Source organism: Dermacentor silvarum, chromosome 10 (assembly GCF_013339745.2).
Source record: "Dermacentor silvarum isolate Dsil-2018 chromosome 10, BIME_Dsil_1.4, whole genome shotgun sequence".
Classification (NCBI taxonomy): domain Eukaryota; kingdom Metazoa; phylum Arthropoda; class Arachnida; order Ixodida; family Ixodidae; genus Dermacentor; species Dermacentor silvarum.
Genome location: NC_051163.1, coordinates 72396633 through 72468721, shown reverse-complemented (window position 1 = coordinate 72468721; position 72089 = coordinate 72396633). Strand labels below are relative to the sequence as shown.

Here is a 72089-nt window from a genome sequence, read left to right as displayed (position 1 = left end):
TAATTAGCGAATTTCTGTTAATTATTCGATTATGCATTTCAATTTCTTGTGCAAGTAATGTCCGCCTCTTCGAGTAGGCCAGCTCATGAACTAGAATTGTGCTATCTGCCACAGGCAACCTTTAAGAATTTTTGAATGTGTTCGCTGAAACACCCTGTATATATATGTATATACTATGTATATCTATATAGTATATACATATAGAATGCTTACGCATAAAAAGAAATACTTAACCGGGCAAAATTTGCCCCGTTAAGGTTGGCTAGTAGTCATGAAGCTCAGTACATGCTACAAAAATACTTCCAAGCCTTTAAGAATGGGAGCAAAGTTCTGTCACGTACTGCCTTATCAAATAAATTTAGTTGGAACATCCAAGGTGCAAATATTGGCACTGGTTTTCAAGTGGGATGAGCTGGTGTCATGTGGTCCCAGTTGGAAAGCAAGTAGTCTGTTACTGTTTTCAATTGTTCCCAGTCGAAGGCTACTGGTCTTCAAGTGGAGTTGTGCTGGTTTTTAAGTGGTACTACTGGTTTTCAAGTGGGATGAACCGGTCTGATGTGGCATTCCTGCTGTTGTATCGTGGAAGCGACGACATACTGCCACGCAGTTCGACTAAACTGAATATGGCCACAGCCGCTTGCTGTGGCCGTTCGTTATTCACTTTTATGACGTCATAGCCAGAACCAAGCAAAGATGCCAACATCATAAAACAACAGACACGTCATGCAAGTGGCTGTAGCATGCGAACATAACAGCTGCTATTTTTTTCGTAGGGTTTTACTCTGTGTTTAGTGTTTGTTATCTATGGCTTAGAGTTTGTACACACCACTAGAATAGTGGTAACCACATTTCAAGTGCACATCCTGTGCATATTAACAGTCAAAATCCAAACAATTTTCAGTATGCAAGACTGCAGAGGTGATTATCCATACCCTGTTGTAGTGACACATGTGGCTCACTTCCTAATCTACATTGCTTTTTCACAACACTGCTGCAGAGATTGACATGTAGTCAGTGGCGTAGTCAGGGGCTGGCAACCGGCCACATGACCCTTCCCCCCCCCCTAATTTTTTTGTACCATAGTATGCTGCCTGCACTTGATCCTTCCCCCTCCTCCATCCTGTACCCGGTCAAATGGGTGCACCCCCACCCATGGAAACAATTTCTGGGTACACCACTGCATGTAGTCGATAGCTGTTATTAACATTTGAGAGGTCTGTGTGTTCTGCTGGTTTACCGGACAGCATGAAGTTCAGGAGTTGTGGTGAGAGGAAAATTTTCATGGAGTATGTCCAAGATGGTGTCTGGGCCCTAAAAATTCCATTCCAAGGCACTAAGGGATTTGTCTGGTGAGCTGCTTTTTGGCTCCTCAGTTATTCTCTTGACGTGCGACAACCAAACGTTGGACAACAAACAGCCTAACTGGCTTACCAGTGCCGGTGACCAGTTGACTTTCTATCTTTTTTGTTAGATTACAATAATCAGGTCTCACTATTGATGTTTGGATGGCTGATATTAAACAACTGAAGGCATCTGCATCTTGATAATCACAGTTATTAGTGATTTCTATAGTATTTATCAAAACAAACTGTAGACATAACACACTGACACACACTGTGTGCAATTTTAACTAAAGCACTTTATGTTGGCACTAATCAAGATTTCTTCCATTACTCAGAGAAACTTGCATTTATGGTTATCTGCAACTTTTAAAATATGCCATCATGTTTACTTATTTTTTTGCCCCCTCATTCTAGGATTGCGCATACCTTGCTGCGTGGGGGCCTAAGGACTTGCACAGCACCTCGGAAGTTGTGGGTGGCCAGCTGTGGATGGCACATTGGAACTGTAAGTGAACTCAAGTTATTCTCTTTATTTTTACTAGTGTATAAAACCCCGTGGAAACCTTGTGGAAAGTATAGATGTTCGAATAGTTTTACTTCAGAATTAAATATCTGTACTTGAGAAAATTCACCTTAGAATATCAAAATAAATATTTTACCATTTTTTAAAGGAGCCCTTGAACACTTTATGAACATAATAAAAACTGCCGATCTGTAAAGAAGGCCTGTGTGAGCATGTGAGCTAAATATGGTCGCACTGTATGCAGTAGGGCACAGTGTTATGTCAAAGCAGTGAAAAATTGCTTGCTCACTTTGCAATGTTGTTCTGCAGTTGTCACAAGCCCACAAGCAGTTACTGGCTGATTTCATGATAGCGAGAACATCCTCAGCAGGTACTGTTAGTGCAAGGTCTGAGGTAAATAAATGTAAACTATATATTGTAATAGGATGGAAAGTTGGGCCAGTTGGTGTACTTGCATAATGGAACAGCACGAATGGATGAGACACCAAGTAAAGTGCAGAAAATGGGTCAATAACAAACACGTCTCTATGTAAGCAACCTAACCTCACGCTGCATCAACATGAAGTTAAAGGAGCATGATGCCACGTCGCTAAACAAAAATGACTATGTGCAAGTGTCCACACATTGCTGTGAGCGCAAATGTCACCTTCGTTCAATGAAGCAGTTATTCTGGACAACTTTAAGAACCTATACATGAGGTTAGCAATTGAAGCTGCGGATATTGATCGCAAAGGTGCTGACTGCATCAGCCCGCCTTCAATTTCACTATCTCCGAAGGAACTGGCATACCTTGACTGCTCACTGCAGTAACGGTTGCTTACGCGTGCTTGTTTTTAATGTTTTTGATTTGATTGTGCGTGTGTGTGTGTATGTAAGCCTGTTTTCAGTGATTAAGTTTGGCCGAGAGTCGATGCTCGTCCCGTTTACTGCCTTTTACATTGTGTCTCGTATATTCGCGCTATTCCATTATGTGACAACTATATGAGCCTACAATCTCGAGAAGACTGAAAAAAGGTCTTCATCTTCGCACTGCCGGTCTGTGTGCAACAGCTGCACGTAGCTGTGTCTGCTGCACGTGGGGCTCTGGGATAGCCGTGGTGTTCTGCATAACGTAGGTGCTGCAGCTGTCATGGACCATAGTATGGACCGAGGAGCCTACCCAACGCGATGCGCTAATTATTAGCGTGGCCTTGCCCTTTTACCCCCCTGTGTAGCAACCAACCTGCTAGTAGGGACAAAAGAAGAAAGCCGCTCATCAATGTGATGAACATGTCCAACTGCGTTCATACATGAAAGACTTGGAAAAGTGTTTGAGGCAGGAGATTTGTGAAGCGACATGTATCAATAGTGTGGCCATTGTACGATTAGTTACAACAGTGTTTCAGGGCTCCTTTAAACCCTGTAAAGCATCAGATTAGCACTCAGCCCACTTGGTTAAGAAAAGAGTGAAGAAGAGAGGCTTATTTAGATTATATGATATGGATATGAGTATTGCTGTTGCAGCTGGATGTTCTGCAACTGAGCAGCTCCCTAAGTGAAAAACAACCGCTTTAATTTACCTGGTACACCGTAGCAATGACAGTGAACAAATGAGAGAACAGCGCAAAACCAGATGCATATATAGTGTGTTGCCTTTATTGAAGAAGAGAGGTGGGGTAATACAGCACCACAGGATCCTTCAGAGAGATATAAGATGGTTAAACTGGCGGAATGATAGATTGCTTTGACTAAACTGAGGCTGCTGAAAGCTACACTTTTTTATTGACTGACTGGAAATCCCTGAGTGGAACTTATGTGCCCCATGTGCTTGCTTAACAACAGGTGATTCTACACGACAGCAGCTTTGCTGTGGCAGAATCAATCATAATGGTCTCTCTTTCTCGAGACTCCATTAACTGTTATTATCCCAAATAAATATTTCACATTTTCAAATAGGGAACTTTCGAACATAGCTAAGACTGTAATTCGTATTGAAAAGGCTGAATATTTGCACACCCAAATCACATATTTTTATGCAGTAAGGAAACCACATTTGCTTGGGTGTTCTGCTGGCATTATTTAGTCTTGTTATCATAGAGAAAATCAGTGAAGAGGTGTCCTTACTTTTCTTAACTGGAAGGTACATTGTTTATCTATTCTGTTCGGTCTAATTGTTCTGTTGATGTGTGGTGCAAACGTCCTTGTGTGAAATGGCTCAGTACAGTTTTGTAATGATAAAGCATGTAATATCTCTATTCTCCACTTTTCGCCGTGTAAATTTATTGTCCTGACTTTTTGTTGTGGTGTTTTTTTTCTGTTTTTTTTTCTGCAGGATCCTGTGACCATTCACATTTTGTCAACCAAGGCAAGCTGGCTCGTATGAGTCGGCTGGAATTCGCCATGTTCGGTGTGCAACATGCAGCTGCCTTGCAGTTTCATGGAAGTCACTCTTACGGCGCCTTCATATAACTCATTGACATGAAAGCAACTTGGTCTAGCAATAGGGTGGATGCATGCAAAACTTCGGACTGTTAACTTCTTACAAGAAGCATGTGTACAAAATACACAGTGACATGTTGAAGAGGCCAGTCCCCAGCAATCATGCGCCTTCGAACAATGCAGACACCACTGGAAGTGCTGCTGAAACTAGTTGAGATACTGCTGATGTAGTCGGAGTGCATGTGGAAACAGAACGCGGTGAGTTGTCGTCAGCTGGTGATTCAGACTAAGTAAAGCAGCTTGCAACATTGTTTTTGAAGTGGCAGGAGGGGCGATGACTTCCGTAATTAACATTGCATGAAATTGCTAATGGTGTAATATATTTTGTAAAGGCTCTTTTGGAAGACAGCTGACTCCTATCTAGTTGTAGACGTAGCCAGAATTGTGAAAGAGATCCTACATACAGATAGTCTGAATCAGCCGCTGAGAACCTCGAGTCGGTCTTCGTACTGGAAAATGCACTTGCCATTCATTAAACCACGAACAGTCATTCTCGGGGTAGCCAATAACGGGAAAGCCGAAAGAATGGAGTATGTGCCTCTATGTGATGTGCTCAAATATGTCCTTGAGAATGTGACGTTATCGGGGAACTTTGATAGCACGGTGAAATTAGAAAATTGCACATGCTCAGTGCTTCATGAAAGTGCATTTTGTGAATACACATACTGTTCTGGTGACGCCAGCAGGATTTGTCTGTAACATTAAAGTCAAATACCGCCTGAACACCTATGGGTTACCAAAGATACTTGCACCTTTGCTTGAAGATATGAGCAGATCAGAAAATGAAGGCATAGTTATGAACTGGAAAGTGCTGAAAGGGTCAGTATTTGTGTTCGCTGGTGACAATCTGTCTACCCAAAGAATCGGAGGGTTTAAATGCAGTTTTGCTCATGGCAGAATTTGCAGATTTTGCATGGTACTGCGAGCCGATATTAAGTAGAAGCATCTAGAAAGTGACTATGTTTTACACTCACCAGAAGGACATTGTCCCCATTTGTCAATGCTAAGCTCTGGACTGCCTACCACATGACTGTACGGAGTTCGGAGCCCCTGTGCTCTTCGATGTCAGGGTTTGGATCCAACTGAGCACTTCACACCAGATATTATGCAGGATATGCATGAAGCTGTCCTACCGTTTTCAATCATAATTCATTGCTTACTTTCAAAGGGTTATTTTTTCCTTCACTTCCTAAACAGTTGCATTACCACATGGATGTATGAGCCGAGTGATGTTCTTAGTAAGACAGAAGCTATTTATAACACATTTCTCCGAGGAAATGTATCATTCAAAGGATCAGCTACGCCGGGTTTTTGTCTCTTGTGCCACTTTGCCCTGTTTGTAGGAGAGTGCGTACCATCAGAAGTTGAAGTCTCGCAACTTTACTTGCTTCTCCAGATAACACTAGTATCATCATGGGCCGAAAGCTTTAATATATAGCCTGTTGCAAAGGAAAGTTCACTTCTTTTGGCTAGTCTTCGGCGGGTTGTTTTCTGATGTCTCTTTTCCGTGCAAGATGCACAACCTCATCCACTATGCCTCAATAGTACAAAAGTTTGGCCCTGCAATTTTACTTTTGGACGATGCGCTTTGAGACTAAACACCAGTATTTCAGGGATATCTGCTCGTAATATCCACAACTTCAAGAACCTTACTCACAATCTGGCCATGCAAGATCAGTTTTCACAGTGTTTTTTTATCATTACTGGGGAGTACAGGGACATTTATTCAGTGCTGGTTGTTGCCAGTTGCTGCATGAGCACCTGTCAGGCACTGCCAAAGAGTACATCATTCAAGACAACTTGAACACCACGTGTATATTTATCTGCAAACTCTTACCATGGAAGGTAGGACACACAGAGTTAGGTGTGCCATTGTCACCGGTGTCCATGATGATTCTAATTCACCGTTTTTGCAACTACGTGAGATACTTTTTGTAAACAAGATTCTTGTAGTTGTGGAAAGGGTATTTGGTACCATTTGCTTTGATGAGCATTTTCATGTACACATTGTCAACACTAAAGATGACCACCAGATTTTGCAATCATTGCCAGAGTCTGATATAGAACCTCTCTACACGAGAGAGAGCACGGAGGTCGAACAATTGTAAGTGCTATTTATGCATTGTTCTAGACAAGTGTTGGCGCACTGAGATTGGTAAGTTTACAATTAAACTTTGCTACTTTTTGTCATCAGTATAAGCTAGCAGGAGTAGCATGCCAATAGCTTAGTGACTATTCTATGTCATTGACGGCTAAGCTATGGTGAACTGCGTTCTGTAATGCTGCGAGTTATTGTTGCTATTAGTTTCTGTTCTCTTGTTTACTTTGTTATTTGCTAAGTTATGTGATGACTTAAAAAAACACTTATTAGTGACATGGTCATTCCACATTCTTGTTTACATGTCTTCTAATGTTGCCATTACTGTGATACATTTTCAAAGTACAAAGCACATACATTTCAAAGTGTCAACGCAACGTCGTCTTTAGTCAGGATTACCATTCTGTTCTTTCTTATATATATTTGTCATTTTGTCTCTTACAAAGCTGTTCTCATCATGAGTGATAAATACGTTATTGCAGAACCCAAATCTTTAAACCGAAGTCTACTTCATACTTTACTTAAGTGTCCCTTTAAGTGCCTAGGAGCACCCACATGTTTGAGCTGGAAACTGTAAAAATGGTGTATTTTGTGAATCGAGCTTACTGGCATTTAGTCTGTGTTCTACGTACAAGCATCTCGCTGCCGTATTATTTATTTAACTATCCTTAGTCCACATATCCATCCCACCCAGCTAATATGATGGAATTGGGCATGTCAGAGCTTTGCAGAGTGTATTTGTATGAGCACGTGTGTATATGTACAGTCTTGACGATCATGAGTAAAATATATTTGTTTGAGCAACCAAAGTCTTTGTCCGAGGTGAGCTGCCGCCTCATTCCATTGACTAGTGGGACTCGGCTGATCTCCGAGCCCGGTCCACCAGTGCTGTAGCTGATCCTCGGGGTTGGAGCTGAACAGCTTGGACAACCGCAACTGCTCCTTGGTTCTGTGCATTGGAGTTGTGTTCAATGCCCAGAAACCCACACGATGTGGTGTCAGGGTGTTTGAGAGAAGCATGTTTAACATTCTAATGCGAATCATGCTTTGTGAACCTCAGGCACTTTGAATATGCTCATCTATCAGCCTCCTATATACGTTTCGATATCATTGTGGTGGTTTCATTAATGGGGTATACAGGGTGTCCCAAATCTCATGCACCAATATTTTAAAGTATGCAAATGCCACGCACCTGGACAGAACCAAGGTAATGTTGCTTGCCGTCGCTTAGAGATACTCGGACAATTTTTTGCATTCTGCCACATTACATAATTAGTCTTAATGAACTGAAATATTATAATTAGATGATAAGTGTCAATAAGAAAATTGTAGATCAACATGAAAAAAGGCTTAGTTTGGCCCGAAAGACGAAGCATCGATCGTGATAGCGAATTAGTGAATAACTATACGAAGTAACGATACAATTTTGATCGGCCGTGTAAACGTGTAAACATAGGCGTACTAACTAAATGAACAAGCATCGTGCCACGCGAGCACAAGCAAATAAACACATCTCACGCGATGACCGCGGAAACTCGCTGTCAAAACACTGGAGTGAGCAAGCGCGGTTGGAGCAGCGAGCCAATTGACCTTCATACTGCTTCTCGCATCAACGCGAACTAAGCCGCGATAACACAGCGCGCGACGGACCGTGACCCGACGCGGATGGCTTTCAAGATGCAGCGGCCTGGAGTAGAACGCCCCCCCCCCCCCACTCTTCCTACCCTCCTCCCGGAGTGTTGCGCGGGGCGGAAGACGGCGCACTTCCTTCCCGCTTCCACCTTATGCGTGCGCGAGATTCAGCAGCAATCGCCGGCACACTATCGCACGCTTTCCACCGCACACAACATACGGCGCACGGCGATGATTTCATCGCCCTTGAATTTCATACGGAACCTCATGGCAACGGTGACGCCGACGGCAGAAATGCGGCTGGAGTGTTCATATAATTGCTATCGCAATAAAGCTGCCGATATAGCTTCCTGTTGCTCAGTACGTGCTACATAAAAGTGTTTTATCCAAGCGTGTAGGGTAGTCGAGCTTCTGCGGTTTACTCGTCTTTTATTGACGTCTTCAGCCGTGTCGTATTCTGGGATCCCGTGTGTGACCCCCTTGCAAGTATTCTCCGGCGCCGTGACGTAAGCGGCCGTGCTGTATACTCTGTTTCAGTAGTTCCGTACAGCACTGTGGAAGGTATAGGTCTCTTCGACCAATCAGGAGAGCGAACACATCTCATATGTGTCCTTCCGCTGCCTGTCGTCTGCTCGCGACGAGCGCTGTAGCGCTGAAGCATCTCCGAAAACTGTTCACCTTACCAATATCTCGCGTAGTGGTGGAACGCTACGTTAGTCGTATTTGGCGAATCATCGCGTTCAAGCGAAATTATTATCCTTTATTAATTAGTATTTTATAAATTACGGACGCAGTGTTCTCGCTGGTCGTGCAGAATCGCAGTGCGCATACCCGCCACACATGGGCTCCTGCGGCTCAAGCTCATTAAGACGCGATGGAAGACCTTGCGAGACATGGCGTAGTAGAGCTTTCGTTCTCAAACGAAGCAAAATCACCTAAAAAATCGCAGCTCTAACATGCAGAGAAGCCTTCAAGTAAACATGCTCTGACTAGACCACTTCTTAAGGCCATTAAAAAAGCAACGGGTTCCGAACACTGGCACTACATCTCGCTTCGTAGAAATCTGCGCTCGATGGCCACGTAGCCTTGGCTCTGCTGCTGAATTTCTCGTATCTGGCTGTAGCGTTTCGCATTCTCCTGCTTCGGCGTACTCGTGATCATGCTGTTTTGTCTCGGGTTGGTTCGAAGCGTGTCTTCCCTCCAGTTTCGTCCAGTGTAAGTGCGGCCACTCGCAGCACGCCGCCCTTAATGCAGGCAACGCACAGCTGCGCCATGTCGAGCCCGCCTCTCGGACGGAGAACGATTTTGAATTCCTCGTTCAGCAGCGGCGGCTGCCGCTGCGCCATCGAAGCCAACGCGTCTCCGACGTTCGTGGCTTGTTCGTCGAGGCCTGGGCGTCCCTTGGTCCTACGACGGCGTTCGTAAGAAGCACGGCGGGCATAGGCGCCGAGTTTTCATGCTTCTCGGCAAGAGATATACTCAGGCGGAGAGGCAACATATGTAAACATCAGTTTTATTTGTTTCTATAGTCGAGTGACAGGCCGCATGGTTCTTAACATACTAAATAAATGAAGAAGAGATTAAGTAAAAAGTAAAGAAAGCTCAGTAAAATACAGCAAGTACGGCAGGTACAGTGGGCGTTTGGAGTAACGGTCTCTCATCGCGCCACTGAATGGACCAGTCTTCGAAAACGCATCATTGAGAAGACCCGCCCGATCGGAGAAGGCATCATTAATGGTTAATCTCCGTCAAGCGTAGATGGCGTCGTCCTCGTCGGGGCGAAGCGCGTTTCACAGCTATACTCGTGAAAATGCACGTGTGAGCTGGCTATACCTCTCCCATAGCAATAGCTTGTTCGCTGCGTCTTTGCGCTAGAAAACTTACATACGCGCAAGAACGCGTAATGCTTTTTTTTTCGAAGCTTTCGTCACCCTGCTCCCTCATACGAGAGGGTTGCATTTCCTGCGGCAAGTGCATGGGCCGCTGTGTTTTCCGCTGTGTGCGAGCGTGCAGCCGTCATGAGCCTTTACGTGAACAGATTCAGAATTGTACAGAATATTTCACCGCACAGTATATATATATAGGACATGTGTACGCATTTTAAGTAGTGCCTGCAACTAATTTCTGCTTCACTTACGCCGGTGCAAACAGGAAGCGGTCTTGTACCTCACAGAATCTCGACTTATTGGTGTGCTAGTGATGCAGGAATGAACTCCGGTATTGTTCAGCACATAGTGCACATAATCAATTTCTCAGGACGCGTGAACTCCGACGAGAACTGTCAGCGCCTGCAACAAGGGTTTACTTACGCTGTACTGCGCACAGCATGTAATCCATGCTTGTAGGCTGTCTGTTTCATGCATTCTGTTGCGAGTCGGTGCAATTTCACTGCTGGCATCAACCACTTCGTGTGTACATTGCTGGTTTGGGATTCCACAACACAACAGCAACTACCAGCCTTCCGTAATTGCTGGTTTCGGATTCAACAACAACAGTAACTACCAGCCTTCCGTAGGGGCGCAATCGCAAACAAGAGACGTTTCGCGCGCAAACTAAGGCTACGTTCACACTTCGGAAGCGCCGTTTCGAGCGGTATGTTCATTCATTGACCCACCCGTCACCAAAAGTGATCATTTTGCGCAACTTCGCGTGTAATCTGCGACCTTTGGTAAATTCCTCGTTGGCGTTCCGTAATTCTGCTCACACGGGCGCGGTAGCGCTGAGTCAGAGGTTGGTGCCTAGGCGTGATTATATTTCGTTAATAGCTTTTATTTACAAATAGTAATAACATTTCATCATTTCGTATTATTGTCGGCGCCTCCACGACATCAAAGCTAAAGGCTGGCCCTTGTGTTGGGGCTCACCGAAGCCTGCGCGTCCTACGTGCAGACTTCGCGTGTATATTCTAAGCACTGTAGTGAGACCTACGCTCCCAATCTATCGTCGCGACGAGAAAAGCACGCCGCGACTTCTGCAACATACCGTGCACGTGCGAGGAGAATTATGGAGCACCAATGAAGAATCTGCCTAACTATTGTCTGCCATGGAAGTGGAAGAAGAAATGGCTTTTGTACTTCTACCTACTTGTTTTCTAGAAATGGACAATGAATAAACGGAAGACGCGGACACCTCGGAAACGGCGGTGGTGGTTTCGCCTGGCTTTGCAAAAGCGCGAGAAGTTGGGACACGCCAAGGCTTCGTTGCCGCACCTCCGGTCGCGCGACGTTGAATACTATAGCGACTATTACTGACAGTACGTTTTAGTACCACTCTTGTCGTAGAGAAAGGGGTGGTTCTTGATCGCGTCGATCAGCATTGCAGCCTACACTTTTGGTGCCATGTTCAATTTTACGACCGGATGTTTACATGCTAGTGTAGCTTCCGGTCGAGACTTTCCGCCGCGTTTCCGCTTGTTTTGCCGCCTAGGCGGGCGGATTTTCGTCAGATATTGCCGGTTCCGCCAGCTTCGAGACCAAGTGTGAACGTAGCCTAAGGTCATGCGCGAGCGCGGCTGCGGCCTAAATGGCACCTGAAGGAAGTGGCGGAAATGTACACCGGAAATTTCGACCACCTCGGGTCTTTAACGAGCACCTAAATCTAAGTAAACGGGCCTCGAACATTTTCTTCTTCATCTAAAATGCGGCTGCTGCATTTGTTATTTCATTTGTGGCGCATCTGTTACTTCAGAATGCGGCCGCCACATTCTCGCCCAAAACCTCAGAGTGTCAAAGCCTTGACAAACACCGTGACAGGTTTTTCCATAGGCAGGCATGATTCGCTGTAAATAACCAACCCAAACGGAAGCGTCCAGGAATGAAATTGTGATAGTAGCACCAGTAGCACGAGAACAAAGGGTCGGTAAGTTGGGGGGGGGGGGGGGTCGAACGCCCCCCCCCCCCCCTTGGCTACGCCCCTGGTAGTAACGAAGCGGAACAATGCAGATTTTGTGGAAGGGGATAAATGGAGGTCAGAGACTGTGACAGCTTGAATAAAGCTGACGCATTATAATATGATGAAGTTCACTGTGAATTTATACAAATGCAACCTCACACTCGATAATGAGTTTCTACGCGCAGTTAATCTCTGAATTAACTCGTCCGCGGTGTCAGTGAGATTCATTTGGCGGGTGAGCTCTTTGTGCCCATGCATGGAGAACTGCTATGTGATTTAACTGCGCTTGTGTCATAGTTGACCTCAGGTACGTTTAGACGCGAAGGAGGCATGAAAACGATCTCTCAGAAATGCATGATGTGACTGGGATAGTCAAAGCAATTTTCCCAAGCTGAGCCACGTCGGGCAAAAGATCTCGCAGCTGGTCAAAGCTATCGGCCGAAAGCATATTTACAACATCCTCAAACGATTTAAAGGGTGTAGTGTGCTGCCTTACCATTTCTGTGATCATACTACGGTGAACGTTGAGCCGTTCAGGCTTAAGAACTTGCTTGTAGAACTTCAACAGGTACGTTCCGTCAGGATTCCCAGTCAAAATGTGCTCAATATATGACGTGCTGCCACATTTGTGGTGGATACCTGTCATTAAGGGAGGAATCTACTGTCTCGAATACCTCGTACTGCTGGCGGTACGTGATCTCGGCCGAAGGAACGTAAGAAACAATACATATCTTAAAGAAAATTAAAAAGCGTATCTCGAAAATTGCTTAACAAATGTGGTCATAAAAAGGGAAAGACACAAAGCACGTTTAGTAGAAATGCCTAACGAAATAAACAGAAGAGTAAAATAAGTAGTAAGGCTAGAAATTCAAAACATGACGCTGCATTTCTTTAGCCAAATCAACAGAGGTTAATATTCTAGGAGGCACGGAATTCCACTCCGCGACTGTGAGTGGGAAAAAAAAACTATATCAAAATTCGATTGTGCGAGCGAAGAGGGGGCTAAGAATGTTCATGAGAGTGTCGCGTTGTCCTCGTACTAGGACGCCTAACAGATTTTTGGGAGAGCTAAGTTAATCTTTTCGGAAATGCAGCTGCGAAGGAATCAAAGGCGAATAACCTTTCTTCGGTCTTCCAACGTCGGTATATTATTCAGTATCATTAAATCTGATGGAGAATCTAGGCGTTCGTACTTTCGAAATAGTGGAATCCTGTTGATACGATTTTCACGGGAACCGGAAAATAAAGTGTTTCATCCCAAAATCATATCATCCAACGTATTATCCGCCCCAATCGTTTGATCGGTTAAAGAAGAAAAAAAAAAACGTTTCACCCCGAAAAACGTATTACGCAGAATCGTATCAACGAGGTTCCGACTTATAAATCTAACTGCTCTCCTTTGGATTTTTTCATGTTCCATAATATCTTTTTTACAATGCTGATCCCATACGACGGAAGCATACTGCAGTTTTGATCTTATCCAAGCATTGTGTTTTCAGCTTTCTATTTTTATTTATACATTTTTATTCATTTTATACAAGTACCTGCAGCGGCACAACGGCATAATTGCAGGAGGGGACATTTGTATAAATCAATCAATCAATCAATTTTTATTGTTTCTAATACATTAATGACCTGTTATTTTTATACAAGCAGGACCCGAGGCAGCGAAAGACCGAGGCATGCAGCGAAAGAAAAAAAAAGAAAAATGAGCCGATTCAAAAAGCAGACGGCAAACTACAACGCAACAGAAAAAAAAAAGAAGAAAAAGTGTAGCAACAGGCTGACACACGCATTCACATCCCGCAATAATTGCGGGATGTTGCGGGAATTATTCGGCGAGAAATTGCCCGAGCAGACGTGGAAGAATCTGGGCAGAAAGAAAAAAAAAAGAAAAAGAAGAAAAAAAAAAGCCTGCTTAAAGGAACTTTGCCCTTGTCGGTGCGTATACTTCTTGCTGCGAGAATAGTTATGAACCCATTGTTTGAACACCGAGCTTCCTACTTGACGTATCTCTGGCGCCAGACGGTACACTTTCCGTCTGTAACATTATTCTTCGACATACTAAAGAAACATATATATATATATATATATATATATATATATATATATCCTGTTTAAATATTCAGCGAAGCTAGTTTGCGCAGCCAACTGCTCTTTATTGTTTCGAAGAATAATGTTACAGAGGTCAAATATACCTTCTGGCGCCAGCTATGTGCCAAGTAGGCAGCTCGGCGTTCAAACAACGTTTGCATAACTCTTCTCGCTGTAACAAATATATTTATATATCCTTTGTTCGCGAAGTCTTGAGACTGATATGTTTTCTTCTGCGCAGCTGCTTGAGCGAAGCATACGCCGGCGCAGGAGCGTCGCGCCATATTTTGAGAGGAAGCTTGAGCTCGGGCCCAACTCCGATGCGGCCAACTCAAGTATGCGTGTAAAACGCAGAAACGCTTTTCTGAGATAACCCCTGGACTGATTTTAATGAAATTATTTGTATTGCAGACAGAAATTTGAATTCTAGTGACTGCTGGAAGCGCAATTTTGATATAAATATTGAATTCTTAAAGAGGAATTTTCAAATATTCAAAAGTTCCAAAAAGCACAAAATTAACAAATAATAGCTATACATCAAGATCACCTATTGTGGTCGTGTAAACGGCGTGCATTGGGTCATTCAAAGAAGACAAATTCGATATGTCAATGTATATCACACGTGAGTTCGTAACGTTGTGTACAATGGTTCTGAAAAAGCTGTATTTCCATATTACTAAGTTTTTTTGAGATTTATGTGTAATACATGAATTTCGTCCGATTTAGATGTACAATTTGATGCGGTGCACAGAATTGTGCCATCATTCTTCATTGCTGAGTTACAGAGTTGTAAACTTGATAGTGTCGTTTTCTGCAAATTTGCTGTTTTTGAAATTTTTAATGAATGTAGGGTATGATCCACTCCTCATCGGCGTCGCGGAAAAACTTCTTAAAAAGTGTGCAAAACTGTCGCCCTTGAAGCAGCTAGACGGCGGCAGAAGCAGGTATGCCATCATACCCTACATTCATTGCGTCTCCCACAGCATAAAGAGAATCGCGCAGCGGGTAGGTGTTCGTGTAGTTTTGTCCGCGCCTAAAAGCTAGGTCGACTTTGCCGCCAGGTCAACCAGGAGAAACCCCGACAACCTGCGTGTAAAAAGAACCATGCCACACCATTCGTCCAGTGCAAAGCAGGCGTGGTGTACGAGGTGCCTCTCCCCTGTGGTCGCTCCTACATTGGACAGACTGGTCGTTGCCTAAACGATCGCTTAAGAGAGCATGCCTACACTCTTCGCTCCGGTACTGGCAGCAACTTGGCCTTGCACTACACTGTTTGTGATCTGTGCCGCAATCCGGGACTTGACTTTTCGCAGTGCATGATCCGCAGACGCTACCATGACGCGTGTGCCCGAGAAATCTTTGAGGCTGCTGCCATTGCAAGGAATGGTGCGTCTTGCGTCAGCACTCCGTCTGTGGCCTTGTCTGAGGCAGAACTAGCATATCTCCGGAACCGTCATAATTCGCGGGAAATCCGAATCTAATCAGTGTCTATTTTTTTGCCCATGCGCAGTGATATACCCTTCTTTTCTTTCTTTTTTTTTCTTTTTTGGTATATATGTGTTCCGTTCTGAATAATGAATTCAGTCGTCAGTCAGCGCAGGTGTGTGTTTCCGTTCTTGTCTTCTTGTCGTGTTTTTTCGCGCTGTTTCCCTCTCGAGTACACAAAAATGCTTGAATGGAAAGTATGTATAGCATAACGGATTACCTCAAGTAGGCTATGTGACTATTGGCCACCGCCCCATTTGAAAGGGGATGCGAATAAGTCATCCCCATTCAATCCTACTAATTGTTTGAGCGTTCTATTGTGAGTTACGGTTGAAAGATAGACGCGCGTTTTAAAGAGCCTGTGGATAGAAAATTCAATTCTGTGATGCTTGGAAAGGCTGCCTCGCAGACTTGTCAGCTTCTTCGTGATGCTTGCTGCATCGATTCATGATAGCGGGCGCGAGTATTCGACTGGCATACAATGTTCGTTTTGGGGAGAACGTCGGTGGAAGGCGGCACGAGACTGGCACGCTGTCAAACCTCAAGGATAGAACAAAACGTGGCTCGCATCATATAAATATTGCAGCACCGTTAAAGTGCGCATGCTATCTGGTGCCCTCGACATTCCCAAGACAACATGCCACCAAGTTTGATTTAGGGTAACGAAAGCTGGATGATAGCCTAGCGCGGCACTCCCTCACACAGAACCAGAAGGGCCTGTCGTCGTCACTTTCTGTAGATATTTTTTATCTGACGCCCACAAGGATGCCTCGTTCATCGAAAATGATTAGACTCGGCGATTTCAAAAAATGAAAAGCGAGAATGGCTGGTCGCCCACGAGCTTTCCGGCATCGAGAAAGGTGTGGCGGCGGACGTCCACATTAATAATAATATTAATGCACCTTAGTTTCAACATTCCGAAGTCATACGCGAAGCCGGAGGCGAACAGGAAAATATGTCGGAGGAACAGCTTGAGATTAATGTAGGCTTCCGCACCGGTACACTTGTAGCGATAGTGAAACAATCGGCCACAATTGCCAAAGAAAGCTTTGATGCTGACAGAATATATTTGAACAGGACACTACAATGCACAAATGAAAAGTCATGTTATTGTATGGAAATAAAAGAAAATACCGAAGTTCGCGTGACACATTTTGCATAGAAATAAAGTCGTAAAAGTCAAACAGAAAGAGTAATTAGAAATAAACGCAGCACTTCCAGATAATTAACAGCCTAGGATAGTTGCTATATGATGCATTAAGACAAGTAATCATACCTTCGTAGTTTTTGAAACTTTTGTTTTAACGATTCATATCCTTTTCTATGTAAAGTGCTAAACAACATTCGTGTCCTTTTTTTTCATCACGTGCAAGGCATATATAAGATGTCCGACTTTTTAACACTTTTGAATGCTCAGAATCATGCCTGTTAATTCAGGTATGTGGTAGCTTAAGTTGTCTAGGTTTCGTAGAATATAGGTATTATTTTTACTTCGACTTTATTAACAGCGGAGCTGTTTAAGGTCGGGGTTGATCCTCACGGAGCGATGGTGGTCGCAGTTTCGAGCGAGGTGGAGAGAGGGTGAAATTAGGAGAGGAAGTGCAGAGAGAGAAAGAAAGAGAGACAGACACACACAGAGAGAGAAATGAATAAAACAGAAATCTTGGTGAGGCGGGATTGGAACCCTGGTACCCACGGTCCGAAGGCGAACGTCACAACCCCTAGGATAAACACCCACGCTTGCAGAACATGGATTTAAGGGAACCATATGATTGCATGGCACCGACGATTGTAGCACAACTTGCTATGGGCGAGAGAAAGAGAAAATGGGAGCGAGAGAGAATGAGAGAGACAGAGGGAGTGAAGAGAGAGAGACAGATAGAGAGAGAGAGATGCGGGATTTGAACTCACGGTCCGAAGGCGAGCGTCATACCCACTACGCTTTACACCTACGCTGTTTCATCAGCTGTCAGAAGCGTGGAACAGGCTTAATATTTTTGCTTGCAGATGTGATAATCTTATTTTTATTTCCCTATTGGCATCACGTTATATTTAAGAACGAACTTGGGTGTTGTGTTAAAATCTCAAGTTTTCAACCACTCTCATAAACCGCTTTTGTAACTTTTGTAGTTTATAGGAGGAAATAAGATAAAGGCAGAAGGCAGGGAGGTTAACCAGGATAACGTCCGGTTGGCTACCCTACACCGGGGGAATGGGAAGAGGGAACACCAAGATGACAGGGAGAGAGAGGAGGGAAGGAAAGAAGAGAAATGAGCGGTTAGTTCGCTGACGCGTGTGTTAGTGCACTAATAGTCACAGACGTTGACACAAGCCCGTCGTCCTCAAGAAGCACAGAAGTGCCTTCACCGCTTTATGGGCCGACGAGCGATGGGGGCGGTGTTCCAGCAGCACCTGCACGGAAAGCGTCCGATCGTCCAGTTTTTTTAGGGCGTTAGCAAGATCTTGTCTTTCTTGAGCATATCGTGGACAGTGGCACAGCAGGTGGTCAATAGTTTCGTCGGTGCCGCAGACCTCGCATGCTGCACTGTCGGTCACTCCAATTAATGTAGAGTATGCCTTTGTGAAGGCAACTCCTAACCAAAGGCGACAGAGAAGCGAAGCTTCACGTCGAGGAAGTCCGAATGGAGGTCGGAGTTGCAGTGACGGGTTTAATTGATGTAGTCGTGTTAATCGTAAGTTTGGCGAGTTCCACTCGGTCAGTGAGAGACTGCGTGCCAGGTGTCGAAGCTGCCTTGCGGCGTCTGTCCTCGAAGGTGGAATTGGAACGCGGAGCTCTTCTTGGTGTGATGTGCGAGCAGCGTTGTCTGCGGAATCATTGCCACTGATTCCACAATGACCAGGTACCCATTGAAATACAACCTCGTGGCCTTTTTGTTGGACGTGATGGTGAAGTTTCACTGTTTTGTATGTCAACTGTTCATGACAGCCGCGTCGGAGAACTGACTGCACGCACTGTAATGCCGGTTTTGAGTCTGAAAACACAGCCCATTTTGTAGGTCTTTCAGAGTCAATGAATTCTAGTGCACGACGCAGAGCCGTTAGTTCTGCTGCCGTTGAGGTCGTGACATGCGATGTCTTGAACCGCAGTGTTATTCCTCGCGTTGGTATAACCACCGCACCACCAGAACTGGACGACGTAGTCGATCCATCGGTATAGATGTGCACGTGGTTGCTGTACTTTTCATGCAAGAGGAGTAAGCTCAGTTGTTTTAGAGCAGGGGCCGGTACATCTGATTTCTTCTGTAGTCCTGGAATCGTTATATGTACTTGTGGACGGCTCAAACACCACGGAGGAAGCACTGGCTTGGACGCAGGTGCGTACCCTGAAGTAAACGATGCACGATGTGCACTGACAGTAGCGCTAAATGTCGAGCAGGTCCTTTCAGCAGTGAGGCTCGCCAGGTGGTGGGAAGGGGTCCTAGCATAGTGTCTGAGATGCGTACGCATTGTCTCAACGGCAATGTGCGTCGTGATTGGGTAATCCTGGGCAATGGCAATGGTTTCAGCCGTTGACGCACTGCGTGGTAGGCCAAGACATATCTTAAGGGCTTGGGCTTGAATGCTTTGAATCATGCGGAGGTTAGTCTTGCAGGTGTTGGATATTGCAGGCAGGCTGTACCGAAGGAATCCAACAAACAGCACCATGTACAGCTGTAACATACCGTGTATGGATACTCCCCAACTTTTTCCTGCAAGGAACCTGAGCAGGTGACAGATAGCAGACAGCCGCCTTTTCACGTAATTCACGTGTGGAGTCCAAGACAGGTCTCTGTCAATTACGACTCCCAGGAACCTGTGACTTCTGCTGTATGGTATAAGTTGTCTGTTAATTGATATTCCGTAAGCAGACATTGGCTTCCTGGTGAATGCCACCATTGCGCACTTTCCACATGAAATTTCAAGTCCTTGTTGACGAAGGTAGCAAGATGTCATTGTGGCTGCCTTCTGAAGCCGAGCGCGAAGCTGAAGTCGTGTTACACCTGATGCCCAAATGCAGATGTCGTCCGCATAGATGGAAAGTTGTACGGTGCTTGGCAGGTTGTCAACTAATCCAATGAGAGTTAGATTGAAAAGCGTCGGGCTAAGCACTCCGCCTTGAGGCACTCCTCGGCTACCGTAATGCTCGGATGTCGGGCCATTTTATAAATTGTAGTTTATAAAGGTTCTGTTGCGTTATGGACGTCGAAATTAAGCGACAGTAGCTATAAGTCTGCAGCAAAAAAACAAAATAATAATAGTACAGTAGCAACATATTGTCTTGTGGGAGTATTTACCTAGTTCGGTATATGAATCCAACCGTCAGAGAACGCTTTACTATCATGATATTTACGTGTGCATGCCTACATAGTATCCCGAAAAACTACACCCAGAGTTACGCTAGAGGCTAGAAACGCTGCATTTCTTTAGCCAAATCAACATAGGTTAATATGCTAGGAGGCACGGAATTCCACTCCGCGACTGTGAATGGGAAAAAAACTATATCAAAATTCGATTGTGCGAGCGAAGAGGGGGCTAAGGAATGTTCATGAGAGTGTCGCGTTGTCCTCGTACTAGGACGCCTAACAGATTTTTGGGAGAGCTAAGTTAATCTTTTCGGAAATGCAGTTGTGAAGGAATCAAAGGCGAATAACCTTTCTTCGGTGTTTGTCACAGCTGTCCCCGATTCGTCATCAGCGCGAAGTCGATCGACGGGGTAGACAAGCTGGTTGGTCGTTCCGTACTCAAGCGAACACATTGAAAGGAGTCAGAGTCGGGAGTAAAAAAAAAACATGATATTTATCGACTGATAACTATACACAAGTTCATAAAATGAAATAATAAGAAAAACACAAGACAGACTAACACACCTTAAGGATGAAGACCAATAAATACGAGCAATTAACAGTACATATACATATGAAACAGGGCACGGATCACATATACAAGAATAACACCTAACAGCATTTCACTAAAACAAAGTTCAAAAGAAATCAAAGTTCAAAACAAAACAAATGGTGTCATAGGCATGGCCGGGCAGCAGCAGCAAGTCCATAAACCGTGAAGTGGGTGCACAAAGCTTTCCCGAAGAATGCTGGCGGTCCGATCTTGTTGAGGTGGATGCGAATTGCTGGGATGGGTTTCCCGGGAGTCTAGATTTGACGTCTTCTCTCAAGCAGGTTGAGCTAACTTGAGGTGAACTACCGCGACCTTCGTTGCAGACGCTGGTTTGACGTCTCCTACGTCGACAAGTTCCTCGGAGTTCCGACGTGGCCAGGCGGCCCAGGCGATACTGGACGGCACTAGCCCCCCAACGGCTTCTCAGCAGCGCATAGGTTCAGCTTCTAGACTAATCAGCAGGGCCCAAAACCTGCGCTTAAATAGCCTCTCCTTTCCCTAGTTTCCTATGTAGGGAAACTGCCGGTATGTAGAGTTCTCCTAATAGGTGGATAGCAGAATGACGATGTCGTCAGCTAGCGATTTCCGGTTCCAGGGTTAGCGCTTCTGTTGCTTCGTTCAGCCTTGTAAGCAGTTTCTACAGTGCGATTTCCCGCTGTTCGCAAAGAAAACACGCTCCAGCAACATGATTATGGTTGACTGCTCGGTATTATAGGTGCGCGAACTCTTCCGTGAAAGGAAAAAAAAAGTGTTTCGTGTTTTCCATGGAATGAAGCGCACAAACGTAAATGGGCAGTTGCCGTCAAACGAGCGTCCGTGAACGGCGATCTGTGGGTACCGAACGTAGGAGCCAGAATATGTGAAGATCATTTCGTCACAGGCAAGCGTTTTGGCGAATAACTTCGTCTACTAACTTTCTTGTACAAATACCCCCTTTTCAACAATCAGTTAAATTACACACAGGTGCACCCAGCAAGGATCCTCAGCACATTGATTGTGTGCCGTCTTCATTCCGGCACAACGAAAAGGCAACTGAGGCTGCACGAAAAGGGAGGAGAGGTAACCTAAAAATAATTCGTGCACTTTTCAGGTACTTAAATCAGTGCTTTCTCTCCGCAGTTATACACGACATGCGTCTCTTGAGACAAAACGGTAGACTGCGAAGGCACAGCAGCCGACGACATGGCGAGCGCTGGGCACCGCTGCAGACAAAACAGCGGACGAAGCGATCGACTGCACCGTTTGTTAGGGGAAGCGTCAGAAACAGCCCTTATTATTGCGATAGCAATTATATGGACACTCAAAAGCAGATTTCTGCCGTCGGCGTCGCCGTCGCCGTGAGGTTCCGTATGACGTCAATGGAGATGAAATCGTCGCCGCGCGCCGCCGAACGCTGTATGTGCGAGTGAAAGGGCGCGAGGGACGCGCTCTTTCACGGGGAGTGAACGCACGGCGGAGAACAAACGCGCGTTCTGCGCCGTGCTTCCTTAAGGGCTGCATAAGTAGGCGTCTCTTTCCTCGCGCCTTCTTCCGACGCGCCAAAAGCCGTGGCGGGGAGGGGGGGGGGGAGGGAAGGGAGGCGACGTTTAGCTGCGGCACCAAGTGCCTATTTATATCAGAGGCTCCGGCAACAGTCACCAACGCCGTACGCATTTTGTGCGAACGCGGGCAAAACGCCGACGGCGTCGACAACAGTTCTGCGTGTTGCCGGTGCTGCTGCATGTCCAAGGTTATACACCTGATAAAGCTACTCTCATTACTCCATATAGCTCTCTACAAATTTGCTATCGCAATTGATGCTTCGCCTTTCAGGTGAAACTGCGACAACTTTTTAGGAGCGAAGCTCCTTATAGCGGCACCCGTTCCGTCCCCGTCGTCGTAGTAGTAGTGTGTAACCAGTCTGAGAAAAATGAGAAAAAAAATTCCGAAGTTGTGTCCGTAGCGCGGAATCGAACCAGGGACCCCTCGCTTCCGAGCGCGCGGCGTTAGCCCACTACGCCACGAAGCGCACATAGACACACGCACCACGATGGCAATAAATACCCAACATTAACGAAAGGCCGCGTTTCTAACGCGTTTGTGCTAGCGCGTTACTGCCCGTGTAAGAAGCTGGTGTAAGACGCTGTGGCCTCTCCGCCTTACCTTCAACGCGTTTCGAACGCGCTGCCCAAGGCGGTGGCAAGTCAAGTTCAAGTCGAGGAGCGTTTATGAATACGGGGGGTATACTCTCTCAGCAGTCATGTGATGGCGTCGGCAAACGCGGTGCACGTTCCGGCATGTGTAAATGGCTGCGTAAGACGCTGTGGCCGCTCCCCCTTACTAGAGAGTACTGCACGTTTCTAACGCGTTTGTGCTAGCGTCCCCTTAAGCGGGAGATCCGATGATTCCCCCCGGAGCTTCGCCCACTCATCATCATTCACCCCGTGGATATGCTGTGATTTTTTTTCACCAAAGCGCCGCAGTATATAAATAAAAAGTTGTCGCAGTTTCACCTGAAAGGCGAAGCATCAATTGCGATAGCAAATTTGTAGAGAGCTATACGGAGTAATGATAGTACCTTTCTTTATGAGCTGTATAATCTTGGACATGCAGCAGCACCGGCAACACGCAGAACTGTTGTCGACGCCGTCGGCGTTTTGCCCGCCTTCGCACAAAATGCGTGCGGCGTTGGTGACTGTTGCCGGAGCCTCTGATATAAATAGGCACTTGGTGCCGCAGCTAAACGTCGCCTCCCTTCCCTCCCCCTCCTCCGACGCCCTTTCGCGCGTCGGAAGAAGGCGCGTTTGCTCTACATATATGGTGATTATAAAGGAGGAAAGAGACGCCTACTTCTGCAGTCCTTAAGGGAGCGCGGCGCAGAACGCGCGTTTGTTCTCTGCCGGGGATTCACTCCCCGTGAAAGCACGCGTCCCTCGCACCCGTTCGGCGGCGCGCGGCGACGATTTCATCTCCATTGACGTCATACGGAACCTCACGGCGACGGCGACGGCAACGACGACGGCGACGCCGACGGCAGAAATCTGCTTTGGAGTGTCCATATAATTGCTATCGCAATAAAAAGCGCGTGAAGCATGAACATGAAGTGACGGCGGCATAGACGGCGTCGTGGTCTTGAACCGGAAGTTGTAGCAGAATACGCCGTACCCCACAATCCCTTACGACAACCGACATTTTGCTATCCACCTCTTCACGGCTCCTAGCTCCCAACAGTCTTGGCCGCGCCCCTTTCACCATGGACGAAGAACCTCAGATTCTCGTCTCTCCCAAGGTCAAGGTCAAGCCCGGCATACCACGTGAACAGGACGTACACGCACACTTCTGGGTCCGTAATCGGCGTGTCGCGTCTCGAATTGCTTCCCCGTAAGGCCACGATGCTTTTGACGCGCGTAATTCGGCGTGTCGCTAATCAGTGTCAAAACCACACTCAAAAATATGTCGCTCCGTGACAGACGCTAATCGAAATTATACACCGCTTAGGGCGCGTTCACACTGAGACATTCGGCGTCTGGAGCGGCGCGGAACCGAGTTCGGCGGCGGCGAGATCCGCCGAAATAGCCCTTTCCGCGCCGATCGGTCTCGGACCGATTTTAGCGGCAGCTGCCGGCGGATTCCCTCGCCGCGGACCAATCGGAGCGCGAGTAGAACTTCTAAGATGGCGGCCGAGTCGCACGCGCGCGTCATGTCGCAGTCGTCGAAGTCGGTCGCGACGTCGGAAATGCTGATAGAATTGGTCCGCAACTACCCTGTACTTTTCGACAAGCGCCACGTCAAGCACAAGGACAACGTGCTAAAAGATGAGCTGTGGAATAAGATCGGCAGTGAACTTGGATTGAGTGGTAAGTGCGTGTTCTATGATCTTCCTAATTTGGTGCTCATATTGCAAGCTCCAGCTGAGGCTTGCGATGCTGCAGCCTTGCGATAATACAGCCTTGCGCTAGGCTATCAGAAAAGCAGAATTGGTTCTGTAGTCATGCCCATAAAAGATCGCAACACATGTTCCCAAACACGCTGGCGAGCACGTTTGCTTTTGTTTGACGGCCGGCCAGCCCAGTGTACAAGCAGGTGCTGCATTCTCTGAATGTAAACAGCGCAGCCAGGTGGGACATGGTGGAAAAACCACGCACATCCAGAATGCTATTTCGAACACTGAGCGTGTCCGTTCACTATCCCGCGTGTCCATCAGTTGCGCTGCATGCTCTATGGTGGCGAGGAGCACAATTTGAGAAAGCAACTTGATGTGTAGCGGCGCACTACGAATATACACGTTTTGCAGGCGAGTCATAGGGAAACATGAACATATTGTGCACTATTGCACTGTGTTCCGTTATCTGCCGAAATTTTTTTCATTTATTCTGCATGTAAAATACTTTTGAGTGGAAGTGTAATTAGACATTGAACAAGTAGTATTCCACAGCTACATTATTTTATTATCACTGAATAAATGCAGATATGAAAAGTGCAGCAAATATTATACCAGTACAAGGAAGTATACTATTTCATATAGAAAAGCCTAAATTCATCTCACCTGTAATTATTATAGTATCAGGTCCACTTGCGCATTTCACATTTATTTTTGTTCTCCTTTTTTTTGCCACTATCCTCTGGAATCTTTTATTCCCATTCCCCATCCCTTTACAGAGTATACATGCCAGTGATTATACACGTGCCGGTAAAAATCTGTTTTTTCTAATAAAGAGTCTCTTTCACCTGTGAATAGCTAACTATATTTTAAACCATGGCTCAGCCTCTGCACGCATGCGTGTATAAATAAATCAAATGTTTGCAGGAATAGCTGCTCAAATCAAATTCAAGAACCTGAAGGACACTTTCAACAAGCAGCGCAATAAAATCAAAGACTCGATGAGAAGCGGAGCTGGTGCAGCTGATGTACCAACCGTGAAATGGGCACACTTCGAGTCAATGATGTCTCTGATGGGTCCAGTCTTGAAAGAACCAATGTTAGCTCAGCATGACTTTTCTTGGTTATCTTTATTACTTCAATTTCAGTCAATTACATGCAAGAAATGAGCAAAATATATACTAACAACCACAAAGAAAAACAAACGAACGCATGCATCCTGTATACAAGAAGTGCTCCCTATATTACATATGCACTGTTGGCAAACTAATTCAAAATAAAAATTTATATTGAACGAACTGCAATGTAGGAAAAAAATGAGCAACTAGATACCACAATACAATAGCAGTCCACAAATGGTGCTGCATAGTGTTGACAGAGGTAAACATTGTGACCATGTACACTGAAGAAATGATTATAAATAACCATGCAAACAGTTGATAAATAACATAAATAACCGTTAATCTGAACGCATCTCAATAGTCATGCAGTGACAATTTCAGATCTCCAAAGTAACACGCACTCGATGTGATACCCAAGCTAAATATTTCATAAGTATTTATACGTTGGCAACATCATCAGCTATTACATAACTAAACATAACACTTAATGAGCAACTGCTCTGATAAACTAGAGATGCACAATAATCACTAAAGCTTAGCAAAGTGCTATGGATCTGATGGATAAGAGATTAGGCATGAAAGGGTTTGGCTAACCTATGGCACGGTGAAGCATAATTAACATGTGTTTATGTCCTCTTTTCAGCATCTGCACAAACATTGACTTCGCGAGTCTTGAACGGTGAGTTGCAAGGGAGCTCTCACAGAGCTTCCAATAAATTTTGGCAGTAAAAAGGTGTGTGTTGACCCTTTAAGGATGGAAATAATATTCAGACAACTTGCAAAAAAGCCACGTTTTCTATGCGTGCAAGCAAATCTAATGATCACATAAAGGGACATTATGCAAAAAAGTTTGGTCCGAAGGGCTTACTTGAAAAAAATTTTTGTACTGAAGCAAATGGGGGTTTTACTGCTCACCAATGTCACTTCAAATTCACCTGCACTTGAACACTTGAAGCAGATGAGCTCTAACAATCACCACGTTTACTTTTCAGCATGATAACTTGGTCAGCAAGATCTAGCCTGCTATAAAAAAAAGCAGTCTAACAAGGGAGGCCTTCACTGCGCACAAGCCAGCTGACGATTGTTGCCCGAGGCCAGTTCATAATCACTCTCACTTGAAGAGGCTAAACTCAGACTCATCACATTTTATTTCGATTTCAGCACTACTTGAAGCATGCACTTGCACCACAAAGGATCCCATTTTCAAATATACAGAAAGGAACAGAACAGAGTCTGCACTCTGAACATTACTCTTAAACATCTTGCACTATGTGACATTAAATAGAAGGAGAAGATGCTCCCGCACCTTCTAGAAGAGACACAGACCATCATTCACAGGAGCTAAATCATCTTCAGGCCTGCATGAAAAACAAAGAAGCGCTCGACGAGCTAGTCTCGTCATTTGTCCTTTTTTACAAAGTATGCGCTTGATGAGTTCAGCTCGTTTTCCATCCTTAAAGTGTAAATGAAGTCGTACGTCAAAAGAACCAAAAACTGCATTCAAATTGCACTGAACACAGTGCAGTGTATTGTGGCTTTAGTACATATTTTCGTCACGGCATGGCACATATTGGAAAAATTCCTCTGAAATTATGTTTTTCTCCAGTTCCACGAAGTAATTTTGCACTGCTTGAAATCAATCACCAGTGGTCATCTGATACAAACGCTATTCAACAAAGCAGTGAGGAAGCTCAAAATTGTTTCGCATGATTGTTTTTGTCAATGACACATAACACAGAACACGAAACATGGATCGACCAAGTACGAGCACAGAGGGCAGCACGGAGGCTGCAGAGACACCGCAGCTGGAGGATGCCACTTATGACGCAAGTTCTCAGGATGAGCTTTCAGGAGCAGGGGCATCACCACTCCCGCTAACACCTGCAATTATGGAGACAGACAGGTGAGAGGAATCTTTTCAACATGAACCTGAAAGTCCCAGAAATTAAATGTAAATTTTCATTTTATATGTTCAGCTTCAGTCAAATATATATGTGGTGACAGCAATTTATTCTGCAGGTCAGTAGACAGTGCAGAGACTGACCAAGATGCAGTGTTTCATGCTGAAAGGCAAGTAGTTGCAGTAGGATTACTGTGAAAGTTTTGATGCATCCATGCTATTCACACTTTGCAATACAACATGTTTTTGACACCGTATACTTGAATTTTCTCCTCTGGATGAACAGGCCACGGAAGATCCCTAGGATGTCCGCCAGTGATTCTAAGTAAGATAAGAGCGCACATATTGTGACCATCACATGCCTAAAGTATATACCATGTTTCTTTGCAGCTCTGCACCGCCGGTTTCGCATGTGGACATCGCAACAGAGTGTCTTAGTCAATTGCGCGCTGTCAGGACATCGCAATCTACTAGGGAATGTCACGACCTTCCGTACTTTTTCTGCATGTCGCTTGCACAAAAGTTACGTTTACTAAATACTCATCAGCAAATAGATGCAATTACAGCACTGCAACAAGTGATGTATGAGAAAATTAATGAAGCAAAAGATGCCGTGTCAAATAACTGAAAATTAGCTTCCTGGCTCAACTTTCACACATGCAAGAAGTGTCTTAAGACTATCGAACACTATTTACAGTCGAACCTGGTTATACCGAATTGTTGTCTGTGTCAACCATTTTTAACATCCCCTTGGGAATCCATTGCAAAAGTATGGCACTGTACCATACGCATATTGACACGTATACATGTTTATCTTTCACCGGTGGCCGCTTTCCACTGGCTAACAAATGTTAAACGTTATTGCTCGGTGCAGGACGCGCCTGTATCGGAAGTTTCTAGAACGTTATCGATGCTTCTTTTCGTTGCCTGTTTTCACCGACGCTTATGTTATCTGATTGTGTGACCGACGCGAATTGTCTAGAACTTTCTGGAAGACACGCGGGCATAAGGGATTAAACTGGAACCTTTGTTGACTCAGGTATAAAAGCCGACGCATCGCGCCGCTGATCAGATCTTCGACGACCGCTGACTGTGTTCGCCGCTTTCGTTGTGCTTTGAGTGTAGCTTGCGTTTGTGGGCACAGGTTCGCCCAATAAAGAATCAGTTTCGTCATACACAGTTTTACGCCTGTTTACTTCAGCGTCACTACTACGTGACAATATCGAATACCCATTCACTGTCACACATGGTGGCAGCTTAGCGGCTATGGCATTCAGTAGCGTACCCAGGATCTCTGCCAGGGGGGGGGGGGGGGTTGACAGTTTTCGAATACCATCTACATAGCACTAATTTCCATTTCTTCACGGGAAATTGTCAAAAAATGCGCTTTTTGTGAGTGTGTAGACGATTGCGCGTCTTACATCTTAGTTGCAGTACTTAAATGCGCAAGGAAAGAAAAGGGGTTAAACAAAAGAGGGGGGTTAAGTCGGCCTAAGGGGGGGGGGTTACAACCCCCGAAACCCCCCGTTGGTGCGCCACTGATGGCATTGTGCTGTTAAGCACTAGGGTGCCAGTTCGAGTGTTTGTCATGGTGGCTGCAACAAAAACAACCATGTACTTAGATTTAGGTGCGCGTTAAAGAACCCCAGGTGGCCACAATTAATTTGGAGTCCCCCATTACAATGCGCCTCATTATCATATCCTCCTAAGACCCCTTGTACAATACATTGCAACTCTTTTTCGCAATTCACTGGGAAGTGATTACGCAAAATATTCACTCTGGGTATAAAGTACGGTGCATATGTAGCTATATTTTATATATTTTCATGAAGTGAGCATGCAGAAGAGTGTCCCAGACATGCGGAGTTTTCAAATATGTTTTAGATAGAGTTAGACTTTGAATTATCAATATATTGAGATATTTCCCGATACCCTTAAATTTGGATATATCCGGGTTCAACTGTACTTTAGAAAAAACAGATAATCAAAAGGGCAGATGATGTGTTTTGTTTGCAGGTGTCATATCCCTCAGCTGGCGTGAGTTTTCTCATGTAGGAACAATTTTAAGTTAGCGCCCCCCCCCCCCCCCCCAAAGACGGAGCATCTATTTTTCTAAGGGCATGGCTGAACGCCTTTCGGAGAGACAAGCTTTGTATGTACATTCAGCAAGTTTGAGCTGCCATGAACCAGTACGAGATGTAAATACACCCTGACTGTGACAATAAACCTTTTACTCACCACTGCACAGTGTTCTGTCCTTGATCATGTACTCTTGCCAAGGGATCTTGCCATCAGTGACGAAGTACTTGGCAAGGAGGTCTCGCACTCTGTAGGCCGCTCTAGGAAAAAATTTCACACAACTGTAAATATGCAGGAGTAAAATCAAGAAAGTGCCCTGCGCACAGGAATGAGTTTGCATGCTTTCTGTCAAGTTTTTTTTTACCTTGCTTCTCTGACCTAATAGTGAGAGAAGAATCACTCGTTCAGAAGAAAATCACTCGTTCGTTTGTTTCCAGAACGAACGAAAATCCCCTATTTGGTTTTCAATATTCAATAGTTTGCCTTTGTGAAAATAATGCTATTGATATCAAGCCTTGCAGCAAAGTACTACGTGTGCACTTGGAATACGTACATTGTACCACCACTAACTAGTCTGTACACCTCTACGAGAAGCGCATCTTCTTAGTAGCCATTGCAAGGAACTTGCAGCCAGGACAATAGAGACAGCGAAAATTGCTATTGAGTTGCAACACGTTTGCAGTGATTACAAGACACACTGTGTTGTGGTGTGATGTGGCATTGTTGATTGGAATGAGACTGCCACTTCGAATGTCTGCTGATGCACTCATAAAAACTTACAATTCACAGTTCTTATAGGCAGATTCTATTTAATACAATTATCGTATCAACATTTCAACAGACCCCCACTTACACACGTTCCACAAGAGCCATTGTTATTGGCCTTTGTATTGCTAATCCTTAACATTGGATGAATGTAACTTACATAACTTTTGACAAATGCTAACAGGTGTTATATACGTTTAAGGACACTTTAATGCAATAAAGGTACCACATTAAAACTTCATTACCTGGTTGAGTGACAGCCTGTGCTACGCAGTGGTGGCAGTGCAGTGTTCAGTGATGTTTTCAGTGATGTGCAGTGTTCAGTGATGCCTTCAGTGATGTTTCCTTGCCAGTCTAGGTGGTCAGCTGTTCCAGGAGGGCAGTATGCAGACCGGGAAGTGGGGGACTCCTTGAGCAGGAAGTTGTGCAGAACGACACAAGCAGAGATACTTCTTCTCACGTTGTCATCATTAGCTTTGAACTGGCGGCGCAGGATGCGCCACTTTTGTGCCATTATGCCGAAGGCATTCTCTATGACCCGACGGGCTCTGCTCAGACGGTAGTTAAATATCCTTTTGCTGTGGGGCTCAGCGAAGTGGCTCGTCAATGCAGAATCGCCTTGGTCACGATGTAACTGCTCCTCCTCCGTGCTAGCAGCCAAAAATGGGTGAAGACCTGCACGACAAGTTATGCACATTTTTAGCCGCAAAGATTTTCCTGTAACAGCTGTGACAAGATAATGTGCAAGAGCAGTATGTACATCGTGCCTTGCTTCTGTAACATTGTCTTGCTAGTGTATCAAAAAAATGCTTTCTCGGGAAAGAAACGAAGAAGCACACTTCCAAACAAAAGTTTACATATATGTCAACAAAGCGATTCAGGCACCTATAACGAAAAAATTACGATCATGCTAGCAACCGCCAAGTACGTTGTAAATTTCTAGACCAATATGTGCCCGGCTAGTGTAATCCATGTCCACGGGGCAATGCCGTTCTAGCAGGACAAATATGTTGACGAAATTGCATCTTCAAGAACTATGTGATCATCTGATTCAGATAACTGAATGCCCCACTTGACGAATTACCTTCAATAAGCACTAACCCAATAACAATGTGTTCTGAGCAGTTCATTTTTCTGTGAATTCGGTCATTAAACAGCTTTAAATAAGTAACATTAAAACAATGCAGCCCAGTAGGCAAAGAAATGTAAAGGTTACACTTGCTTTTCCGGGGATATGGCCGCATCATGTAGGTCTTTAAGGGAAACGCTTCATCTCCCACCAAGTAGAAGGGAATATTGCCAACGTTGCCAAGCGGTGCATCGGGGGGAAATCCTTGCTTGTTTGAAAGAATGGCCTCTTGTAGCCTACTTCGGCTGAACACTCCACCATCTGAGTCACTCCCGTGGTGTCCTATTTCTATGTACAGAAATCTGAACATAACAAGAACATTTCTCTGTAAACACTCCACCTACCTGTTAGGTTGACTACAAAGTAGTGGCTTACAAAAAAAAAATCCATATTAACAAGCATCAAGGATGCAACTTCACAGCCTACATTACAGTAAGCTGTCCTTTTATATCAAAACGCTTTACACATTTGCAGTAATTCGACATACGAAGACCCCCCCCCCCTTTACTACCTTTTACTGAAATAATTAACATTTCTGGGGTTTTATGTGCCAAAACCACAATATGATTACAAGGTATGCCATAATGGAGGACTCCGGATTAATGTTGACCTAGCTGGGGCTTTTTAACATACATCTAAATATAAGTAAATGCCTTTAACTGAAGAACAGTTATCAGTACACTGTTAATTAGTACCTCAGACTGAACATAATTGTACTGCATGCTGCTGACCATGATTAATGTTAGCACCAGTAATGCATCGATTATGAGCATGTACCTGTAGCAGGCGTCGCTGATAGCAAGCAGTGATTTACTGAAACAGTTTTTGTAGTTGTAGTCCTCACTTCCTGATTTTGAGGGGCATTCGATGGCAACATGTTTTCCATCGATTGCGCCCACACAGTGGGGCATGTTCCACCGTTCCTCGAATTCGCTTGCAATCTGAAAGATGAGCATACATGAGATGAGAATTAATGCATATCGCTGTCTTGTGAGCAATGGGCACATTGATGAAAATGACCATTGCAGAGATGGCATATAAGTTATATACGTGCAATCACAATAAAAATAGATGTATCAAAAATGTGTGTATTACATGGTGTTTACCTGTAGCCACTCATCTGCACTTGATGGACAGGCAACATATAAAGGTCCAAGGACGTCCCACAGCACCTGGCACACCGACGACACAATGCCACATGCTGTCGAGCGTCCATTTAGGAAACTGAAACAAGATGAGCGGAGAGTTTCCCCTGCAGCCAAGAACCTGTACAAAATAAATACATAAACAAATTCAGAGAGTGTGCACATTTCCGTAGGGGTGCAAGATTAACTAAATGGGAAAATATGCACACTTAAAGGAAGTCGATAACAACTTTACAAGGATGTTGCATTGCAGTTGTCTGGCATATTATGTGGCTCGACATAGGTAGCATGTTGCTCAAAACCAATGAAAGCAAAGGAGCATATATGAGTATGTAATGCATGACAAATAGGCCCAGTTTCTCAACGCTACAAACAATAGAAACATAGCGACATAACATTCGTCCTCTGATGCTATAAAGCAACAATAGAGGTTCCTATGCTAAAGAAACACTGCTTCGGAGAAGCGTACTTTTAACATTACCTGCTCAACTTAAACGACAGGTATGACATTACCTGTCACCCTTAAAAGCCATTCACTGCGCTAGACAAATTTTCGTTAATTAACGCATTTCCAAGAAGACACGGCGGTAGGGTCACTGAGACCACGGGAAAAAACTGAAATGAACGCTTTTTATGTTTCGTTTCACAGAGAACACGAGACGTCCTCGACAGTGACATGCACGTATGTTTTGGACATCTTACCTGACAGTTTGCGCAAGCCGGTGCTCGGGGCTGATTGCTTTCCGGAAATTAGTGTCTTTCTTCCGAATGTGGGGTCCGACAAACTGCACGAGTGTGTCGAAAGTACGTGGAGGCATCCTTAGGTACCTACGAATACAAAATACATTACGTACAGCCAACACCACATCGAGGTATCCGATTTCCCGTAATTTATTGTTGTCACGAGTAACAACACATCTCAACTTACTCTCGGTAGTACTCCACGTCGCGATCTCGCAGAAGGGGTAGTAGTTTGGTGGCGTGACCAAGCTTTTCGCGCTCTTGCAAAGCAGGACGAACTCACCACCGCCGCTGGCGTCGTCTCTTCTACGAATGCTTCTCCGCGTGGTGCATCGCCAGAAAAGTGCTGGCCAACAAGCCTAGCAGTACTGCCTCTTCTTGCTCAGTGTTCATTGTCGTTGCTTGCAGCGACGAGGCGCAAAATAAACAACGCGAACCATACGCGATTGGAGATAACTGCGCAGTTTCGAGGCTGCGGGCACATCCGGTATATCCCGCGCTTGTTTGGAGGTTAGCGCTTTACACCGCAGATGGCGCTGTATCGCGTTCCGGCGGCGCGGAGGGCAAGCAGTGTGAACGGCGCGAATTTCGGCGGCAGGAGAATTCCGTTCGCTGTAGACGCCGGATTCCCCAGTGTGAACGTGCCCTTAGTGAGTGCACCACGTTTTTGGTGGCCGTTAATTGGCGTCAAAAAACAATCGAACTCTCGAAAATATGCCGCTCCGTGACAGTGTTCCAACGTCGGTACATTATTAAGTAACAGTACATATGATGGAGAATCTAGGCGTTCGTACTTTCCATATAGTGGAATCTCGTTGATACGATTTTCACGGGAACCGGAAAATAAAGTGTTTCATCCCAAAATCGTATCATCCAACGTATTACCCGCCCCAATCGTTTTATCGAGTGAAGAAAAAAAAAAAACGCATGATCCCGAAAAACGTAGTACGCAGAATCGTATCAACCAGGTTCCACTTAAAAATCTAACTGCTTTCCTTTGAATTTTTTCATGTTGCATAATATTTTCTTTATAATGCTGATCCATACGACGGAAGCCTACTCAAGTTTTGACCTTATGCAAGCCTTAAAAAATTAAATTATGGGGTTTTACGCGCCAAAACCACGATCTCTCGAGGGTTCGACTCCCACCGAAGGTCGTTGGTTAGACTGCCTGAGTTAACTCTATCTTAATTAAAACACGATGACGACTGTGACCTGCACGCCGTCAAAATTGTCACGTGCGTGTTTGCACATAAGTAAGACACGATGCCGGTTGGCGTACTAAGTGAATTACTACACCGAGTTGTCATGGTGTACGATTTCGCTTCGACGACGCGGTTTTCGCTCACGGACGTTGAAGGTCAACTGATCGATGAGACATATAAGGCTTTCGCCTTAATAAATGTTATACTACGCCAGCGCCGCCTCCGCTAGAGAATGCGCTTCTGTGTTCTTTCTTTCTGAACTATGAGCGACGCAACCGGTGGAAGTGCTTCGTCGGCCGCTGCTGCATAACGAGCTGCACGAGATGAGGCTCAGCGCCGCTGCTGAGAGCACCCTGCCGTTCGGATTGAAATTATTTGCCTCAATATAAAGGCGAATTGAAAACACCTAAACAGCTGTGCTCAAATTTCGCATTAGGGAGGGTCATGATGGTCGGTAAATTTTTTTCCAACGTGATAGCGTTAAGGGCCCCGTGTCGTAGAAAATCTGGTGTCGGCGTCGGCGCATTTGTCCAGGAGCGAAAATTTTCGTATATATTTAGGTATATCTATATTCCACACCTTGCTATATGACATGCGGTATATGCGGGTTATATCGCCACAAAATTCTATCGCGAAGGTTCCTCATACTTTGTCTTACATTCCTGACAAAATTATTCCTCAGAATTTTTAGAATACCAGCCCATGAACAGATATCGTGAACCAAAATACCGACAGCGCAAGCCTTATATGTGAAATCTTCTCAGTCCTGAATATGTGCGAAACAAAATTCACAGGGTCTTTTATGTTATGCCCAAGACGACTTGAAGGCGAAAACTCAAGTGCCGATGCATTAAAGACTGACCAACTTAATTCGCTTAGTCTACTTCGCTTAGTCATTGCTTTTAAATCGCTGAGATATCCTCTTAATTCGTTTACTCAATCCTGGTAATTATCTCGCTCATCCTTTTATTCGCTTAGTCTAATTCACTTAGTTATAAATCTTAGTTCTATTGCCTTTACCTCAACTGAGCCAGTCACTTAATACGGTTAGTCATCTGTCTTAATTCGCTTAGTCATCAATCTTCATTCGCTTTATCATCCATCTTAATTCCATTGGCTTTACCGCCTTTGGGTTCCCGTAAGCGATTTTGTACCTTTGGTGTCGTAAACGCGTTTTCGCTCAAGGTCTATGAAGGTCACCTGAACGATGAGAAATATAAGGCTTTCGCCTTAATAACGGACACCTGAAAACAATGTAACTTTCTTGGCGCGGCTCTGCTAATACCTCCAGGATCGGCCCACGTAAGAGGTCGTGTTTCTACCAAAAAGCTCGCCTTCGTGCGTTGCGTTCACCGCCAGCGTTTCCCGGCAAACATTACGGCTGCATAGCTGAAGTTGCCAGGAAGCGTGATAAGCAACCAGGCATCTTTAAATACAATCGCGTTCCATTCTTAAAGGCGAAGCTTAAGCGCCATACAAGATTTGCGCTTCCAAATCACGAGATGAAAAGCAAACACTATTTAAGTATTCTCACTGGAACTAATGGCTTTCTTTAATAATCGGCAGCAGTTCTTTAATGAAGCAACTGCCTTTCTTGGGTTTCTTCTTCTGCTTTCCACGTCTCAATTATATGCTTATTTCTTTCCTGTCAACAGTGACAAAGACATCTAGGCACACGCATTCTCACGCGAGAGCATTGTAGCGTCCGAAAGTATTAGATTATGTCATCGCGAGAAGAAGGCGCCGAGTAGTACGGCCGTGCCCACATCGGCTCTAGATTTTTCGATATTTTAGTTGAGAAACTCTTCTCGATCTCGAGGATTTCTGCACCAACGGATGCATAAGGTAAAGAGGAACCCACGGATACCAATTTTTCAACGGTGGGTGGCCTTTTCGTCGGTTTTTCGAACTGCTTCTCTTCCGTGACGCCGCGCTCCCTTCAGTCAGACGGCAAGGCCTAACCAGCGTTCGCCGGGCAGGGCGCCCCGCCGGCCTCGTCATGACAGAGCGAACGGTTGTAGTAATGGAAGGAGACGATCTTCCTCCGGAAGAATTTCGTGCGGAGCACGGCTGGCGCTCCGCCGCTGTCAAGAAAAACGCCCTGCGCGTCTCTCGTCGCGACAGCACCCGTGAACCGGCAAGCAGCGAGAGGCACCGCGAGCATCTCAATGGCAGCAGAAAGCCCTTTAGCCTAAAGAACAAGATCATCAAGTCATCACGATTCCCCCAGCTCCCGAAGGAGCACTGGAAGATTATCGCCCGCCCCAGGGGGGGTCTTGATGTTCAGAAGACGGGCTCCGCTCGGCTTGGTCGGCCGTCGCCGCCGCGGCAGGACTCACGTCTGAGCAAGCTAGCCACGACATCGTCTGCCCCAACGCAACACAAAACATCATCGTCCTCAGCACCGCGTCTCGCAATAACGCAGATGCTTATCTAAAAATGAATTGCATCCCCCTGGGAATGAAACAGTACGAACTCAGCACTTACGAAGCCGCGCCGCAAGCCACGTGCAAGGGTGTCATACGGCAAATTGATGTGTCGGAGAGCCAGGCCGACCTGGAGAGAAGCATTCTCAACGAGAGAAATCCCTTAGCCCTGGGAGCCAAGCGAATCAAGAATAGCGAAACGGTAGTCATCGTTTTCGACGGCTACAGGGTCCCCAACATCGTTTTCTACGGCTCGGCGCTAGTCAAGTGCTCCTTGTACCTCAGGCAGCACGACTGCTGATATGCCTGCGGTAGACTAGGCCACAGAGCCGACGTCTGCCCAACGCCGGAGAACAAACTATGCAGGAAATGTGGGGCCAACAACCCCGACGAAAACCACACTTGCTCGCCTACTTGCGGCCTCTGTGGGGGCCCGCACGCCACAGCGGACAAGATTTGCAAGCAAAGATTCCAACTCCCGTACATCGTTCGACGGAGGAGAAGGGAAAGAAATGCGGAATCCAGGAATCGAGACCCGTCACCAGCACAAAGAAGCGCCGGCAGCGAACCGGCTAGACCTTCGAGCAGGCGCTCCCGCTCGAGAAGCCGCTCGAGGTCCAGGAGCCGTTCCAGGTCCAGGTCCAGGAGCCGTTCCAGGTCCAGATCCCGGGCCGCTTCAGATCGGGCGGCCGCTCCGGGGGCCCACAGAACAGGGTTCGGTTCGAGGAGCCAGCCGGTCCTGGGAAACAAGGCGCCACCTGGGCGGACAGGGTGCGGAGCGGAGGGAGACCAGCAGAAAAGGTAACGGGGGGCGCGGCGCCAGATCATGGTTCGTCTGAAATAGCTCAGCTTAGGAAAGAAAATGCCGAGATGCGCAGCATAATCGAGTCAATGAGAGCCGAAATAGCAGAGCTCAGAAAGGCTAATCAACCTCACTCCGTTCCAGTCCCTAGTTCAACCCCATCGGGGACCCGCTCGGGGACACCCTCTCCCCAACCCGCAGAAGTTCCCATGGCCAATCAACCTCACTCCGTTCCAGTCCCTAGTTCAACCCCCTCGGGGACCCCGTCTCCCCAACTTGGAGACGTTCCCACGGTCGTGGAGGCGAGCCACCCGGGAAACCCAGCCAAAAGAAAGGCTGTTCCCAGCATGCCCGAAAATGTACAGGCTAAAGGCAAGTCTGAAATTGGAAAAATGTTTAATTCCATCTGCTTCGAGATCCAGAAGATTAACGAACGACTCTCTGCAGTGGATCAGCGACTTTTGGTATTTGATCAGAAGATAGACGCGCAAAACGTCAAAATTCAATGCTTGGAAAACAGAATGCCAGAAATAGAGCCCAAGGTAAGGTAATAGGTTTCCCAAGGTGCAGGAAATGGACATCAGGTCGTCGACCTGCGTACGTCCCGTTTTCTTGCCGGATGGCGCGTCGGTACCTACGCCGCCACCACTGCACTTCCCCGGACCTCCCTCCTTCGAGACCCTGGTAGCAACGCCGGAAGGCGCTCTATACAGCAAGGATGGGGCCACACACTCAATTTAGGATTTGGCAGTGGAACTGCAGGGGACTCCACCGTAAAAGATGCACCCTGCAGCAGTTTGTTCGCACTCACAAAGAAAAGCCACATGTTATATTATTGCAAGAAACGATGACTGATCAAGTTTCACTCCAGGGATACAAAGTAGAGCACTGCACGGGCTCGGGCTTACCCGAAAGCCCGGGCCCGGCCCGGCCCGTGGGCCGGGCCGGGCCGGGCCGGGTAGAGGACTTTTTTCACGGGCTCGGGCCGGGCTCGGGCCGGGCTCGGGCATGGCGTGTGCTTTTTGACCCGGGCCCGGGCCGGGCTCGGGTTTTTTGACGCGGGCCCGGGCCGGGCTCGGGCTTTCTGCGAGTTATTCTCGGGCTTCTCAACTCTGGAAAACATGTATTTTTCGGTCTCGGGCCGGGTTCGGGCCGGGTTCGAGTCGGGCTCGGGCCGGGCTCGGGCTTAAGGTAAAGGGGTGGCGGGCCGGGCCGGGCGGGTAACGTAGATTATTTCCGGGCCCGGGCCGGGCCCGGGTCTAGCCATAAAAGTTTTGATCGGGCTCGGGCGGGCCGCCCAATGTAAAAACGGGCCCGGGCCGGGCCCGGGCCGCAAAAATCGGCCCGTGCAGTGCTCTAATACAAAGCTATTGCTCTCCGTGGGGACGGCAGAGGAATCTGTACATTAGTCAGCAGCAAGTTCACTTTCGTCGCACACGATCTAGGGGTCCGGCCTAGCAAGACGGACAGATCCCTAGTCGAAGTCATCCCAAGTCAATCCAACATCTCCAGCATTTTTATACTTAACGTATACAGCAGCCCGAGCGATCACAGACAACGTTTCAAAACCATCATCACTAGGGCAACGAAACTCGCCGGAAATTCTCCACTGGTTGTAGCCGGCGATTTCAACGTCCCCTTTCACGCTTGGAACTACCCGCACGACACGGTCAAGGGCAGAAGCCTGTGGCAGGAGGCGGGAGATGCGGGACTTTTTCTAATGACGGACCCAGCCTTTCCCACCAGATGCGGCACCTCCTCGACCAGGGACTCTGTCCCGGATCTCGCCTTTGTTAAAAACGCTGGCTCAGCCGTGTGGTCGAATCTGCTCATAGACCTCGGTAGCGATCATTACATCACGGCCATCAGCCTACAAGTGGAGCAGAAAAGAAAAAAGGCCTTCTCGGTCCCTGACTGGGACAAATTCCATGAGGTTCGCAAGGCCCGCGCCACCCGTGGAGAAAAGCCCGAAAGCCTCGTCCAGTGGTCTGAACTAATTCTGCAAGATGTCTGCTCCACCACCAAAATCATAGAAACGGATCTGCAGACAGACAAGATGGATAGCAGGCTAGCACACCTACTCGAGGCCAAGCAATCAATCCTCGAGAGGTGGAAAAGCCAACGCTTGAATCGCAAGCTCAGGAAAAAGATAGCCGAGATAAACAAACAGATAGACGAGCACTGCCAAGCCCTGTCTAGGCAGCAATGGGACGAAATTTGCAATTCAATCGACGGGCAGTTGCGCACGGGAGGGAAGTGGAATCTTCTGAAACATTTGCTCGACGACTCGGGCACCAAATCAAACCAGAGAAGTGTCCTCGCTAAAGCGCTACACGAAGCCAAGAAGTTGTCTTCGGTAGCAGAAGTGCTGGAGACGCTAGCTAAGAAGTACCTGCCACTCAAAACTGTGGCCAATGAGGCGCCATACCCAGTATACAAAGGGAAGCCGAACTCCGCGCTGGACGAGCCTTTCCAAGTCAGTGAAAACCGCCGCGCCCTACACGACCTCAATGGTAGGTCGGCACCCGGCCCTGATCACATTAACAACAAGGCTCTCAGAAACCTAGAGGACGAATCAGTCGAGTTTCTCACAAATGAAATAAATCACATTTGGGAGGAGGGAATTGTACCGGAAGAATGGAAAGTGGCGAAGGTCATACTCATCCCAAAGCCCGGTAAACCGCCGAGCTTGGACAACCTCCGCCCCATCTCACTGACGTCATGTGTAGGGAAGGTGGCTGAACACGCCATCCATAAGAGAATTGCCGAGTATATTGAGACGAACGACCTTTTCCCTCACAACATGATAGGTTTCAGGCCAGGCCTCTCCACCCAGGACGCCATGAAGCTTATCAAGATCCAAATCCTGGAACGCTGCACTCGGGACACGACAGCAGTGGCGTAGCCAGAAATTTTGTTCGGGGGGGGGGGGGGGGGCTCAGGCTGCAGCGCGGCCCTCCTCCTTCTAGAAGTTGTCGAGGGATCACATACATGAATAATAACTGCATTGCCAATGTCATTGTATATTAGATGCTGGAAACGAATTATTGAACGCTACGCACTCTCAAGTAAAATAAGTATTTTTTCATAAAAGAATATATTCATATGTTCTAAAAATTTTGGCAGAAACAACTGATATCAATGCGGCCGCGTTTTTTATTTTTTTGTCTATTTAATAAGGAAAGCAAATATCACACGGACATTAGAACTATATCAGTTCGAAACCAGCGAAGCAGTGTATACAGCTGATATGAAGAACGTAAAGGCCATGAAATGAATAAGTTGAGGACAAATATTTTGATTTATCTTCGTCATTCAAGAACCTTGCTGGCATTTTTGCACATATGCAACGGCCAGGAAAAAAACCTCAATGACGCTGTCCCTCGCTGCAATAGATTGCGCAGGACCAGCTGTTACCGGTCGTGTATTGTAATTACACCGAGATTATACTCGCAACAGTGAGTACAAATAAAAAGTAGGAGAGAGAGAGAGAGGGAGAAGTCATAAGGGAAAGGCAGGGACGTTAACCATGCTGAGCCCGGTAGGCTACCCTGCACGGGGGAAGGGGAGAAGGGATTGAAAGAGAAGGAAGAGAGAAGTTCACAGTTCACACGTTGCGCATTTACAGTTAAGAATTCATCGCTGAGTTTCGTCACAGGCGGTCATACAGGCTTGCGCACTTCAAAAAGCACAGCAGCGCCTTTGTAGCCCTGCAAATAGCAGACGCACGAGGCCACGCGCTCAAGATGTTTTCCTCCGTAAAACTTCTGTCGTCAAGTGCCCCAAAGCCGTCCGAAGGGCAATCCTCTGATCTCGTATCTGTGGCAGTCACATAAAAGTAGGAGTTCTGCAAAATATACATTAGATATGCGAAGATAGAATGGAATATACAAATGCGAAGATACAACTCGCTAAAGGGCAAAAAAGAGTCGCTGGAAACAAAGTTCACTGCTTGTATACACAACACCTCGCAACAAGATATTTAAATATACGTCCAAGTCTCCAATAAATCTACGTATTTAAGCAAACGTCACTGTATATTATGCGCCAAACAAGACAAATAAACAGGTTGCGGAGTCAGAGATAGTAAACTTTGCGCACAGAAAGACAGAAGATCTAGGCAAGAACAAAACTATGATCGCAGAAATTGTGATATGTACTCGGGCCATGCGGCGGTCGCGACAGCACCATACAGGTAGAATAACAGAGGAATAATGCAGAAATCAGTACGAAAATGTGTAATTTAACTGCCTGCGCAGCGGCAACAATTATTCTGCACCCAAAATTAAAGGAGGGTTTTGCTTCGTTTCAAAAAAGAAATAAAATCAGGTAGCTAAAAAGGAAAGAAAAGGCCAAACGAAAGCCACAGATGATGCGGCAAGTTACTACCCAATATCCGAGTGTGTTTTTGGCAAACGCCGCGTGGGCCGGGCTTTCAGTTGAGCAAGGTCGGTCAAAATTGGTTATTGATGTCCTCCTAATTTCCGTATTCGCATGATAATTTTGATCATGATGCTAACTGCTAGAATAAACGGCTAAAATTTCTGCGGCTTTAAAAGCTAACGAACAGTCATACGTTTTCATAATTACGAGCTTATGGACATGAAGGAACAGAGCTTTTTACTTGCATTGATTTTCGCTGCTTTGCTATCTAAAGGACAAACTTCTCTCGGCGGGGAAGTTAAGCGAAGCGGTCAATGACTTCGGACACGTTGATGCCGACGTCTCTGGGTGTATAGAAGTACCAGTCTAACCATGCGTTCCGCAGACATTGTAGAGCGCAAGTAGTTTTTTAGTAAACTCTTGTTAAAAAATATTCTCTCTGCGCTGGCAGTGGTCACTGGAAGGGTGACTAGAATCTGGAACAGTTTGTACACATTTACATAGAACCTGCAGTCGCAAAGGCAAAGGGCATCTATTCCGGTGGTAAAACCTAAAACAATCCCTCGATGTCGTTGGCATCCTTGTTTAGGTACCTTGCACAAACAGTAGGCTGTTCGATTCCAGCGATGTCCGTCGTTTCGTCAGGAAGTATGGAGAAGTAGCCTGCTTTTGCAACTAGGCTTTCTTTGATAATTTCGGCACATATTTCTATAATTTGGTTTTGTGCATCTGGGCTTAATTACGAGGCATTACTGGGGCAACTTTCCAAATGGTTCTTCAGATATGTATCTCCACAATCAGCTCGCAAGCGAAGAAGCGCTCGTAAAATACCTGTACTTTCAGCGCGGCCTATGCTTAAATCTATAGGGCCACTGTCGCTGTGGCCAACGAGAGCCAGACCTTGTAGCCCGCAAAAAGAATTTGCTCAATAATAGGCCATTTCCTTTCTCCTGTTTTCTCAAATTTTACTTTGCCTGCCCTGGTCCAGCTGATCGATCACATTGGGCACGCGTCCTGAAAATGTTTGGAGAAAATTATCAGCTGCTAGCTCACAGTCACGGTAATATTTAGTATTTTCGTGTGTGTGGAAGATTGCGAGCGCGTGCTTTCATTTCTGGTACGGCTTGAACACGAGGGCTCCAGTGCACGCATGTTGGCCCAAGTTTATAACAGCATTAACCCCATAAAGTTCCAGAATTGAAAATATTTTAAAGCACGCCTTTGGAAATGTCAGTGCACCTTTCGCGTCAAAAGTTTATGAGAACGTTACACCCATACAGTTTCGGAATTGAAATCCATGTGCTCCGTAGATTCCGCGGCCGCTGCGAGATGCCGCAACGCGCCCGCTCGCTATCGAAAAGCCCTTGAAAATTTGTGCTCGGATGGGGCTCCTTGCGTTACGTGACCCCAGGTGCCACGAAGTCCACCCCAGGTGCCACGAAATCCAGCCCGAGTACGCAATGTGCGTGCCGAAATGTCTTTCGAGCGTGAAAAAGACATTGTAGACAGAATGCAGAATGATTGAACATAGCTTGCCTACATGAACGTTTCGCAGCCTATATGACACTAGGACACTTGAACAATGGAACATTCCGCACTCAAGAACGAATTATGGTCAACAAATGCTTCGACATACACTTCCGACTTTACTCAATAACCTCGCCTTACGAGAAATAGACCTTCTCTCCTTATGAAGCCTGCACAACTGCTTTCAGTCAAACTAATCCTTGTTGTTTAATGAGTTTGTTCATATGCAATACTGTATGACTTTTCCCCCCTTTATTTGCTTTAGGTTATGCTGCACTGAATATAGTGCTATGTTATGTTTTTTCCCCTATTTTCTTCCTGTTTTCGTATAATAAGACTTTCTTCATGTAATCTATATTGCTCATGTATATATTCAATATTTCCTTGTTAATGCAGACAACTTGTTTTTCTAATTGTTAAAGTGTATTACTACCTGTCTCGTATACACATTTTTTTTGTAAATGGACACCTTCCCATCTGTTTACTCACATGTGAGCGCCCGCCACCCTCTGTTGCCTTCGATGGGTTTTTGGGCTGGTCAAGTGGCCTGCGCGCAACTTTTTATCCAGAACCCCACCATGCAATTCTTTTCATGGGAAATAAATTATTATTATTATTATTATTATTATTATTATTATTATTATTATTATTATTATTATTATCATGCCCGGCGTCGGTGGTAGTTTTGGTCGGCGGTGCATGCCGGCACGAAAAAATTTCGGGGGGGGGGGGGGCTGAAGCCCCATCAGCCCCCCCCCCCCCCCCTGGCTACGCGCCTGCACGAGAGCCATCCGTGGTTTGGACGTGGAGAAGGCCTTTGATAACATCCGTCACGAGTTCGTTCTCGACGCTATCTCCAAACTCGACCTGGGCTCGTCCTTCCATGCCTTCATTAAGTTTTTCTTGAGCAAACGATGCGCCATCCTCAAGTCTGGAGATTTGGAATCATAGAAAATGGAGCTGAGTGGGAGATGCATCCCCCAGGGGTCAGTCATCTCACCGCTCCTCTTCAACATCGCAATGGTCGACCTCTCGAGATATCTAGGCAAGATCCAGGGCATCGGTCACGCGATCTACGCGGACGACATCACTGTCTGGTGCGCGGGAGGCAATGACGGACAAGTCGAAGCCGCTCTCCAGGAAGCTGTCGACACTACAGAGCGCTTTCTAACGGACACGGGACTCCGGTGCTCCCCAAAGAAATCGGAACTCTTTCTCTACAGCCCCACTAGAAAGGGCCGCAAGCCACAGAACTGGAAGAACAGACTAAAACGCAACAGCTCAGGTCGGCCTCTTTGCTCTAAATGAAACCCCTCTTCAATGGCCTGAAGTGTTAGATGCTATTGTCGGTGAGGAAGCTCTGTCGCTTGTCTCTGACGCCGCGGATGACGAGTGGAGGGCGCGATTGTCACAGGAGACTCAACACGGCAATCGTCATGACCCCCTCACTTTTTTCAGCCGCTCATTGAAGCTGCTCATTCTTACAAGTTTACCTTTGCAAGTTTACAAGTTTAACGTTACTCCAATCTCGACTAGCGTTCGCATGTTTAACTACCACGATTTCATGCGCACCCAAAACTTTAGATTTTATTATTGACATTTGTTTTATTAAAGAGAGTAACTACTGAAAATACTCAACAATCAACCATCTGGAACCCTAACGAAAAATACCTCATAAACACCACTGAATCAGTGCAGAATCTATCGCCAAGATTTCGCCATCCATTTTACGCATAAGGCATCAGCGCAGCTTCAATAGAACTAAAGCTTCCCTAACTAATTATTGTTGCTGTATTGTGAGCCTGTGGTTATTTTATAGACTTTTTTCTGTAGCACCCTCAACAGCAATTTATACCTATCACCACCTGCAAGCACTTCACAAAGGTGAAGTGACAGCACTTTGCAAAGGTACGTTCCTCGCCTTCATGCCCGTCAGCCAGTTTTTTGTTATCCTTAACTTCTCGCACAGTAACTGACTAATACCCCTGTCACACGGCACATGTAATGTGATTTGCAGTAAATGACATTCATACCGAATGTCATTGCTGTCTTGGGTTCCCAGTCTACACGGGTAAACAAAATGGCATTCGCAAATGATGGCAATGTTTATCGGCAGGCTGCTATGATAACGAAACCCTACAAATCGTGCTTCTTGTTTACATCTTTTCACTATATTGTTAACAATACAATGGTAAACGTTGGATTGTTATCTCAAAATATATTACATTTCGTTTTAACTTATCTATTTTGTAATTTTTTGCCAAGCCCCTGCCGTCGAGAGTACACAAGTCGCGCGTGAATGAGTTCGGGAAACTCATTCAATGGACGAATGCCATTAGCAGTGAATGTCATTCACTATGCCCGTGTAGAAGCAACAAAAATGGCATTAACACGTAATCTCATTCGCTGCGAATTCCATTACGCGTGCCGTGTTACAGGGGTATCAGACGGCCTTCCGAATAGAATCGCCCCAATCTCCAGTCCATTGGCTGGTGATACGAAGTTTTGCAATTCCTTTCAATCCACTCTTGATTGCATACAATAGGAGTACATTTAGGTATGAAATATATAGAGAAGGAGGTCTCATAGGGAATGACTGTAAGGGGGAGACCTCCTCTTAATACTTAACAACGGGAAAAATATTTGTTATTACAGCAAACTGAAAACTGGTGCATACGCGAATAAGGTACCAGCATAATTACTTATTAAATAATGAAACATAGGTATGAAAGAAAATTAAAAAAGAAATATAAATTAAATATATAAAAGCTCAACTTTACACATAATAAAGGAACGCGCGGAACTTGAACTTATATAAACTAATGGCAGAATATTCTATAAGTTTAGTGGGTAACGTATTCCATATTGAAGTGGAGGCAAAATTAGCGGTGAATTTTCCGTAATTAGTTCTTGGTTCAGGCAACAAAATGTTATTCTGTGAAGTGAATCCTGTAGAAGCGACGTGGGAGATATGATCTGGGTTAATAATTAAGGGCTATAGGGAGCTTTCCATTGACGAATTTGAAAAGTAAAATACCGAGAGAGTATTTGTTTAATTTATTCAAAGCAAGCATGTTGTGATCCGAACGCAATGGGAAGCATTAGCTGTAGGATTGTTAAATGTCATCATACATATAGCTTGATTTTGAATGTGCTGCAACGGGGACAAATAGTGCGGTAAGTGTTACCCCATCAGGAGATACAGTAATTAAAATGACCGTGAATAAATGCGTAATAAAGTGATAGCAGGGTTTTATTGTCAAAGTACGACCTAGCCTTTAAAGTAATCTGATGCCGCACACCGATTTCTTCATAAGTGAGTTTATACGCGAAGCAAATTTTAGATGCCTATTCAATTTCACCCGCCCAGGAAGGTAGCATTGTCGGAAGCAAGTATTATCGCACTGCGGTGTACTCATGCCTGCCATGATGTACGATGGCAATTCTTGCTGCCAAACTTGAAGCTCATGTCGCCACTTTCGCCTTGCCTCCGCCTCGCTTTTATCCACTGTCTCCAGGGTTGAGAGAAAGAGAAATGGACTGGCAAAAAAGTGGAAAGGCATGTGAGCGCACTTTTAGTGTCTAGCCCACGGTTGGTACTTGAACATCTGTCAATAGTTTCGGGCAGGCTAGAGAAGTAACGGAAAGATGGGAAGAGACAGGCATCAAAGCCCGGCTTCGAGCTGTATAGGGATCATCACACTTGCGGATCCTTTCAGCTCTTCTACTGTCCTCCCTGCTGTAGTGCTATGAAAAAATGGTACACTGTCCGTAATGACTTTCATTACCACTTGTGAAAACCGCTTTAACTTGGTTCGGTTGTGGCCACCGCGCGCAGCCTTTCCTCGGCTCCCCTCACTGCGTCTTCGCCGTATTCTTCTGATCGCTCCTAGCCGACTTCCTCAACGCAGTCCCTATAGTTTCTTTACATACTCGACGCAGTTTACAAGTATCCAATGTGTCCGGGATATGCGGCAATTATTCGGCGAGAAATTGACCGAGCGGACTCGGAAGAATCTGGGCAGAAAGAAAAAAAAATCACAGCATATCCACGAAGTGAATGATGATGAGTGGGCGAAGCACCGGGGGATCATTCGGATAAACCACAGCTACGGACGAGACATAAAGAGAGCGTGCGTCGGGAACGAGAGAGAAAGAGAACGCGCGTCGGGAACGAACGCCCTTGTGCACCGCAGCGCCCCTTGCTACGGACGAGAAAGAAAGAGAGCGCGCGTCGGGAACGAGAGAAAGAGAACGCGCGTCGGGAACGAACGCCCTTGAGCACCGCAGTGCCCCTAGCTACGGACGAGAAAGAAAGAGAGCGCGCGTCGGGAACGAGAGCAACAGAACGCGCGTCGGGAACGAACGCCCTTGTGCACCGCAGCGCCCCTAGCTACGGACGAGAAAGAAAGAGAGCGCGCGTCGGGAACGAGAGCAAGAGAACGCGCGTCGGGAACGAACGCCCTTGTGCACCGCAGCGCCCCTAGCTACGGACGAGAAAGATAGAGAGCGCGCGTCGGGAACGAACGCCCTTGTGCACCGCAGCGCCCCCAGCTACGGACGAGAAAAAAAAAGAGCGCGCGTCGGGAACGAGAGAAAGAGAACGCGCGTCGGAAACGAACGCCCTTGTGCACCGCAGCGCCCCTTGCTACGGACGAGAAAGAGAGAGCGCGCGTCGGGAACGAGAGAAAGAGAACGCGCGTCGGGAACGAACGCCCTTGTGCACCGCAGCGCCCCTAGCTACGGACGAGAAAGAAAGAGAGCGCGCGTCGGGAACAAGAGAAAGAGAACGCGCGTCGGGAACGAACGCCCTTGTGCACCGCAGCGCCCCTAGCTACGGACGAGAAAGAAAGAGAGCGCGCGTCGGGAACGAAAGAAAGAAAACGCGCGTCGGGAACGAACGCCCTTGTGCACCGCAGCACCCCTAGCTACGGACGAGAAAGAAAGAGAGCGCGCGTCGGGAACGAGAGAAAGAGAACGCGCGTCGGGAACGAACGCCCTTGTGCACCGCAGCGCCCCTAGCTACGGACAAGAAAGAAAGAGAGTGCGCGTCGGGAACGAGAGAAAGAGAACGCGCGTCGGGAACGAACGCCCTTGTACACCGCAGCGCCCCTAACTACGGACGAGAAAGAAAGAGAGCGCGCGTCGGGAACGAACGCCCTTGTGCACCGCAGCGCCCCTAGCTACGGACGAGAAAGAAATAGAGCGCTCGTCGGGAACGAGAGAAAGAGAACGCGCGTCGGGAACGAACGCCCTTGTGCACCGCAGCGCCCCTAGCTACGGACGAGAAAGAAAGAGAGCGCGCGTTGGGAACGAGAGAAAGAGAACGCGCGTCGGGAACGAATACCCTTGTGCACCGCAGCGCCCCTAGCTACGGACGAGAAAGAAAGAGAGCGCGCGTCGGGAACGAACGCCCTTGTGCACCGCAGCGCCCCTAGCTACGGACGAAAAAGAAAGAGAGCGCGCGTTGGGAACGAGAGAAAGAGAACGCGCGTCGGGAACGAATGCCCTTGTGCACCGCAGCACCCCTAGCTACGGACGAGAAAGAGAGCGCGCGTCGGGAACGAACGCCCTTGTGCACCGCAGCGCCCCCAGCTACGGACGAGAAAAAAAAAGAGCGCGCGTCGGGAACGAACAACCTTATGCACCACAGCGCCCCTAGCTACGGACGAGAAAGAAAGAGAGCGCGCGTCGGGAACGAGAGAAAGAGAACGCGCGTCGGGAACGAACGCCCTTGTGCACCGCAGCGCACCTAGCAACGGACGATAGAGAAAAACGCCGGAAGCGTTCTCCGGAAGCCGGAAGCTGGCTTCCGGAACTGGAAGCGGCCCCGGAAGTGGAAACGAAAGCGGATCGGAAGTGGAAGCGGAACCGGAAGTGGAAACGGAAGCGGAAGTCGGCTTCCGGTTATACTATACATATACATATTGACACGTACACATGTTTATCTTTCACCGGTGGCCGCTTTCAACACCGGCTGACAAATGTTAAACGTTATCGCTCCGCGCAGGACGCGCCTGCATTGGAAGCTTCTCGGACGTTATCAATGCTTCTATCCGTCGTCTGTGGTCACCGATGCCCATGTAATCTGATTGTATGAGCGACGCGAATTGTCTAGAACTTTCTGGAAGACACGCGGGCATCAGGGATTAATCTGGAACCTTCGATGACTCAGGTATAAAAGCCGACGCGTTTCGCCGCTGATCAGATTTCGACGATCGCCGACTGTGTTCGCCGCTATCGTTGTGCTTCAAGTGTAAGTTGCTTTTGTGGGCACAGGTTCGCCCAATAAAGAATCAGTTTCGTCATTCACAGTTTTACGACTGTTTGCTTCATCGTCACTACTACGTGACATCTGGTGGAGGTGATTTTATGTCCTTGTACCGGACCCCCCCGTCCAGCCGTGAGCCAAGCCCACACCGTCTAGAAGACGTCGACGCCTACCCCGACCAGCGAGCTAGTCGCAGGCTACTGAACCTGCCACCGGAGTACGAACCCCTACCTGAGAAGACCAAGAGGACAAAAGTCATGACCTCGGCAGCAGCTACCATGACAGCCCCTGTGCCAACATCTGCGGTCGTGATGCAACAATCCAGGGAGCCGCCGACTTTCCGCGGTTCGCCATGTGAAGACGCCGAAAGCTGGCTGGAGGCATACGACCGGGTCGCTACGTTCAACAAGTGGGACTGCGACGAAAAGCTGCGCCATGTTTACTTCTCTCTTGAAGACGGCGCCAGAACCTGGTTCGAGAATAGGGAACGTTCACTAACAACCTGGGACCTCTTCCGAGCCGCCTTCCTGGACACCTTCACGAGCGTCGTCCGTAAAGAAAGAGCTGCAGCCTTGCTGGAAAACCGTGTACAGCTCCCGAATGAGAGCATCGGTATGTACACTGAAGAAATGACTCGATTGTTCCGGCACGCCGATCAAGCTATGCCCGAAGACAAGAAAGTTCGCTTGCTCATGCGGGGAGTTAAGCAGGAGCTATTCGCCGGACTGGTACGGAATCCACCAACAACAGTCCAAGACTTTCTCTCGGAGGCTACGACGATCGAGAAAGCACTGGACATGCGCAACCGGCAATACAATCGCCGTTCGACGCCACACTACGTCGAAGTCCAAGGACTTTCCGACGACCTACGAGACACCATCAGGGCGATAGTACGCGAAGAGCTGCGGAAGTTGCTACCGTCGTCGCAGCCTCAAGTTGCTTCCATCGCCGATATCGTGCGGGAGGAAATCCAGCAATCGCTAGGACTTCCCGAATCGCCGCAACCCCAGCCGGAAGCGATGACATACGCCGCCGTCGCCCGTCGTCAAGGCCCCCCTCCGCGCTCGCGCCAGGGCCCCGTAACGCCGCAATTCCGTCGCCCAGCGCCGCCGCCGCAGCCAGCACGCCCGCCCGTCGCCCAGCGCAGCTACCCGAGAAAAACGGACATTTGGCGCGCCCCCGACCTCCGCCCGCTCTGCTATCACTGCGGGGAAGCCGGCCATGTCTACCGCCGATGCCCATACCGCGAGATGGGCCTACGAGGGTTCGCCGTCAACGCGCCACGTCCACAGCTTGGTGAGCGACCACGTGACATCGCCGACTACCTCGCCGGAGCTCAGTGGCAACCACGACGACCCTCACGCTCGCCGTCACCAGGCCGCTACATCTCGCCCCATCGCCGTCAGTACACCGGTCCCACTCGGGGCCGATCTCCAAGTCCTTACCCGGGAAACTAAAGGCAGCAGCCGATGGAGGTGCGGTTGCTGTACGACGCAATACCGAAGATCCTCCGCCGCCGACGAAGAAGATTCGCGAATCACCACGACGAGGTATCAGCACACAACCTGGCAAGAGCCCTAACGACAACACTTCGCCGCCGAAAGAAGACCTACCGACGCGACGTACCAGCAGCAGAGCAAGCCGACGCAGCCGTGATCCGACGCCACGAATTAACCGCAACGCCAGACGCCGGTCTACCGATCTAGACGTGCTCATCGATGGCCATAACGTCACCGCTCTCGTCGACACTGGCGCCGACTATTCCGTCTTCACTGGCGCGTTCGCCGCCAAGTTGAAGAAGGTGAAAACAGCCTGGCAAGGACCCGATATCCGGACAGCGGGAGGCCACCTAATAACGCCGACTGGAATCTGCACAGCGCGAGTCACGGTAAACAACCGCACTTACCCGGCGAGCTTCGTAATCCTGCAGCACTGCTCCAGGGATGTCATCCTAGGCATGGACTTTCTAAACCAACACGGTGCAGTCATCGACTTAAGGTCCAAGTCGGTAACGCTTTCAACGCACAACGCAATACCACCGGATACAGACATCAGTTACCATGCCTTGAATGTGCTAGAAGAACAAGTCACCGTTCCGCCTCGCTCCAGCGTAATGATTTCCGTCGGTACCGAAGTGCCTGCAGACATGGAGGGCGTCATCGAGGGTGATCATCACTTACTGCTCGACCGACCGTGAAATTTGCGTCGCTAGAGGCATAGCTGAGCTACGTGCAGGGAAAGCAAGGGTGATGCTCACGAACTTCAGCCCCGAATACAAGCACATTAACAAAGGCACCACGGTCGCCTACATCGACGAAATAGTACAAGCCAGCAGTGCTTTCACCTTCACGGATTCCAGTGCACCTGCAACGACGACTATAATACCTGAGCCAACTTTCGACGTCAATCAGAACCTTCCCAGGCATAAGAAAGAACAACTAAAAGCTCTGCTCCTGCAATACAAGGACTGCTTCTCGTCGTCGTCAAAAGTTCGACAAACCCCTGTCGCCAAGCACCGCATCATCACCGACGAAAATGTCCGCCCACTCCGTCAGAGCCCGTACCGAGTTTCGGCGCGGGAACGTGAAGCCATAAGGCAACAAGTCGACGAAATGCTACGCGACGACATCATCCAGCCGTCCAAGAGTCCGTGGGCGTCCCCCGTGGTGTTAGTGAAGAAGAAGGATGGAACCCTACGTTTCTGCGTCGATTATCGTCGCCTCAACAAGATCACGAAGAAGGACGTATACCCCCTCCCACGGATTGACGACGCCTTGGATCGACTCTACAACGCAAAGTATTTTTCGTCGATGGACCTCAAAACCGGCTACTGGCAAATCGAAGTCGACGAGAGGGACCGGGAGAAGACTGCCTTTATAACACCAGACAGACTGTTCGAGTTCAAGGGCATGCCGTTTGGTCTTTGCTCGGCACCTGCGACTTTCCAACGCGTCATGGATACAATACTGGCAGGCTTGAAGTGGCAGACTTGCCTCGTGTATTTGGACGACGTCGTTGTGTTTGCCTCAAGCTTCGAAGAACACCTGCGGCGCCTTGAAACAGTTCTTCAAGCTATCAAGACCTCCGGACTCACGTTGAAGCCAGAAAAGTGCCGCTTCGCATACGAGGAGCTCTTGTTTTTGGGCCATGTCATCAACAAGTCTGGAGTGTGCTTTGACCCACAGAAAACGGCGGCCATCACTGACTTTCCTCCGCCCGCCGACAAGAAGGCAGTGCGTAGATTTCTTGGCCTGTGCGCCTATTACAGGCGCTTCGTCAAGGATTTTTCACGGATCGCCGAGCCACTCACGTACCTCACGAAGGCCGACGTCGAGTTCAAGTGGGAGACGCCGCAAATCGAAGCATTTGAAGAACTGAAGCGACGCCTACAATCGCCGTCCATCCTTGCGCATTTCGACGAAAACGCCGATACCGAAGTCCACACCGACGCAAGCAGCGTAGGACTCGGCGCCGTGCTTGTGCAGAGGACTGACGGACTAGAAAGGGTTGTAAGTTACGCTAGCCGGTCGCTATCGAAGGCGGAATCAAATTATTCCACAACAGAAAAGGAGTGCCTCGCCATCATCTGGGCTACATCAAAGTTTCGCCCCTACCTCTATGGCAGGCCCTTCAAAGTTGTGAGCGACCACCACGCCTTGTGTTGGCTAGCTAACTTGAAGGATCCTTCAGGTCGCCTCGCACGATGGAGTCTGAGACTTCAAGCATTCGACATCACCGTCGTTTACAAGTCCGGGCGAAACACTCTGACGCCGATTGTTTGTCTCGCGCCCCTTCGAACCGCCGCCACAAGACGACCAGGATGACGACACTTTCTTGGGACCCATCAGTGCCGACGAATTCGCCGAACAACAACGAGCCGACCCGGAACTAAGGAGCCTTGTAGACTACCTGGAAGGCAAGACCGTCATTGTGCCGAAGGTGTTCAGGCGAGGATTGGCGTCGTTTTTCTTGCAAAACGACATTCTCCTAAAGAAGAACTTCTCGCCTCTCCGAGCCAACTACCTCCTCGTGGTACCCTCAGCATTGCGTCCAGAGGTTCTGCAAGCTCTCCATGACGACCCAACAGCTGGACATCTCGGTTTTTCCCGCACTCTCGCGAGGATACAAGAAAAATACTACTGGCCTCGCCTCTCTGCCGACGTCGCCCATTACGTAAGGACATGCCGAGACTGTCAGCGACGCAAAACACCGCCGACAAGGCCAGCCGGACTTCTACAGCCGATCGAGCCACCTCGCCGACCGTTCCAGCAGATTGGGATGGACTTACTGGGGCCTTTTCCGACGTCGACGTCCGGGAATAAATGGATCGTCGTAGCTACGGACTACCTCACCCGCTACGCCGAAACAAAAGCCTTGCCCAAAGGCAGTGCTGCCGAAGTAGCCCGATTCTTCGTTGAGAACATCCTCCTGCGTCACGGTGCCCCAGAAGTCCTCATCACCGACAGAGGTACTGCGTTTACGGCAGAACTAACTCAAGCCATCCTGCGATACAGCCACACAAGCCATCGCCGGACCACCGCCTACAACCCGCAGACGAATGGCCTCACCGAGCGCCTAAATAAGACCATCGCCGACATGCTGGCAATGTACGTCGACGTCGAACGCAAGACGTGGGATGCCATCCTTCCGTACGTGACCTTCGCATACAACACGGCCGTGCAAGAAACGACGCACATGGCGCCGTTCAACCTGGTCTACGGAAGGAACCCGGCAACGACGCTTGACGCCATGCTACCGGACGTCTCCGACGAAGAAAATCTCGACGTTGCCACCTATTTGCGGCGTGCCGAAGAAGGTCGACAGCTCGGCCGACTGCGCATCAAGAACCAGCAGAGGACCGACAGCCGACACCACAACCTTCGACGACGCTACGTCGAGTACCAGCCCGGTGACCGTGTTTGGGTCTGGACTCCGATACGCCGACGAGGACTTAGCGAGAAGCTGTTACGTCGCTATTTCGGACCATATAAGATTACCCGACGTGTTGGCGCACTGGACTATGAGGTCGTGCCAGACGGCATTTCGCAATCACAGCGGCGCCGGGCACGACCTGAAGTCATCCACGTGGTGCGTCTTAAGTCTTTCTACGCCCGCTGACAAACTTAGGTACTTTGTTACTTTGTTATTGTTTTTTTTTGCTATTTTGTTTATTACGCACGGTTTTGTTTTCGCTTTCGTGTTTGTTTGTAGCATCGGGACGATGCTTTTTAAGGGGAGGGTATTGACACGTACACATGTTTATCTTTCACCGGTGGCCGCTTTCAACACCGGCTGACAAATGTTAAACGTTATCGCTCCGCGCAGGACACGCCTGCATTGGAAGCTTCTCGGACGTTATCAATGCTTCTATCCGTCGTCTGTGGTCACCGATGCCCATGTAATCTGATTGTATGAGCGACGCGAATTGTCTAGAACTTTCTGGAAGACACGCGGGCATCAGGGATTAATCTGGAACCTTCGATGACTCAGGTATAAAAGCCGACGCGTTTCGCCGCTGATCAGATTTCGACGATCGCCGACTGTGTTCGCCGCTATCGTTGTGCTTCAAGTGTAAGTTGCTTTTGTGGGCACAGGTTCGCCCAATAAAGAATCAGTTTCGTCATTCACAGTTTTACGACTGTTTGCTTCATCGTTACTACTTCGTGACAATATATATGTATATATGCATATACATACATACATACATACATACATACATACATACATACATACATACATACATACATACATACATACATAGCGGTCTCCATGCCAACCAGAGCTACGGATTTCTAGTGAACACTTCATAAGACTACATGCGGCGTCTCTTTCACGTACGGACACACAACGCCATCTATTGAGCAATTCATAAACTAGAGGTGGCTACATACTACTACTACTACTAGAGAGGAGGGAACGACCCACACCCTAAGGAGCTTCGCCCCTAAAAAAAGAAAAAGAAGAAAAAAGCTTGCTTACAGGAATTTTGCCCTTGAAGGTGCGTATATTTGTTGCTGCGAGAATAGTTATGAAACCATTGTTTGAACACCGAGCTTCCTATCTGACGCATCTCTGGCGCCAGACGGTACATTTTCCCACTGCAACATTATTCTTCGACATACTAAAAAAACATTTCACGTATATATATATATATATATATATATATATATATATATATATATATATATAAGCATATCATAATGAGCCAACAAACAATAACACCAAGGACGACATAGGGGAAAATTACTTGTACTTAATAATTGAATTAAAGAAATGATAAATTAATGAAAATGAAAATGGATGAAAAAACAACTGTCCGCAGGTGGGGAACCAACGCACGTCTTCGCATTACGCGTGCGATGCTCTGACCATTGAGCTACCGCGGAACCGTTTTCCCATCCATTTTCTGGGGTAATTATGTTTTACAACTAGAACTAACCCTGGGAGTGTTAGCCAGCGCCACCACTCAGAAACCATAGGGCGGATGTGGAACATCGTTTCTGCCGCAGGCGTCACGAGCACGTGATCTTTTTTGGGTGATGGCAACTGGTCAATAAACCCACATATGCTACCTGAAGGCATCATTGTTGCCAGATTCGAGCCCTCGTTATGTAGTGAACGAGAAGAAAGGGAACCGAGGGGCCCCGATTTTTAATAAGCATATCATAATGAGCCAACAAACAATAACTCTAAGGATGACATCGGGGAAAATTACTTGTATTTAATAATTGAATTAAAGAAATGATAAATTAATGAAAATGAAAATGGATGAAAAAACAACTGTCCGCAGGTGGGGAACGAACCCACGTCTTCGCATTACGCGTGCGATGCTCTCACCATTGAGCTACCGCGGAACCGTTTTCCCATCCACTTTCTGGGGTATTTATGTTTTACAACTAGAACTGGTAGCATATGTGGGTTTATTGACCAGTTGCCATCACCCAAAAAAGATCACGTGCTCGTGACGCCTGCGGCAGAAAGGATGTTCCACATCCGCCCCTAGGTTTGTGAGTGGTGGCGCTGGCTAACACTCCCAGGGTTAGTTCTAGTGCCAACAAATGCGTCCTTGAACTTTGCGCCTGTGCCGGCTGTCGGTGTTGTCGCGCGAACCGTATCTTGACAGCGATCACCACACAGCTCTGACTTTTGTATGCGCTGTGCGTACGCCGCTCAGTTCCTGTTAAAGCGATGACCGCACGAACCTTCGCTCGCTGCGGCGTATGCGCTTGCTGCCAGCGTTTTCACAGTCGTTGTCTGCAGTCATCGAGTCTATTCATGTTTGCTTGTGCGCGCTGACACCACGCTTGTTCATTCAGTTAGTAAGCGAATGTACCAAGTTCATGCAGCCGATCAAACTACTATCCCTACTATTTATAGCTCTCTACTAATTTGCGATCGCAATTGGTGCTTCGCCTTTCGGGCGAAGCTGCGACATTTTTACTCTTTGCGCCTTCGGCCATTTTTGGTATTATGACTCGGCCACGCCGCCGATTACGACGGATTTCCGCATAATGTAGCATACAACGCATTCACATTACAACATGGAGACCCACGCACTCTCACGCAATAGCTTTGTAGCATCCGAATATATTAGAATATGTTGTCGGAGGGATGCGGCTGTGTCGACTTTCTCCGCCACCTCGGCTGACGAATGTGGGCTGCGTTTCTGACGTTCGTTCTTTCTGACTCACGGCAGCTTCGTTTAGCATGACTAATCGAGCGTGGGATCTGCGTAGATCGAAAGGAAGTATATCTTTTATCCGCTCATTTGTTACCCGACACCCGTGCTGTCGCTCGAAGGCTTTGTGTCGTGCAACGTACATTAATAACTTACGGCTTCGTTTCTCCTGATTAGCCATCCATCGCTTTAACTGTACTTCCCCTTTTCCCTTTCGCTCTGCAGCAGACTTGGCACACCAGTTCAGCTTTTACTCTGTCATTTCTGTAAATACAATATCTCTAGTTATGTCTAAAGTATTAGATGCTGCGGTAGGCGATGCCATCTCTTTCGCGTTTCTCTGCGGCTGAGGTGAGGAATGCGAACACATTTGTCACCGAAGACTGCAGCACTTCAATCGACATGGCCCCATCATTTTTTTTTTCATCAGAGCTGCGATATGCCTATAGGAGCCGCTAACTCTTTGAAGTGCCCAGCAGTGACGTGTATTCCGATGTGGACTGGTGTTCGCATAAAATTACCACAATTGTTGAACTCCGGCGCTCTTGTTGCCTTTCTCTTCTCGTCCGTGCTTATTTTTGCGCTGGAACGATGTTTCATAATGATAATCACAACCAACTAGCCCAGCTGTCCACGCTTACCACGATCTCATGCGCGTAGGGATCATTAACCTTATTACCGTCATTTTCGTTATACCCATCATTGTTTGTCGTTAGTTCGAAAACCCTTTCCAATTACAAGCTAAAATAATCAGCAGCCATCTGGAGTATTCACGAAATATACAGCATAAACACTGCTGAATCGATACAGGACCCAGCTGCTAAAGGTTTATTCAACCGGCGTACTCATATGGCGCCAGAGCAACTGCAAGAGAGTTAGACTGACTGTCACTTACAAACTAATCCTTGTCGTCGCAGTTTTTTTTTTTTTTACGTAGTACCCTATACTATACGCGCGGTCCAATCAGTATGACGTGGTGCCTTATGTGGGAAAGAGTTCCGTGGGGCACACTGAACCGAATTAAGTCAGCATAGCCGGAGTTTCTGCGGCGTTGAGGCGAACGGAGCAGCGTAGGCAATGTGAGCGCGCATGTTTCAACTTACAATCAGGCTCGGAGATCAATTTTTCATTTCTGAAAATTTGTTTCAGTAATATAACAGTATTGCAGCATTCTCACCCTTGTTGTAATTAAGCTGTGGCTTAGCAGCAATGAGTTCTTCCGAGTTATATGACAAACTCAACAGCGTGGCTACTGTTCTGCTACTGAAGAAATAATGCTGTTTAATTTGACAGGCATTCAAATAGTTTAGAGCGGATACATTGAGTGAATACCTCATTTGGTTGACGAGATTTTCCGCCCACAAAAAAAAAACGTTTCGATTAGTAATAACAGCATATACACAGTGTGAATTGCAATGGTCGAGTTGTCGCGGAACCGCCTTGTTGTGCCTAGGTTTCCTTCAGAACACCGAATGCCTCACCGACAGACATGCAGCTGTGGAGTGCTGTTCAAGCTTCATCGTTTCTCGAAGCCGGGAAGCGTCACCGTTACCCGGGACTAACAGAGGAGCAATTAGACCAATGAGAAATTGGCCTCGTGCATCGCTAAAACGGCAACGTCGCACTTGGTGTGTTTCTGTGACGCACCGGCACCCGCCCGGACTACGACGGGGCTCGGCGGTAGCTTCTGCGGTGGCCAGCCTCCTGATTGACAAGCTGACCGTCACGGTGAGGTCACCGAGTCTTCCAAGGTGCCAACCCCAGGCAGTTCCGTGGGAACAGCTTCCACATTGGTTCCCAAGGTGCCACCCGTTGCCTGGTATGCGGGGGTGATCGAGCAACATTGGAGGCGGAGCCATCAAAACGGCGCCATATGATGGGCGAAATTTTTCGAACGGTCTTCGACTGTGAATGGCCGAGAAGAACCGCAGTGAAATCCCTCCATTAGTGGAAGGGGGAAATGAACTGATAAAAAGCGGGACTTCAGTGTTGTGTGGACGTTCGGAGATGTAAACGCTAGGACGTGCAAATAGGTTGGCATGTAGACGGCTCCAAGAATCATGGAACCCTTCGTGCAAAATACCTTTTACATTTGTATATAAGACCCTTTTCTGAACTCTCTGAACCTCTCCTTCTCCCAGTACCTGGCACGGCACCATCCATGGAACCTTTGTGGCCGCTCGGACCCCCCAACATCGCAACAGCCTGCAGACTACTGGAGTGTCCTAAGCAGTTGTAGTTAGTTGCTGGGTTAAATATCTGTTTGTTTTCAAAGCGCATTGCCCAAACATGTGACATGGTCATGCGACATCTTATTGCTGCGTTAGTTTGTTTTCCTTTTCGCGCAAAAGAGGATGAGCAGCATTTTTTTGGGGTCTTGTTCGTCCGGTCCTCTACAACGCATTAACCAATCTTACCGAATTCGTGTGCTCGTAAATGGACACCTGATTTTTTTCTTGCGATCGATTTTGGACATTACTGCTTGACAGGGCAAAAGGCAACGCCGAAGCCCAAAGCTTATATACATCATACTGGCTTACCAACCGCAGTGAGCCATGGACCTCATACAGGAGGCTAGCGTAGACATAGTCTTGAGAGATCAATGCCGATGGTTTAGGCAAATATTTTATAACAATTCGAGCTTTCATATTTCGGGGTAACGTTGCGTTTGCCGTACACAAGCGTATACTTTAATGTTTTAATTCCAATGTCAAGCAATAAGAAGGTTTTCAAATTCACGTTGGCAACCCACATACACCGGTTTGCTTTCCCTAGTAAAAACCGATACAGTCACAATTGTTTACAGGGCCGCTATTTTGTGGCGATGCCTTTAAAGCAATAATGCCGTTTGGTGCTTATCGCGCTCTGTCAGTGGTCAGAGCGACGGTCCGCTCGCGTTATCAACGTTGATACCGTGAGCGGACCGTCGCTCTGACCACTGACAAAGCGCGATAAGCGCAAAAGGCATTATTACTTTAAAGGCATCGCTACAAAATAGCGGCCCAGGTACACACTCTGCGGCTGAAAATGCACGTCGTTTGTCTGCGCACCGAAGAGAAAATTCCGTATATGGTAGTTACTGTTGCACCAAAATACTTCAAAGTGGTTGCCCGACGATACAGTTGAACTGACACTACATAAATTTCATTGACAGCGAGTTAAAGCATCTCCAAATCATTCCCAAGCATGTTACAGCAACACATTCAAGAATCGCCTCGCCGGCTCGCACAAGCGGCAGAGGAAGAAAGGCTCGCCATGCAGTGTTTACTCTTTGCGCGTTGAAATGTTTTGTAGTTTCATGGTATGGTGATCGCAGTTTGTTACTATTGAATGTCTCTGCAATAGGGCCCAAATTACTCATTAAGAACGTGACCGAGCAGACGGGCCAGAACCCGGGCGGCAAAGCAAGATAAACTTCCCGAAAAAATTATGCGCTTAAAGCCTGGTATATTTGTTGCAGCGAGAATATTCGTGCACCCATTCTTTGAACCACGAGCTGGTCGCCAGAAGGTATATACGTTCTGTAACGTTATTTTTCGACACAACAAAGAAACGTTCGCTGCGCTCAGTAGTTTTGCTGTATGTCCCCACCGCATGATGCACAGGTGGAGAGTTTCTTGGGAGCGCAGTGGAGGGCTGGGGGCTCGATGAGTTACCAAGGCCCTTCTATCTATATCTGTATATAACATACGCTTTGTCTGTAAAGCCTTGAGACGAATTTGTTTTCTTCCTTAGAAGTGATTCACCGATGCATACGCTCGGGCTGGAACGCAGCGCCATCTTTCAAGACTAACGTGTCTTATTTTTTTTAATGCGTCAACAACCGGGAGATGGCGCAACGTGGTAAAAAGATTCGTTGCGGCTAATTATTGAAGTATTTTGCTGTGACTGTGTTAGGGATGGTCGATTAATTTTCTTTAATCGATCAACGTTTAATCATTCGTCTGTTTAGCCTATAATCGCTTTCGATGCAGGGCTTTTTTATCGATTAATGGAGTTTTTTCCGGTGTTCCAAAAAAAGACTGTATCATAGTTACCTACTCACGTAAGTCCTTATCTTAGCGTTTGAGAGGTGGAACCAGGATTAGAAATACAAGCGCATAAACTTGGGATAAAACACAATGTTTAATTTGTTAAAGGCCAACTGTAATTGCCTCTAGTGACTAGTGAAGGAGTAAATAATATATGTTAAAAATGGCACTTACTGAGTGAAACACTTAAGAATTAAACAAGAATAGAAAAAAAGGCAGTTAATCAGAAATATGGCACAGGTGATAGGTGAGGTCCAACTAAAGTATGTAAAAAATTGCAATATGCATAGGGAGCGAAGAAAATTAATTGTTCATGTTATTGAACCATATACTTTTTTCCACAGAGCGAAGGAAAGTCTATTGGCTCAGTAGCTTAGGTGACAACTGGAACCTTCTTTGACTAGCCACACAACCAGCGTGTGAGAATAGCCACTCCGACACCAAAGCTGTTGCTGGAATCGACAAAAACTCCACCGCTACTTCAAATACGTGCTCCAAACCCACGCGCATGCTGTGCCACGTCTCCAGTGGGCTGCGATTGGGGCGACAATCAACGACTGTGTTGTTACAATATGCCTTCAATGATGAAGTCATTTGGCTTTCCGAATCTCGATCCATTGTACCAGTGCAGTAACGGCAAAGTGCATGGTCAACGGCAGTCTAGATGCCATAAAGACGAGGCGTCGTATTCGGCCTAGCAAGACCCTCTTCTGGAGAATGGCCGGCAGCAGAAACCTTTTCAGCAACCTTTCCACATGCACGACGTTTTTATTAGTAAAAGTTTTTAAAAGTTTTTCTTATCATGGCCTTGCCTTGCTATAAATAAATAAATAAATAAATAAATAAATAAATAAATAAATAAATAAATAAATAAATAAATAAATAAATCACGTTGGTAACTTAAGTGGCGGACGATCATTGTCACCACCTGATGATGTTAAAAAACAGACTTCTTGTACCATCAGTCCAAAATGGTGGCGGCAGCGTACGGGCGCAGGTATTCGATGCCACTAAATCGCTTGTTCACTTCTGAGAGCAGCTTTTGCTGCAGATTGAGAATGACGGGTGACTGGGCTGATAGTTGTGGATACCCTGGTAAAATAAAAGAAATTTTTGCCGCGTTTCAAGGACAATAGTGTTGATTATGCCACTGTTCTTTCAGCATGCATGATGTTCCGACTGTAGATTCAGGAATGCTTAACGGACATTGCGACACGCGCACTGTCGGCTTGTGTGTGACTACAGAGTAGCCACTCGAACTCTAAATTAAAGAGTAAAGATAATTCACCTCCTTTAGGCCGTACACCATCGTGATTATATCGCTGAGTGTCACGCAACGACTCTCCGCAACCATAAGTGTGGCTTCCTCCAGCGGCATTAGTAGGTCCTTCCCTTCGCCAAGTACGTCAAGCTGGTCACCAATGATTGCATTGGGTGGCTTTCGCCGAAGGGCTCCTCTCTCCCTCTGCAGCAGTAAGATCACCCGGCTGACAGGCTCGGACAACTTCGAGAAGCACTCCTACATGTAATAGAAAGAGTTCCACTGGCTCCTGACATCCTGGATTAGTCTCAATATATCATGCTCCTGCTTGCCGTTCAGGAGCTGCATTTCCACCATTATTCGTGACGCACCATCGCTGGTGCGAAAGAAGTGAACGATCCCTGCCTTTCATTAAATCATTTTCTCTCTCTCTCTCTCTCGACGAGGGGTGTGCTGTCATCGTCATCATCGGCATCAGGGACGTCCTCCAGCACAGCCTCAGCATCTTGTTCATTCTCCGAGACCACCAGAACCTCACGTGCTTCAAGTCCTGAAGGGGCTTTAGACACTGCTAGACCAATGGCAGCTTGACCTACTTTATTTAGAAGCGGGGCTACACAGGAAATGTGCTTATCCGCACCAAATTTTTCGCGGACAGCTGCCTTAATGTTTTTCCCTCCATCTATTATGACAGCTTGGACCTTCTAGTGGTCAATATTACACTTCTCGCACAATTCGCACATTGCGACGTAAATATTAATACTTGTTATTCTTTCTTGCATGTACTTCATGGCAGTTTCGACATTCACTAGTTTGGTACCTAAAACAGTAAAACATTGTTTATTAGCGGTACGCACAGAAAATATGCTTGCGGGTCATGGCAAAGGAAAACGGTTTCCAATTTTTCAATTTTTTCCAGCAAATATTTACCTTCTCTAAAGCAAATCGTGAGGCCTAGATACGGCCACATTGTACTCCCATGCGTACAAAGATCAGCCGTGAGGTTCAAATGGTCAGCTGCTTGAATTCGCCGTCCATAATGTGCCGTGAGCTCCTCGTACTTCGCCTCGAGGCTCTTTGTGGCAGTAGGCTCAGTGGGAGGATTGTAGAGTGGCTGCAATGCCTTCACGAACGTCTTGAAGCCGCCCTTCTCGGTCGTGCTCAGAGGCAAGTCATCGTGCGCGATCATGTATCCGAGAGCATCAGTAGCATGTTTTTCCCGGACTGCTTCTCCTGAAAAACACTAACAAAGTCACGTCATCGTAGCCATTGACAAGCTCCTGTTCTCGCTCTGCGAAAGTCACCGATCGCGAGTACAGACTTACTTGGAAACACAATAGCACTGGAGAGGCACTTTCCATGGGTCCCGCAAACGAGGAAGGAAAAGAGCCTCGAGGGCTAGTAGCGGCATTAGCGGGTTTTCTAGTTGCAGTCCCAGTTGTTGCTGCCACTGCCAGCAGCACTTTCTTCTACCTGTGAAATTAAACGAAGCGTATATTGTGAAAAGATGCGACATTTATTTGCAAAGGCTCCCGTAGGAGGAATTCTTGTTCCCTTGCCAGGCTATTCCACATTATTTTTGTATTCTGCATATTCATCTTCAACCCAATTCTTACACTTTCTCGATTAATGTCCTCAATCATTTGTTGTAATTCGTCTCCATTGTTGCTGAATAGGATAATGTCATCTGCAAACCGAAGGTTGCTGAGATATTCACCGTTGATCCTCACTCCTAAGCCTTCCCAGTCTAAGAGCTTGAATACGTCTTCTAAGCATGCAGTGAATAGCATTGGAGAGATTGTGTCTCCTTACCTGACCCCTTTCTTGATAGGTAACTTTCTACTTTTCTTGGGGAGAACCAAGGTAGCTGTGGAATCCTTGTAGATGTTTGCTAAGATATTCACGTATGCCTCCTGTACTCCTTGATTACGCAATGCCTCTATGACTGCTGGTATCTCTACTGAATCAAATGCCTTTTCATAATCTATGAAAGCCATGTAGAGAGGTTGATTGTACTCCGCAGATTTCTCGATTACCTGATTTATGACATGGATATGATCCATCGTAGAATATCCCTGCCTGAAGCCAGCCTGTTCTCTTCGGTGGCTGAAGTCAAGTGTTGCTCTGATTCTATTGGAAATTATCTTGGTGAATATTTTATACAATACTTAAAGCAAGCTAATGAGCCTATAATTCTTCAGTTGTTTAACGTCTCCCTTCTTATGGATTAGTATAATGTTGGTGTTCTTCCAGCTCTCTGGTACACATGAAGTTGTGAGGCATTGCGTATAAAGGGCCGCAAGCTTTTCAAGCATGATATCTCCTCCATCTTTGATTAAATCTACTGTTATTCCATCTTCTCCAGCAGCTTTTCGCCTGGTCATGTCTTTCAAGGCCCTTCTAACTTCAGCGCTAGTTATAGAAGGAGCCTCTGTATCCGGTTCATCACTATTTTGAATGAAAGTAGCTTGGCTGTTTTGGGCACTGTACAGGTCAGTATAGAATTCTTCCGCTGCTTTTACTATGTCATCGAAATTGCTGATGATATTACCATGCTTATCTTTCAGTGCATACATCTTGCCTTGTCCTATGCCAAGCTTTCTTCTTACTGATTTAATGCTGCGTCCATATTTTACGGCTTCCTCAATCTTTCCCACGTTATAATTTCGAATATCCCTTACTTTTTTCTTATTGATTAGTTTTGACAGTTCAGCGAATTCTATCTGATCTCTTGAGTTGGACATTTTCATCTTTAGTCGTTTCTTTATTAGGTCCTTTGTTTCTTGGGAGAGCTTACCTACTGGTTGCCTTGGTGCCCTACCTCCCACTTCAATTGCTGCTTCTGAGATCAACCTACTTACGGTTTCAATAATTACCTCTATGTTGTCTTTACCTTCGTTTTCTAAAGCTGCATATTTGTTTGCAAGCACCAGCCTGAATTGGTCTGCTTTTACCCTTACTGCCTCTAGGTTGGCCTGTTTCCTCTTGACCAATTTCGCTCTCTCTCTCTTCAAATTGAGAGAAATCCTAGACCTCACTAACCTATGGTCACTGCACTTAACCTTACCTAACACTTCTACATCCTGCACTATGCTTGGATCGGCAGAGAGTATGAAATCTATTTCATTCCTTGTTTCTCCATTAGGGCTTTTCCAGGTCCACTTCCTGTTGCTGCGCTTCCTGAAGAAGGTATTCATTATTCGGAGCCTATTCCTTTCCGCGAATTCTACTAGCATCTCCCCTCTTGCATTCCTAGAATCGATGCCGTAGTTGCCAATTGCTTGCTCACCAACCTGCTTTTTCCCCACTTTTGCATTGAAGTCGCCCATGACTAAAGTATACACCTTTCTCATTGCTAGTTCAACATCTTCATAAAACTGTTCTATTTCTTCATCATCACGACTAGAGGTTGGGGCATAGGCTTGTACTACCTTCATTTTGTCCCTCCTATTCATCTTTATTACGACGACTGCTACCCTCTCATTAATGCTGTAGAATTCATCAATGTTGCCCAGTCAGCCTCTAGAGTCTGTAAAGGAGTACGTTTATCTATGTCAATTACTCACAGGGGACCCTGATCATGAGAAAGAAATTCACAGAAGAATAAAATTAGGTTGGAGTGCATACGGCAGGCATTGCCAAATCCTGACTGGGAGCTTACCACTGTCGTTGAAAAGAAAAGTGTACAATTATTGCATTCTACCGGTGCTAACATATGGGGCAGAAACTTGGAGGTTAACAAAAAGCTCGACAAGTTAAGGACCGCACAAAGAGCAATGGAACGAAAAATTTTAGGACTAACGTTAAGAGACAGGAAGAGAGCGGTGTGGATCAGAGAACAAACGGGGATAGCCGATATTCCAGTTGACATTAAGCGGAAGAAATGGAGCTGGGCAGGTCATGTAATGCGTAGGATGGATAACCGGTAGACCACTAGGGTTAGAGAATGGATACCAAGAGAAGGGAAGCACAGTCGAGGTCGGCAGAAAACCAGATGGGATGATGAAGTTATGAAATTTGCAGGCGCAAGTTGGAATACGCTAGCGCAAGACAGGGGTAATTGGAGATCGCAGGGAGAGGCCTTCGTCCTGCAGTGGACATAAAATATAGGCTGATGATGATGATGATGACGTAGGAGGACGTGGGGGACAGGGGAAACACAGCATGGAAAGAAAATCGAATCGCAATCTCTGAACAGAAGAGAACATCGAGTTCGTAAAGCAAAATAATAACCGACCTTTGTTCAAACGGACCGTACGTTTGCTTCAAGTGAGTAAGGGCTGGTTCCAGCACGATTTTAAGGCAGCGCTGTCACTAAATTAATGCTCCATTGGCCAGTTAGGCACTAACAAAGTGGCTCCTTAGCTCAGTCAAAAACAGTCTGTATTCTCATAATCAGCATGCAATTGAAGCAGCAATAACAGATGAATTTATTGCGCGAGCGAATAAAAACTGGATTTTACAATTAAATGACGCAGTGATGGATAGAATCTTTAACTCGGGTCCAACTTCGATGTCGCTTATTTAAATACACGTAAAACGCAGATACCCTTTTCTGAGATAACCTCAGGACCGATTTTAATGAAATTTGTTGGATTTGAGAGAGAAACGTCAATTCTAGTGACAGTTGCAAGCAGAATATCGGTTAAGGACCAGATTTTTTAAAAGCATTTCTCAGAATTTCTTAAGTTTGAGAAAAACAACAGAAGCACGAAGTTTACAAAATTGTAGCTTTACACCAAGAACAGATATCGCAGTTCTGTCAAATGCATCCATTAGATCATCCAAAGCGGACAAATTTGATTTTTCAATTTATATCTTACGTAAATTTGTTACATTGTTTACAAGGGTTTTGCAGAAGCTCTATTCTCATACAAGTCGTTTTTTTAGAGCCATGATTATTATTTCACTTTTGTCCGATTTATATTTACTATTAGGTGCAAGTGACAGAACTGTGCAATTGGTTTTATTGTTATTGCTGATTTAGAGAGTTGTAAATGTTATAGTGTAGTTTTCTGAAAATTTGTGATTTTCGTTAATGTTTATTAAAATTGACTAAATAAATCGAAAATTTGCAACGAACAGTCACTAGATTCTTCACTGTTTCTTTCAAATGCAATAACCCTAATCAAATTTGGTGCAGTGGTTGCCGAGAAAAATTATTTATCCTTTCTAATGTATTTAGATAGAAGCCCCCAAGCTAAAGCTTCGTCTGAAACAGCAAATGAATAAAAACTTACCTGGAGATGCTGACTGGAGCCCTGAGCAGGATGAGGATCCTCCTGCACCACACCTGCACGGCTTTCCACACCTGGATCGTCCTGCACGGCTTTCCTCGAGGATAAAAGTAGTTAATTCATCCGCCAGCGCTGTATAGCTAACCTCCAAAGAAAGTAATTCAACTCCACAACGTCGGTATTTAAGAGTGAGCACCGCTCATTCAAAAGGGAAATAGCGCTACTTACTGGCATAGTAAATTTCTCGTACGTTATCTACAGGATTAAATTATGGGGTTTAACTTGCCAAAACCACGATCTGATTATGAGGCACGCCGTAACGGGGGACTACGGAATAATTTCGACCACCTGGGGTTGGCTAACGTGCACCTAAATCTAAGTACACGGGTGTTTTCGCATTTGGCCCCCATCGAAATGCGGCCGCCGTGGCGAGGATTCGATCCCGCGTCCTTGTGGTTAGCAGCCCAACATCATCGCCACTAAGCAACCACGGCGGGTGTTATCTACACACATCCACCCACGCCTACTTGCACGCAAACTTACGCCCGACCTATCGCCAACGTATCAATAATAAGTGAATGGGCGTACACTTGAATCAATGTGCCGAAGCGTGAGTGACAGCGACTACGCCGACAAGACACTAATGTTGGAAGCTGAACGTTTTGTGACTTTCCACGGAGTAAGCGAGGGAAGTAGCAGTAATGCGTATTTGCTACAAGCTACCACGAAGTATATAACATGTATATTTCAAGCATTGTGCGCAGCAACAACAAATATACCACAGCAGAGCACACCCGCGAGCGATTAGCCTGAAAATAATCAATCAAACAGTGGCCGCATCGCGGAACTTTATTGAGTCAGAAACATGAGAAGCCGCTGCTTCAAAATGTTTGCCAAATAAAGAACGAAGAGCACACTGATCCTGATTTAATTTATAAGCGGAAAGTTTGGACAGCTTGGAATACATATTTAGCCCCGCTTTTATTACTCGCGCCGTTTGGACAAGGCGTAATGAGCTCAGATGTCCTCTAAAGCTGTGGTAAAAGCTTCGTGTCGTCCACACAATCACCGTCTACGATATGCGTCCAAACGGAGGTTTGCTATATATATATATATATTATTACTGCATATTATCTTATACCGATTCATACAGGGCGCATGAGGCAAGCAGAAAATGTTGCCAGAGCTTGACAATGCTACAAGCTCGACCATTGGCACACCTGCAGTGACTGTAAAATGATGGCCACATTTGCCAAACAAAGCGTTGACGCTTGGCGATCATCATCATCATCATCATCATCATCATCATCATCAGCCTATATTTTATGTTCACTGCAGGACGAAGGCCTCTCCCTGCGATCTCCAATTACCCCTGTCTTGCACTAGCCTATTCCAACTTGCTCCTGCAAATTTCCTAACTTCATCATCCCATCTGGTTTTCTGCCGACCTCGACTGCGCTTCCCTTCTCTTGGTATCCATTCTGTAACCCTAATGGTCCACCGGTTATTCATCCTACACATTACATGGCCTGCCCAGCTCCATTTCTTGCGCTTAATGTCAACTAGAATATCGGCTATCCCCGTTTGTTCTCTGATCCACCTCGCTCTCTTCCTGTCTCTTAACGTTACGCCTACCATTTTTCGTTCCATCGCTCTTTGTGCGATGGAACGAAAAACCAGAACAGTAATTCGCCTCCCTGGTGCAGTATTCGGCCGCTACCTCCCTCATGACTCCGACAAAGAGCTTGACGATATTAATGAATAAATCAGTGCAATGCCAAGAGAAAAGTTCTGTTAAAATACAGAAATTGAACAAAAGAACAAAAGTACGCAGAGATAGGTCTGAGTGAGATAGCTCACATAATAGAAGTCCTCAAAAATGTCCTCATATCGGCTTGCTTCGCTGCAAATGTCGTCGAAACGCCGCGCCTGATCCGTAACACCCTCTCATCTCCCCGTCCCACCCGTCACGCTCTTCCTCTCCCCTCTCACTCCTCCCATGATGGATGCATTGGAGGTTCTGGTGAATTCAAATTTCCCACGTTCGCCCTGCTGCCGCGTCATTGGTTGGGACCTTTTATTACTGTTGGCTTAAAGCCGGCTACAGAGCCATGGCGTCAGTTGGCTTGTTTTTAAAGGTTAGCGCCTCTTCGACATAATTTCTAACGCGTTGATTTTTCATTTACGAACGTAAAAACCAGTTCAATGTGTATTAATAATTAAAGGAACGCTGCGGATGACGATGATGTGCATATATATATTGCGTCAAACAGGCCTGAGGTTTCCTTTGCGCTGTATAATGTTGACGTGTATGAACCCGTGCCACCAGTGCTAGTAGTTTGGTTGGTTTTGGCGGGGCGGTTGAATCGAGTGACAGACAGACCGACAGACAAATTTTTTCGCGTTTAGGTAGCCCAATAAAGACTATCATCTTTAAAATGATGTGGATCTCACCCACTGTGGGAATCGATGTAAGCGGATTTTTCTGTGCTGTTTGCTTTGATTGATGATTATTACCAGTGATAACGGAGAACGTTCAATTTACTCATCATTTAGTGTAATACGAGATAGGTGAGGTGATGCTAAACGTTGCCTTGTGTACCCACGACCTCATTCAGAGTCATAGCCGCAATGTTACTGCAGCGGGCACAGAAGTGTCAATTTACCGTGGGACCGCTTCCATAGTGTCACCTAGACGCTACGGTACTTTAATGCGGCGTAGCGTCTACATGCCCTGCGTCAGTTGTCCTCTTGACAAATTTGCAGGGTGTTTATTTTTAAGAAATAACAGAGACGTACCTTACTATACCTTCAGTTGGTCCGCTACCACTGTCATGTCTAGTACCAGTGTTTTCTGCCCTTGTCACGTCACCTTGTCTCTCTCCCGCCAAAGGAAGGCAAACAACGCAACGATGTCAAAGGCCGAAACTCCTTAACAGAGACTATCGCAAATGTGCGAAATTTGGGGCCACTGGTAGGGCCAACATATTGCTGTTTGTTGCCGCAACTTTACCGTGCAGTTTCGGCGCAACACTCACGTTCCTTAGTCGTGCCACTTTTGTATTCGCATAAATTACTTCTACACATAGAACGGTGCCGCACCTACCACGTGACACCACTTGTCCGTTCGTAGCGCCCTTCCATTCTGCAGTGAAGGCAGTTCCCCTGTCTGTGATGACTAGTTTTAGGGCGCCGTGCCTAAGGACGATGTTTTCGAGGAAAAAATAAACTGCTTCGGCTGCTGTGGCCCGCTGCGTAGCTTTAGTCTCTGCGTAGCGCGTCAGGTAATCGGTTGTGAAAATGATCCATTTGTTGCCGGCTGTATAAGTTGAAAATGGGCCCAGGAAATCTATTCCAACTTGAACGAAAGGATGTCCTGGTACCTCGACTGGATGTAAGAGACCTGCCGGCTCGCCGGGAGGTGCTTTGCGTTTTTGGCAGTCGGCATATGTTTGTACGTGATATTTCACAGCAGCGGGTAGCTTTGGTAAATTGTATCTGCGTCGGAGTTGGGACAATCTTCTCGTGTAGCCTAGGTGACCTGCGGTGGCTTTATCGTGGCAGGCTTTTAGTATTTCTTGTCGAAGTGATGCAGGTGCGACAAGAAGGTATGTGCTGCCACTGGCAGAAAAGTTCGTATAGAGAACATCATTCCGCAGACAAGATGACGGCCGTCCCGTGGCATAAAGTCGCGGGACATCGTTATTTCGGCCTTCCAAGAAATTAATGAGTGGGAGCACTTCTGGGTCGTGGCGCTGCTCCTGTGAAATGGTGACGGCGTCAACTCCCAAAAACGCAGCGTCCACGTCCACCTCATTGGTACCTGCGCGCTCGACGGGTGACAGCGAAAGGCAGTCGGCATCGGTGTGCCTCTTCCCTGATTTGTAAATTATGGTCCTGTCGAACTACTGAAGCCTAGGACTCCAGCGCTACAGACGGCCAGATGGGTCTTTCAAGTTAGTCAGCCAACAAAGAGAATGATGATCGCTGACAACTTTGAATGAATGGCCGTACAAATACGGGCGGAATTTGATAACCACCCACATTACGGCGAGGAATTCCTTCTGGGTAGTCGAGCAATTTTCCTCC

At 46.7% G+C, this 72089-nt stretch overlaps 1 protein-coding gene and 1 non-coding gene across 2 annotated transcripts; both read right to left on the bottom strand.

Annotated features, from left to right (window-relative positions):
* Positions 1-29550: 29550 nt before the first annotated feature.
* LOC119466062 (uncharacterized) lies at positions 29551-33256 on the bottom strand. The gene is made up of 5 exons (XM_049657956.1): positions 33141-33256; positions 32400-32559; positions 31976-32234; positions 30410-30839; positions 29551-29659 (listed from the first exon to the last, which is right to left on the bottom strand). The coding sequence occupies exons 1-5, from the start codon at positions 33254-33256 to the stop codon at positions 29551-29553; spliced, it is 1074 nt and encodes a 357-aa protein (XP_049513913.1).
* A 23319-nt stretch (positions 33257-56575) lies between these two features.
* Trnat-cgu (transfer RNA threonine (anticodon CGU)) lies at positions 56576-56647 on the bottom strand. Its single transcript has one exon. It is a non-coding gene; the product is annotated as a tRNA-Thr (tRNA).
* Positions 56648-72089: the final 15442 nt, after the last annotated feature.

Coding starts and splice junctions, on each gene's coding strand:
- LOC119466062 (XM_049657956.1), bottom strand. CDS start 33,256: ATGCCTCCACGTACTTTCGACACACTCGTGCAGTTTGTCGGACCCCAC. Junction 32,560..33,140: donor CGGCTTGCGCAAACTGTCAG/GTAAGATGTCCA, acceptor TATTTTGTACAG/GTTCTTGGCTGCAGGGGAAA. Junction 32,235..32,399: donor GTGCAGATGAGTGGCTACAG/GTAAACACCATG, acceptor CTCATCTTTCAG/ATTGCAAGCGAATTCGAGGA.